General features: G+C 37.7%; 1 protein-coding gene across 1 annotated transcript; it reads left to right on the top strand.

Moving 5' to 3' along the window:
• Positions 1-35944: 35944 nt before the first annotated feature.
• On the top strand, positions 35945-63933 carry FAM204A (family with sequence similarity 204 member A). Its single transcript, XM_083364971.1, has 8 exons — positions 35945-36025; positions 40020-40261; positions 41345-41438; positions 43096-43129; positions 43558-43657; positions 45626-45715; positions 62949-63055; positions 63354-63933. Exons 2-8 carry the CDS (start codon positions 40022-40024, stop codon positions 63403-63405), a joined length of 717 nt encoding a protein of 238 aa, XP_083221097.1. The 5' UTR covers positions 35945-36025; positions 40020-40021; the 3' UTR covers positions 63406-63933.
• The last annotated feature ends 8156 nt before the right edge of the window (positions 63934-72089 follow it).

Below are 72089 nucleotides of genomic sequence, written 5' to 3'. Positions count from 1 at the left end.
CCCACTTCACCAGTGTTTTGCTGTTGAGCGACCAAGCCAGCCTACTTGTTAGCTGCACACCCAGGAATTTGATGCTGGTAACCATCTCCAAAGGTGAATCATTAATGCACAGAGAAGTGTGGCTGTGCCTGCCTTTTCTGAAATTGACAATGATCTCTTTGGTTTTTCCAGTATTTAAAACTAGGCTGTTTTCCTTACACCAGTTAACCAAACCATCAACCTCCAGAGGTAAGCACCCTCATTGTCATCACGAATACTTAGTGTATTGTAATAGGAAGATTTTCTAATTAATAATTTGAATAACCAAGGTGTCATGTGCAAAGTTAACCACTTAAAATACATTTAAAATGTTGAAATCACCTCTGGAGAAATATAAGACATTTACATAAATATAGGTTTTCTCATTTAAATTATTTTTGACTGCCTATGATGTTCATGGGGAAAAAAAGAGGTTTTAATAAAATGTCCTAATCAAATCTCTCTTGCTCAACCAACTTTTCACAGAACAAGTTGACAGGGAATTAAGAGATATTTAGAGTATATGAAAAAAGGTCACACATCTATATTTAGTAGCATCCTAAATAGCTACAGTAATTTATTGTGATTATCCCATTATGCTGTTTCCCTGGAAATACAAATCTATCATAATGATTTCATTTCAGATAGAAACCAGTTAAAAGCTGACCCCAACCAAGATGTAATTTAAGATCACAGTTAAACTCCTTTATCTTTTCTATGAAAATATGAACATATATAGAATCCATCAGGTAATGAATTGCTTTGCTATATCATAATTCTGAATTGAGAAATACATTTAGACCTATGATATCATGCATCATATATAAGCCAGTGAATTAGCCATGTGTTTTATGGAGTCATAATTATGGAGAAGAAGGCAAACAGATGTCAACATGTTTAAAATTATTCCAGCCACAAGCTAGTGAACATTAGGCAGCCAACTTCATAACTTAAGCATTTGTCTAACTTCACATACAACTTCACATACAAAACACCTTGAAGGAACTTGTAATAAAAGTAAGGTATTAGAAAATGTATTCATTAAAGGTACAGGACTGGTGTAGAGAAACAAGCAAAATGGAAACATTTATCCAACATATAAGTGGGGAATGCCTCCTCAACAAGCTCCTAAAACACAGGTGTCAAACTCGTTGCGTCACGTGACATGTCATGACGTATCACAACTTTTTTTGCATTGCTGTTGCTGGAGTGGGCGCGGCCTCCATATGATGCAACCGGTCCATTGTCTGGCAGTTGGTCTGTCCTAAAAGTTGGAACTCATCCTGATTACTACAATGTCTTTTACATGAGGCTGTCCTTGAAAAAAAGTCTGAAAATGTCAATTGGTGCAAAACAGATTGACCAGACTGCTTGTGGTACAGGACTCATGCGATGCCTATATTGGAATATCTGCACAGATTAATACCTGTCTTTTAGACACATTTTAGGATGCTAGAGAGGAACTTGAAAAGGTTTAATACTCTATTATTTTTTGAACCGCCTCTCCCATTATGCCTGGTTACTTAGATCAACGGCCTTTCTAAAGATGCTAATGCATCCCCCTCCAGAAGCATAGCTAGTCAATATGTGGGGAGTAGTCATACTCTTAAGATGGCAAGCACTCTCTGAGGAAGAATGTCTGGCTGCCATTCTCCTAATATCTGGGAAGACAGGGCAAGCACAATGGTGGTACAAAAGCTTCGGCCAAGCTTTTAATTGTTACAGTAATTCTTTTAATGCCTAAGTTTGATGTTGATTTTAACGGTGTGAATTCTTGTTTTATGTTTTACTTTATTTTATTGTTGCAAGTTGTCTTGATTGCTTAACTAAACAGAAAGGTGTGAGATAAATTCGGGAGTAAATAAAAATGAGAAAATAAGAGCCTCACACATTTTGGAAAGGGAGAAGGTTCTGAAATGCATTCACCTCGAATAACTACAGAATAATAGCGTAGGCGCTTCCACACAAGAACTCTCAATAGGCTCCACAGGAGCTCTTGATCTCAGTTGTGTTTAAGAATTAAGATGATTCATTTCTGGCTCATCTGCAGTTGCTCTACAAATTACAGTAAAACCAATGGTTGGATTGTTTGGGAGGAGATGTTGGAAATATTGCTTCACTGAAGAGCTTCTGGGTAGCTGATTTATTTACATGAATTGCCACATCAACCAAACAAATGCATACAACAGGAAGTAAGAACTGATTATTTTCTTTATTATCCTTTTGTATGGCACTTAGATGAGAGGATTTTTGCTAAGCAGAATCTGCAATAAGTTCCTGCAGAACAGTGATTTTAAGGTTTTGAAGTTGGGAGATTTGAAGATAATTATTAGATTATTTGGAGAAAAAATATGAAGTAAAGTAAATAGAGTGGAATAAAAGTGGTGGTATTTGGAAGTGACCTCTATCAACCTCAATGCATGAAGCAGGGTCTCTTCTTATGAGCTTAATAATCTAATAAGGTATTAGGAACAATCAATATGGAACAGATGCTTACTTATTCGCTTTGTTGCATGGTCTGTAGAAACTAGAGGAAATTAATTTGTTTTCTCCTCTTTCGTATTGCTAGAAATAGAAATAACGTAGCAAAGAGATAGCTAGTAGAGTCAGAAAGAACACAAAATAGCATTTATTTGTGCAATGTCTAAGTAATTTATGGAAGTGATAATGACAACTGTCTGGTTTAGAAGGCAATTAGAACTAGAAAATAAACCCATCAATATTTTGGCTGTGATTGTTAGATAAAACCATCAGAGGTACCGTGACTGGAATATGAGTTGTAGGGCAGGAAACACAGAACAACTTATTTCTTCATGTAAATGTACCAGACCTACTGTTTACTGTGTGTGTGTGTGTGTGTGTGTGTGTGTGTGTGTGTAAGGTATTACATCGGGGGATATGATATCATACAACCAAAAATATAACAGTGCTAATATGTTAATAAAATGAATGTACATAACATACATACATACACATTAAATAAATGAGTGACATTTGTAGAAATTAAATATATATCCATAAAATGATAATTTAGAACTAGCTTTAACATATTATTAAATCTAGCTATCTATTGCTCCATCTTCTCTGTTTTGGTGCAATATGTTATTTCAATAGAATTATATACGGTAGTCTGTTGTATATATTTAGTACAATTTTTATTGTTGCTAATTGTTTACATGCAAGCCTATATTTTTAAAATTCACATGTTCTCTGTTCACAAAAGTGCAGCTATTCAGATGGATTAAGAATGATGGCATTTCTTCAAGAGCATGACAAAGACCAGTATTTCAGATTTAGGAATAAAGCAGTTAAGCAATTATTTAAGTCCAAAATTCTACAGACTACAGTCCAGATACAAACTTTGTAAAACAAAAATGACTTGGATTGTAAATTTGCCCACCACCCAGGATAGAGGTTAGTATATACCCTCTATATACAAATTGAAAATATTAGAAAAAGCGCTGTTGAAACATAAGGTTATGCTGTATAGTATATGAGAAAATGTGAAGTGGAAGAGTATATATAAGACAATATATTATCAAGCAGTGTTACAAACAGATTAGAAACACAAGTTAAGGTAGGCAAGAAAATGGTAAGTGAACACCTGTCCATCCTAGACAAGTTCAAATCACCAGGACCAGATGGATTACACCCCAAGGTTCTAAAGGAACTGGCAAATGTGATCTCACAACCACTGAACTGTATTTTTCAATGATCCTGGAGCACTGGGGAACTACCAGAGGACTGGAAAAGAGCTGATGTAGTTCCCATCTTCAAAAAAGGAAAAAAATGGATCCAGGAAACTACACATCTATCAGCCTGACCTCAATACCTGGGAAGATTCTGGAAAAGATAATCAAGCAAAAAAAAAGATAATCAAGCAAAAAAGATAATCAAGCAAAAAAGATAATCAAGCAAAAAAAAAACACCTAGAGCAGGGGTGTCAAACTCAATTTCATTGAGGGCTGCATTAGCATTGCGGTTTCCCTCAGGGGGCCAAGTGGGTGTGGCCAGGGTGGGCACGGCCTACTGGGTGGGTGTGGCTGGAGTGCATGTGGCCTACTGGGTGGGCATGGCCAGATCTACATTATTCGTGTCAAGGGTACCTATGGGGGTCTGGGCAGGACTGGGACAGATCTGAGGGTCTCTGGCAGAAGGAGACCGGGGCAAGTGCCAAGGCATGGTCCACTGGAGGAGCCTCACTGTTCCTCTCAGGCCATGCGGGGGAGGGGGGCTGGACGGTGGTCGGGAGGTCAAATGCCCAGCCAAGCCCTCAAGCACCCATGGCACTAAGCCCAGCCCCACTTCCCCAAGGGGGCGCCCAGCTGCACTTCTCCTCAAGGCTGCTGCTGCTGTGCTTGCTCTCCTTAGCCAGGTTGCCCATGATAGGTATGAGGTCCCTCTCCATGTGAGACCTGGTTTTGTATCCAAAGCTTCCTTAGAAATAGGATGGGAGACCCCCCCCAGGATAGGCCAGGAGGAGGGGGCAAGGGGATGGTGAAAGGGTAGCAGGGAAGGACTAAGGCAGAACTTCCCTCAGACCCTCCCTCTCCTTCCTTCCTTCCTTCCTCCTTCCTTCCTTCCTTCCTTCCTTCCTTCCTTCCTTCCTTCCTTCCTTCCTTCCTTCCTTCCTGTAGTGGGAAAATATTTGAGATGAGGGAGGAAGAAAAACAGGCAAGAAACGCAGCTGGGGAAGTATCATCCTTTGTGAGGAATGAAGAAATGCACCATTGCCTGGAAATGGCCAGCACATGGCCCTGCCTACTTCACATATCCGGCTTGTTGGGCTCTGGGGGAGGGGATGCCATGAGCAGCGTGAGAGTCTATGTTACCTGTGCAATGCTGCCCAGCCCCCAGCCTCCCCGGTTTTGGCAGCCAGCAGGGTGCTTTCCTCACAGTGTTGAGAGGCTGAGCCGGGTGACATGAATCTGAAGAGAAGCGCAATGCTGCCCTGCCCCTAGCCTGCCCGAAGTAGGCAGAGCCATGTGCCTACTTCCAGGCAATGGTGCATTTCTTCATTCCTGACAAAGGGTGATACATGCCCAGCGTGCACCCAGGGGGCGGGGCCAACGCAGCAGGGGCTGGTCCCTCACTGTTTCCAGATGGCCTTGTGGAGCTAAGACTGAATGTGTTTCAGCATAGATGGCCACCACGAAATTGTACATTGGCTCCCAGCTGGCCTGGGCCAGGGCCAAGGCAGTGGGGGCCGTTCCCTCACTGTTTCCAGGATGGGTTCGCGGTCCACATGAAACCACTTTGCGGGCCGGATCTGGCCCCCAGGCCTTGTGTTTGACATGTCTGACCTAGAGGCAAACAAAATCATTACCAAAAGCCAACATGGGTTTATCAAAAACAGATCACGCCAGACAAATCTTATTGCATTCTTTGAGCAGGTGATAAAATTAGTGGACCAGAGGAATGCTGTGAATATAATTTACTTGGACTTCAGTAAGGCATTTGATAAAGTAGACCACAACCTACTACCTGATAAGATAGAAAAATGTGTGTTAGACAGCATCACCACCAGATGGATTCGTAGCTGGCTGACCAGCCGTACTCAGCGTGTGGTCCTCAATGGAACTGCATCTACATGGAGGGAAGTGTGTAGTGGGTGCCCCAGGGCTCTGTTCTAGACTCAGTGCTCTTCATCATCTTCATCAATAATTTGGATAAGGGCAAGATGGGGAACCCATCAGATTTGCAGATGACACCAAGCTGGCAGGAATAGCCAACACTCCAGAAGACAGGCTTAAGATACAGAAGGATCTTGACAGACTTGAACATTGGGCACTATCTAACAAAATGATATTCAATGGTGAAAAAAGTAAGGTTCTACATTTAGGCAAGAAAAGTTAAATGCACAGGTATAGTATGCACAGATGGTGTATTGCTCAATAGTAGCAAGTGTGAGAGGGATCTTGGAGTCCTAGTGGACAATCACTTAAACATGAGCCAGCAATGTGCTGCAGTTGCCAAAAAAGCCAACACAGTGCTAGGCTGCATTAACAGAGGGATAGAATCAAGATCACATGAAGTGTTAATACCACTTTACAATGCCTTGGTAAGGCCACACTCAGAATACTGCATCCAGTTTTGGTCACCACGATGTAAAAAAGATGTTGAGACAAAGTACAGAGAAGAGCAACAAAGATGATTAGGGGATTGGAGGCTAAAACTTATTAAGGAACAGTTGCTGGAATTGGTTATGTCTAATTTAATGAAGAGAAGGACGAGGGGTGACATGATAGCAGTGTTCCAGTATCTCAGGGGCTGCCACAAAGAAGAGGGAGTCAAGCTATTCTCCAAAGCACCTGAAGGCAGGACAAGATGTAATGGATGGAGAGAAGCAACCTAGAATTAAGGAGAAATTTCCTGATAGTTAGAACAATTAATCAGTGGAACAACCTGCCTCTAGAAGCTGTGAATGCTCCAACTCTGGAAGTTTTTAAGAAGAGACTGGATAGCCATTTGTCTGAAATGGTATAGGGTTTCCTGCCTGAGCTGGGGGTTGGACTAGATGACCTCCAAGGTCACTTCCATCATCATCATCATCATCATCATCAACATCATCATCATCATCATCATCATCATCATCATCCTTATATTATAAACCATTTTCTCATCTGTATTTTTAGTGGAAATGAAGTATGCACTTTGCAAAGGTTGTATTCAGAGTGAAGTATATTTTTCCAATATATCATTATGGAAAGTATTATTTGACCGCTCATTGAAATCTGGGCTTCTGTCTATAAAAGAAGTGGTATGATTTTGCATCCTTTTATCAATATTCTAATATAGTAATATTGAGTCAGATAGAAATATGTATAAAAAGTACCAAATACTTGTTTCTGTTCTTGGAATGTTAAATTAAGATTAGCAAAGAAAATGAAATTTAGCAACAGAGCTATTAATGCCATCCTTTCAATAACGAGTTTATGCATGCTGGATGCATGAAATGGTTTGGTGCTGTGGGGAAAAAAAAGGCTTGCAATCCTTGAGAATCCTGAATAAATAATTCTCAATTAAATGTTAGCACCTAATTATATTAACATAGTAATTACCAATGCAATTATGAAATTGAAGATTAACCTGGAAATGTAGGCTGCCTAATTTATTTTTATGATAGCTAGAAGTTTAATAGAATGTGTAAAGCTTCTACCATTTGAGGTATAGTGGGGTTACTCTAATACATAATTTAAGCGATGTTAATAATGGAGAAAAGCATCCAACACTCAGGAAAACTCTCGTAGGAATGGGCTTGCTGACAAGTATTTTTATTTTTATTTCAACAATATTTATCTTAGGATTTCTGCAGTAGGGTCTTCTAAGCTGTGTTAGATCTTATTGGCCATTAGTCCATCTAGCACTACATCTATACACAGAAGGGAACAGGCAACCTTGTGGTCCTCCAGACTTCCCACAATCTCTTTTCATTGAGCAAGCTGTCTGTCATTCATGGTTTAATATTCTAAATATCTTCAGGCAACCAGATTGCCTGTCCTGCCCATAAACTGGATTATTATTTTGTTGTAACTAGAACTGCTGGAATTAAATCTGAGAACTTTTGCATGCACAATAGGTATTCTTTCATGGGACAGGTATTCTTTCCTGGTTTAGGGATATATCATCTGAGTATGTCTCTTCAGAGGTTCATTCAGTGGCATTTAAAAAAAACCCAAACCATATTGTGCGGAAACCACTGGCTGACAGGGAGGGCCCCCCACCGTGGGGAATAAAGAGACATTCTGGCTTAGACATTTTGGCTCAGGAGCCAAAAAAATCTTGACAGACTTGAACAATGGACCCTATCCAATAACATAAAATTTAATGTGAAGTAACGAAAGGTGGCTCAGTGGGTTAGGACGCTGAGCTTGTCGATCAGAAGGTCGGCAATTTGGCGGGTCGAATCCCGAGTGCCGCGTAACAGAGTGAGCGCCTGTTACTCATCCCAGCTTCTGCCAACCTAGCAGTTCGAAAGCACGTAAAAATGCAAGTAGAAAAATAGGGACCACTACGGTGGGAAGGTAACAGCGTTCCGTGCGCCTTTGGCGCCTAGTCATGCCGGCCATATAACTACGGAGAGGTCCTCGGACAAGCGCTGGCTCTTCGGCTTTCAAATGGAGATGAGCACCGCCCCCTAGAGTCAGAAACGACTAGCACACATGTGCGGGGGAACCTTTACCTTTACCTAAAGCAAGGTTTTACACCTCAGCAGGAAAAACCAAAGTACAGATTAGGCGAAACCTGCCTCAAAAATAGTAACTGTGAAGGAAACCTTGGAGTCCTTGTGGATGATCACTTAAACCTGAGCCAACAGTATGCGGCAGCAGCCAAAAAAGCTAATACATTCCTTGGTTGTATAAACAGAGGCATAGAATCAAAGTCATGTGAAGTATTAGTACTGCTTTATAAATTCTTATCTCCGTTTCAAAGCCGAAGAGCCAGCGCTTGTCCGAGGACGTCTCCGTGGTCATGTGGCCGGCATGACTAGACGCCAAAGGCGCACGGAATGCTGAGCACCAGCCCCTAGAGTCAGAAACAACTAGCACACATGTGCGGGGGAACCTTTACCTTTACCTTATAAATCCTTAGTAAGACCACACCTGGAATACTGCATCCAGTTTTGGTCACAACATTACAAAAAAGATGTTGAGACTTTGGAAAAAGTCTAAAGAAGAGAAACTAAAATGCTTAAGGGCTTGGAGACAAAAACGTATAAAGAACGTTTGCAGGAATTGGAGAAAAGAAGGACTAGGGGTGACAGTAGCAGTAGTCCAGTATTTGAAGGCTTGCCACAGAGAAGGCATTTCAGGAAATTAGGTCCCCAAGAGAATGAGTTAGTAATCAAGTGAATGGAGGAGTTTTGCATACAAGACCACATACATTACATGGAAAGCAAAGAAAGTTCTTCTTGCCTGAGGAGAATCAACAACTCCTGGAAATGCATGTTTGTGTCCTTATTGGAGGGCGGTGGTAGTGGGTGAAGGGCTTGAGAAGAACCTCCTACAGTAGGTGGTAATACATCAAGGAAGTTTACATGTTTATGCACAGGACTGGCAGCTCTGGATTAATCATTTAGCAAAATAAGTTTGCACTTAGAGCACCAAAGGAAGGAGTCACCACAGGGTATTTTGCCCTATGATAACTCTTTCACTGCTACACTCATGTTTAGTTTTCAACAGTCTTGATGATTTGTCAGTTAAGCAATGGAAGGGCCAAGGGGCTCTGCTTAGGGCATCAGCTGCCCTTAATCTGGCCCTAGTAAAATTTAGGAAGGCAAGGAAGAAAACTAAATGCCAGAGAAAATGAAGAGGGAGACAAGAAGAAATATATGAGCCAGAGTAATAAGAGGACTATGAGACACTCTCCTGATAGGTCATTTTATGCTATATGGTTGATTTCTGATGAAAAGATCTTATGTACTCAGTCTGAAGTTATGAAGTTATCAAGAATTGGATAAGATTAACCAAATGCTTGGATTTTTTCCCCTCTATGGCAGGGCTTTTCAACCTTTTCACCCATTGTACTACTGTTAGGATATGGCAACATCCGAGAACCACCAGTTGCCTAGCAAGGTGTCAAAAACTTGATGACCAAAAAAGAAAAAAGAAAAAAAAGAAAAAGTGATGAAGTACAGGTAGTCTTCAACTTACAACAGTTTGCTTACTGACTGTTCGAAGTCACAATGGCCCTAAAAAAAGTGCCCCCCAAGCCACAGCCGAGCAAGACACCTGCCTGCCTGCCCGGCGGCGCTCTTCCTCCTTTCCAAGGTTTTCATTGTTGTGAGCATTTCTGTTGAGGATTGGCAGTGGGGGTGGGGTGGGGGTTGTTTGGTTTTTATTCCCTCTGTCTGCTGGGTGGTTGCAACAGGTTTTGGTCCCTTCACATGACCCTGGGACACTGTGACCGTCATAAATAAGAATCAGTTGCCAAGCATCTGAATGTAAATCACAAGACCCTGGAGATGCTGGAACATTCCAGCTGATCGGCACTTCTTCTGGGCTCACGAGAAGTGCCAGGATCAGTGCCGAGCTCCAGCTGGAGCCTGGCGCTGAGCCTGGCGCTTCCAGCTCTGACAGCCCTGCAGCTCCAGCCATCTCTCGCTCAGGCTTGTGCGGTGCTGCCACCGGTTCAGCTCATTCCCCTCCCCCGCTATCACTTTTCTTGTATGGTTGCGTACCACCTGCCAGGTGCCAATGTACCACAGGTGGTACCTGTACCACTGGTTGAAAAGCCCTGCTTTATGGAACATCCACCCATAATAGCTTGCAAATGCGTGTCTGGTCAAGTATTTGATCATTAGGATTCTATACTGTTTATTTTAAACAGTAGATCATCCTTCAGAAAATTAATTTCATTAAAAAGGAGTTTATATGGATTCAGGGATGTGCAAGGAAAAGCAATTCTACCATTTATTTTGTATTATGAATTTATTTTTATCCCATTTGCAACAGATTAAGATATAGCTCATCTGTAAAAGAAAAAAAATGTTTCCAATGTGTCAAGGATTAAATATTGGTTGCACTGAGAACATGCAATATGTGTGTTATTTTCTTTTTAAAACATAAATATTTGCTTATGTTCAAAGAATATTTTGTCCAGAAGTTTCAGTTAAAATCAGTAGAAGAGGAGATAGGCCATGCTAAAGACAAAGAGAAATAAATGAACATTCTTTCTATTCTCCAAAAATAAGGTCCAAAGTACTCTGTGGCCTAATGGGAGATTTAATCCTTTTATGCAGGAGGGAAGAAGATAGGTAGTTTGTTGCAATTTATATTTTGGTTAATTACGGTATTTTTTCTTTGTGAAAATGGTATGTGAGTCTATCCTCCATATTAACAAAAATTTTATGGGAGCACTGATTTTCTTTTCCAAATGAAAGTATAACATTATGAAGTTTGCCATGATACTTGAATGTTCAGTTTTACCAAATAATGTCAGATTTACATAATTTTACATACCATACCATATACTCTTAGGAGTGTATTTCTTCTCAAATTACTAGAACTAGAAGATCTTGCTCAGTATGAAAAGTTTTACTGAGGCATTTGAGAATACAGTTTCTTGTTTTATTGTAAGGATAGCTATGGTACACACTTTAATCTGAGAAGTGATCTATATTAGGTTTAATATATTGATTGAGTAATCTGGATAATATATTAGAAACTGCTAAGGGAATATGAGCTATTAGTATTCATTAATTGAAATCTTTCTTGTCATTTAAACACCCATATCCTTCCTGATTGTGTTTTATGTTGACATTACCTTCCTCACAAGGAATAATCTTCTCTTTAATTCTCTAGTACAGGGGTGTCAAACTCAATTCCATTGAGGGCCGCATCAGCATTGCGGTTGCCCTCAGGGGGCCGGGTGGGTGTGGCCAGGGTGGGTGTGGCCTACTGGGTGGGTGTGGCTGGAATGCGTGTGGCCTACTGGGTGGGCATGGCCATCATTCGTGTCACCTATGGGGGCCTGGACAGGAGTGGGATAGATCTGAGGGTCTCTGGCAGAAGGAGATGGGACCGGGGCAAGTGCCAATGTATGGTCCACTGGAGGAGCCTCACTGTTCCTCTCAGGCCATGCGGGGGGGGGCCTGGACAGTGGCACGGAGGTCAAATGCCCAGCCCAACCCTCAAGCACCTGTGGCACTAAGCCCAGTCCCAATTTCCCAAGGGGGCACCCAGCTGCACTTACCTCAAGGCTGCTGCTGCTGTGCTTGCTCTCCTTAGCCAGGTTGCTTATGATGGGTATGAGGGCAAAGTGAAGAGGGAGTCCCACTCCCTCTCCATGTGTGGAGACCTGGCTTTGTATCCAAAACCTCCTTAGCAATAGGATGGGAGACCCCCCCAGGATAGGCGAGGAGGAGGGGGCAAGGGGATGGTGAAAGGGCAGCAGGGAAGGACTAAGGCAGGACTTCCTTCAGACCCTCCCTCTCCTTCCTTCCTTCCTTCCTTCCTTCCTTCCTTCCTTCCTTCCTTCCTTCCTTCCTTCCTAAGAGTGGTGGGAAAATATTTGAGATGAGGGAGGGAGAAAAACAGGCAAGAAACGCAGCTGGGGAAGTGGCATCCTTCGTGAGGAATGGAAAAATGCACCATCGCCTGGAAGTGGCCAGCACATGGCCCTCGCCTACTTCATATATCCGGCTTGGTGGGCTCTGGGGGAGGGGATGCCATGAGCAGCATGAGAGTTGATGTTACCTGCACAATGCTGCCCAGCCCCCAGCCTGCCCGGTTTTTGCAGGCAGCAGAGTGCTCTCCTCACAGTGCGGTGAGGCCGAGCCAGGTGTCTTGAATCTAAAGAGAAGCGCAATGCTGCCCAGCCCCTAGCCTGTTCGAAGTAGGGAGGGCCATGTGCTGGCTACTTCCAGGCAATGGTGCCTTTCTTCATTCCTCACAAAGGGTGATACCTCCCCAGCGTGCACCCAGTGGGCGGGGCCAATGCAGCAGGGGCCGGACCTTCGCTGTTTCCAGATGGCCTTATGGAGCTAAGACTGAATGTATTTCAGCATAGATGGCCACCACAAAATTGTACATTGGCTTCTGGCCAGCCTGGGCCAGGGCCAAGGCAGTGTGGGCCGTTCCCTCACTGTTTCCAGGATGGGTTCATGGGCCACATGAAACCACTCTGCGGGCCGCATCCGGCCCCCGGGCCTTGTGTTTGACATGTCTGCTCTAGTACAATATCCAGCTATACCTATTTTAAACACTATAAACCAGAACTACCTATTACTGCTATTTATCAGCTGTCAATTGTTCAAAAATATTAAAGTTGACATTTTATTTATTTATTTATTAAGAAAATTTATATCGCCACCCAACTCACTTATGGTGACTCCTGGCGGCTTGCAGCAATAAAACCCAATACAACAACCAATAAACCCTCAAAGCCCTGGCAACAACAATCAGATCAACCACTCAATGGGCTCCATATCACCCTGGTCCCCAGGCCTGTTGGCAGAATCATGTCTTCAGGGCCTTTCGGAAGAGTGTCAAAGTGGAGGCAAAATTTATATCTCCAAGGAGGGAGTCACCACAGAGAAGACTTTTTATTGGTCCCACTAGAAACCTGTATCTTCGGGGGGGTTTTGGTAGAATATTCAGCTACAAACAGACATGGGTTATTCAGCTCCAACATCAGCAACCACCCCCTACCTACTGGCTACTACTTAAAAGGCCTGCATCTTTACTTAAAGTTAATAGTGTGCATTTTCTTGAACTTTCAGAGCTACTGTGGCAATGCCAGAAAAGATACAGTTTTTTTAAGGAGCTGACAAAGGTACAAAAAGAATGACCAAGCTTTATTGGAAGTATCCTTACTTGCTTCAGATCTGCATGCAGCACATCTCCAGTTTTGACTTCAGCTATCCAATCCTATTATTTATATGATATCTTTTATAATTTAAATATGGATTCTAGTCTCAGTCGTTTTCTTATTCTGAACCATTCTATTCCTCCAAAGTCTTTCTTTTTCAATAGCTTCTTTTATTCATTGTTAAGATTCCTTAAAATAATTAGACTAACTCTTAATCTTAACTACATAGATACAATTAAAGCAACCATTCAACCCAGCTCACTGATATGACTTTGACATGAGCAGGAAACAGCAATAAACTACAGCAAAAAAAGCAATTCGTACACTTATGGGAGCTAAATGCTATAAACTGCTTGAACCTGGAACTTATGAGGTTTCCTTCATGTTTGTTCTCCCCATTCTGGTGTCCTACTCATTCTTACTCACTGGTAAGAATGTTGCTGGCTGTAGAAACAGAGGTTTTCCCTATAGCTGGTTAATGCCATATTAATTTACTATCATTCATCTGGGGATAGTTCAGTAATGCCTCTGGGAAATAAATGTGGCCTCACATAAAACTAGCAATCAGCTCAATTTAAACTCTTTAAATAATGGCAAGAAAAGAAAGGTAGCAAATCAGGATAAATATGTCAGGGTTCAGTGAAATGGTGCTATTTTTGGCCATACACGGATTGACAGTTCACAAGTTCAGACACCGGAATTTGCTCTCTCCCCTAGAGGAACAGAGGGACATCCCTCTGTTCTCCTGGATTCCTCTTTGTCGTATGAAGTCCAGGCAGATTTACAAATAATGGTCTTCTAATTTCTAGCCTGTTGCCTTAATCACTACACTAAAATCACTCTCTGTCATCCATCTTGGGCACCATTCTGAAATCTCCAAATAGTTTTTCCAGAATATTATACTGTAGCTCAGTTTTCTTCAAAACAAAATTTAAAAATTATACAAAATGCCAATTATGGTGGAAAATTCCTGACATGTAGCAGACATATCTTACAATTCTTAGGAAATTTATTTTTAATCTTATGGGTGAAAAATAAAAGTATCTCTTGACTGATTGAAGTTGTAATCTATGGTATATAAATAAATAGATATGGCCAACCTTATACTTAAAAAGGCAATTAAGGAGAAAAATAGAGGTATTGGCATAAATGTAAACCCTTCATAAATATATAGCACACTACCAATCAAAGGTAAATGAACAATATACAAAAGATGGTCTTTAGGGAAAAATAAAGAATCCTAACAGAGATTTTCTTTATTATCATTTCTAAATATTTTAAAGGTGACTTTTGCCTTTATTAATGGTACCAGCTCTATACTGCACAAAACAAATGGTTATTATGGAAGCAAACAATGTAGAAAATTTTAACAAATTGCTAGTTATATTTGGATTTTTGCAGCCTATAACTGGTCTTTATTTATTTGCTTTATTTGTCTGCTGCCCATCTGAGAAGGTTCTGGGTAGTTAAATATCATGAAGAGGCATTCCCCCCACAATAAACCACATCATTTTAATCTGAGCTATTTTATCTGCCAAAGGCTGCAAATATTCTTCCCAGCAGTGCTTGAGATGTTCTTAGTTTAAGTTTTAAGGAATGAATTGCCTTAAAAAGTGCCACTGGGTAACATTCAGCAGACACAATAAGAGCAGCAAAATATTTCCAATATTGAATAATATGTAAGGAATCTAAAATATTACCCCATGTAAGTCTTCAATAAAAAAAGCCGAGTTTCCTAAAGAGTGTTTTAGCTTGTCTAATTTAGCTGAAGCTGGCCTCTTTCTCAAACCAATCTAGACCCAAACAAGTAAAGAAGGGAAGAAAAGTATACAATCATGGAGCATAATGGAGAACTTACAGTGATGGAACCTGGTTCAGTGGTTGAAGAGTAGTAGCAGAAATTCAGTTTAGATACATAACCTGTTAAGCTGGTTTATTTCAAGTCTGAAATACAAATTAAACAGACTTAATCCTCTGAAACATATAAGTTTCTTATTGTTTTTTACATTTACATACAAAGGTATGTTGCAAACCTAATTATTTAAAAGCTTCAGAAGGAAAAATGTATTCATTTTTTTAAAAAAGTAAGGATTAGAAAGTTGAATAAAAGAGCGAGATAGAAATTTCAACTCGTAAAGTGTTTTGATTTTAGAAAAGGAACATTAAGAATTTTATAATCTATGTTCTGGATTAATAACTTTTTTTATTTGCACCATAATTTAAATCAATGTTAACAACTCAAAACATCTAAAGTACTGTAAGCTACAATTCTCCTTCCCACTTTTGCAGTGCATTTCAACCGTGTAGGAACAATTCAAGAAGATGGCCTTTGAACATCTACCACCGAATGTGTGATTACCTGAGGAGTCTCATTGATAATGAGCTCATTTGACACATGTCAGAAAGCATTCATAGGAAATGTGTAATACTTTCACTTTTACTCTGCAATTACTAATGCATAGCTTCTTTTTGAGGCTCAAAGAATAACATCATTTTCTTTTCATTTAAATGATACAGACCAAAGTTTAATTACATGCACATATTCTTGATAATCACATATTCTTGATAAACTATCTCTTTTTGGAAAGTACATACTCTGTTTTTTTAAAAAAAGAATAAAAAATAAAATGAAATACTCTTAATATATTCTTCTGAAATGAAAGGAAACTGTGGACTGAGAAAGCGGTAGAAATTTTAAATAATCCTGTATGTCAAAAACATGTTTCTTTGATGCCTATATTCAGTCTGGTCAACTGCATATTCTATAGATCTCTGTAGGTTTATTATAAGGACTAAACAGGCAACATTTGAACTTTAATCAATGAAGTGAAGCATAAGTTTAGGGAAAATAAGTGAGTTAATTTTTCCTCAATTAAATCTTTGTCCCCAAAGTTGGAGGTCTGTTAGTTTTCCAGAAGTTGTTGGACAACAGCTCACAGCAGCTAAAAGCCATCAGCATAGCCAGGAGTATCAAACATTGGAAGCTGTAGCTCAATAACTTCATGAGTTCCTCTCTCTTGTTTTAATCTTTGGCCATATTTTACAAGTATTATTATGTTTATTTTTAAAGTACTTCAGCTCAGCCATCACCTTTATTCCACCAAATCTCAGAAACCTCATGAATATTGATATAATTGCCCTTCTCTCAACACTTAAAACTCCCCAATCGGTTTAACTGGAGCAGTGCATCATGGTACCTCAATAGGCAAGTATTCTTGCTAGCGGAAAACAATTTGGGCAATAATACCTCAAAATCATCTACGCAGCATTACTTTTGGTATTCTAGATAAGCCAGACATTGACTGGCTTGGATACAGAAGTACAGAAGAGTTCTAACATCATGTGATAGAAAGGTATTTACAGAGGATGACATCATACTGAAAAAAGAAATATATTTTAAAGATAATCACCAGAGATTCATTTTGATAGTTATTTCCTAACTAAAAAGAAGAATGATTTGACTTTAAGCCTCACTTTGAGGGAGATGGGGAGGTTTAGAAATGTAATTATGAAATGTGAATGAATGAACGAGCAAACAAACAAATGAATAAATAAATAAATAAGCAAGCTTGCTACCTTTCCCTGGGAAAAACAAAAGAAATATATAGTGATACACACATTCACTTACATTCACACGGACAACTATGCATGCCAGGAGCAACACTCTGAAAAGGAAGAAAGGGAAAAAAGTAATTAAATAACTTGTTATTGCAATTAAATTATTTGTAAAAATAATTCCTGGCAAATTTAATTGATCCCCATTTGCATATATTACTGCTCCTCCCACACTCCACACACAAATTATTCTCTCACACAGAGACGTGCAAGCATGCTCACATTCCCCATTCTTCTTCCAGCCAAGATAAAGAAGGAGAATTACAACTGCCAGCAACCAGGATGGACATGGTAGCGAAGTTAGAGCAAGTGTAGTTGAAATGGGAATAAAAGAAAATAACTGGGTGCAAAAGGAATAACAAACCTTTTTTATGATCAGGTAAAAACAGAGAAACAAATATAACAGAAGAAGCTACTTGGCATTATGAAATGTTTGAAAATTTTGAAGGTAAACAGTCCCTCCCAAGGGACTCCTCAGAGGCATCCATGCTTCTGGAACTATGTGCTTCTCTAGTCAACTGGCTTGTTTTCAGAAATATCTAATGTTTGTTTTTTAATATTTTAATAATGTATTTTTAATATCAAACATCTTAAAATAACCTAAGTTATTTAGAAGGAAGAAAAATCTGTTAATTTACTAGTATTCTAAGCACATTCTTTCATGCTACAAGCAATTTGACTATGATAAGACTAGTTGACGTTCAGTGTCGGTCCCCATCTAGTCCCTGCATGCTTATCAAACTAATCTTTTTCATTTTTTTTGTATTACAGGAAATAATAAGCAAAATATTTCTGTTTTGGAAATATTCCTGCAATGGGTGGACAATGCATGTAACTCGGGGAGTAGTCAGTCTAATATAATTATTATACCCTCTTAAAAATGAGATAAGCTTTAATCAGTTAGCTAACCTATTTTGTTCTAATATTCAGCAAACTCCAAGAAAATCTCTTCTTACACAATCTGTTGGATATGTCATTTGCCATTTATATTTCATGGCCCTAAGGAGAAAAAGTTATAAAAAGGTATTAATGCAAGTAGATAATAAAGCTGCATTCTATAAATCTATAGCAGCTTAGAGTAATCATTACAGCATGCAAAACTCTTTCATCTATTCAAAAAATATGCAGAGCACAGAAAGCCTACTAAGGTGCATGACAAGTCAGAGTTAAATATATATTAATAAATGAATTAGCTTCATAAATAATAGTCATAATGACATTTTAGGAGACAATAAGTCTGAGGATTGTCAGAAAATGGTTGATGCATGGGCTTCACGTCTCAGTGATTCTTCAAAATGAATAGGCTTTGTGGAGATAGTTCAGACACACAACCAGCCTATTTCCTTGAATAATTTACTTGTTGTCAATTTGTACAGCCACATTACACATGCAAATTGTGTTGCCTATGCAAACACCACTTTGAGATGATAAAAACAAATTTATGAAGGCTATAGAGGAAGGATTTATTTCACTTTCTCGCCCAGGTCAAGCAATACATGTATCTGACGATTGTGTGTACCCAATTTTGTTGTAATTATATCAGCAAATTATTCTTTATAATCTTATTATTTTTAGCAGTCTCCTTGTGCTTGGGATAATTAGCTTTCTTCACTCAGTGTAAAAACAATTCAACTTGCCAGTGAGGCAGGGCACAGCTCCATTATCTGTTTGGGGTTTAAATTTATTCCCTATATTCTTGGACACTTTGTGTAAATTAAAAATTTCATAGTCCCTAATACTGTACACGCTGTTCATTCAGTGATGAATTAAGGTCCCTAAACCTTACGTTTGCTATTCGATATCTCACCCACTTTATATGTTAATCTGTGCTAATGAATTCCACAACCCCTAGCTACAGTGAGATGACTAAAATTATTACCACTTACAGAGATATGCCTTTTTCATTTAAAGTTCAATTCAAATTGCTCCCATAAACAGTCTGCCTCACAAAGATACCTCCTTTAAAGAAGAGTTACTTACCTGTAAGTAGAGTCTTCTAAAGGTAGTATTATCTTTGGATACACATTCCAAAATCATGTGACCTCTGGTTTTAGTGCATAGAAAAGTAAGCTTGGTAAAAATACTGCCAACTTATGAAAATCCCCAAAGACATTTCCTCTTCTGTCTAACCCTGTAGTTCCCTTCCCCTGATCTTAATAGTTGACTCATAATGAAGGATCATCTATTTTAATATTTGTATTAATTTTGATAACACTGAAACAGACATGCTTCAAAATAGAAAAATACATTTAATAAAATGTTACAGCTTTTTCCCCTTCCACATTCTGAGTTGGGCAACTCTTGTGACTGGTTTTATTTTTAAGTCATTCAATCACTATCTGCTAACTCAGAATTAGTGTGTTTATTTTTTAAAAACCTTTCAGCTATATTCAGTACTAAGTCTGTAAAACAAAACCCCTTCTAACATGGCTCAATTGTTTAACTGATACTTTGCAAAAGAAATCAGAATTGGTTAACAAATTGTTTTTTAGCAGTCTTGATTTGATTTCCACATTGGAGCCAAGGTGACATTGATTTCAGATACACGAGGGGCATGTTCCATGTAATTTCGCATATATTTGTAATAGTTAGGAATATTTTCTCACTGGGATATAAATCCAGTTAAAATTCAGAGCAATCTCAAATGAAGTCATCGTTTTTCCAGGCCCATCCAAGTTGAAAGATTAAGATGAACAAAAGAATACAAAATGTTTAATCTAAAATTTGTAAATAAGATGCAAAATAGGTGTATGCTCATTATAAAAGAAAAGAAAATGTGGTAAGAATGCATTTTTGTAAGATAATGGGTGGTAAAAATAGTACTTGTGAACAATAGCCCCAGAGAGAACAACTGTGAATATTTCACTGCCATTTTGTACTGATAAAAAACTGATTTTTTATTTTGGGGAAAGATAATAGTTCAACACTGTATTTATGCTAGAGTCATTTTATCCTCTAAGACGGGGGTCTTCAAACTTGGCCCTTTTATGACTTGTGGACTTCAACTCCCAGAATTCCTCAGCCAGTATGCCTGGCTGAGGAATTCTGGGAGTTGAAGTCCACAAGTCATAAAAGGGCCAAGTTTGGGGTCTTCAAACTTGGCCCTTTTATGACTTGTGGACTTCAACTCCCAGAATTCCTCAGCCAGGCATAAAAGGGCCAGGTTTGAAGACCCCTGCTCTAAGACATAAGTCATTACCTATTGTTCTGCTGGTATTTAGGCCATTTTCTGCTAAAGGTCTAGTACAGGGATAGGAAACCTTGGCTCTTTTATGACTCGTGGACTTCAACTCCCAGAATTCCTGAGCCAGCCATGCTGAGGGGAAAGAAAGACGTTTCCAAGCTGAGCCATGCTGGCTCAGGAATTCTGGGAGTTGAAGTCCACGAGTCATAAAAGAGCCAAGGTTGCCTACCCCTGGTCTAGTAATACACTTATCGTAGCACTTGGGCCATGATCTGCTTCAAATGCAAATTATGGACTGAATTTGGGATATTAAATAAATGGAGGTAAAAACTTTTTTTTTTTTGCAAAATTGGATTGAGTGAAGAAAACCCTTTTAGTAGTTTGATGTATTGGCTGATGCAACACTCTGACCCTTTCCATAATAGCAGCACTGATGTACAAGAACAGTGATTTATTTAGTACATTTATATACACATTTTTCTTAAAATATTTTCAGACAATTTATGTACTCTCCAATACAATTCATCTCAAGGTCATTATAAAGTTTGAATGAATCCTAGTCTGCCTACCGTAATACAGAATTAATGCTACAAAATTCTTATTATTTGGCTGCAATTTGCCTTAATATTCCCCCTACATGATTAAAAGATGTTAGAATCCTATTATAAATGTATCTCAAACTGACAGAAAATACAGAGCCCCAAACAGCATTAAACCCTTTTAAAGCTATCTTGAACATTATTATTTCAAAAGATTAATTCAAAATAAAACCTGAAAATTTAGATGCTATTTTTGTCTTTGTACATCTCTTTCTAAAATCATTAGTATTCCTTTTCAGCAGGGGGTGTTTTATTAAAACACAATCACTCTGTAGAATTTCCCATTATGTTCACGAAAATGAATATGGCATAGATACTATCCTAGCACAATGACTGTAATCTACTAATACAATAAATTCTTCAAAGTATGTTTAAACAAGAACTCCATTCTTGATTATTTCAGCTTATTTCCAAAACACTATCTAAAATGAAGAAAATTAATATTTTCCTTAGATTTGTGAAAGAAAATAACTTCAGATTCATTTCTTGTCATCCACTGTCAAGAACATACGATGATATGTGATTGTTTAATTTATCTTAAATATACATTTTAACATTAGGATTATAGAATTTGCTTTCTTTTGTGCAAACACATGCAATATAAATTTTAAGGAACATTTATTTCTAATAGTAATGTTTCCAAGCAATATGCAACCAAATGTTTAAACAAGAGTTAAGTTATTCAGTGCGAACCAAAGTTTTAAAAATCCAAAATGTCTTCATTTTATCAGTTTCTGGAATCTTTTACATTGAAATTTAAAAAAAAAATCCTGTCAACTAATGGGATTTACCTTAGATATTGCTTGATATTCTGTTTATATAAATCAAGAACAATTGTCAAGTATCTTATGTTTTCATATCATGGCTTTAATCAATTTATCAATTTAACATCAGCATGACCAGTTTAACGTACAGTAGCGGTGATCTATGCGGGTTTTGAAATACAACAGTAGGGACTTCTTGTAATTTTTTTAAAAAAACTTTGGTCAAAATTCAAATATATGTGTGTGTGTGTGTGTGTGTGTGTGTGTATTCATCATCATCATCATTATGGCCAGACGCAAGGAGGACGAGTTGAGAAGATAGTAAATGCAGGAGAGGAGGCACAGCAATGAAGGGTAGGTTTGACAGGGGTAGGAGGGGCAAAGAAAGGAACAACAGGAAGAAAGAAAGCAATAGGACTGGAACACATGCAAGGAGATGCGAGACAGCTAGGACAATTATGGTTAGTTAGGACAGGCGGCCCTATTACACAATCAATGGGCAGGGCAATGAGTCAACAAGGTTTATAAACAAACTCCCCACCCCCCAGCATTTACTCTGATGACGCTGGCAGTGGACCAGCGAAATCTAAGGTTTGTTTTAGGTTTGTAAATAGTTGTTTTTATTTACTATTTTAGCAATAAACAGCTGTTTTGTATTCTTCCTGGAGTTTGAGAATTTCATACTTATACACACACACACACACACACACACACACACTGTGTGTGTGTATAATTCTAGTCTATATGCAATAGAAAAATATGGTTAAATACTGATGCTCTAAAGACACAATGATTGTTCAGACACTATCTGGACAATATAGACTTCGCATATGAAAATCAGGATTTGTGCAAGTCAAATTCATGACGCAATGGTAGAATCAGTGAATCTGAGTGTAAACCTCAAGAAATGTAATGGGACTTAGTTCTGATATGTATCTGAATTATGAAACAAAAGCACAGAAATAAAATAATAATTCTGCACTGTATATTTGCCAACCATTACGAAGTAATTTTATTTTTAGCAATATTGCTTCAAATGTCAAAATATGAGTTAATCTGCTAAACCCAAACTAAACCCAAACTAAATCATGACTTAATAAGTTAGCCTTTCTCGGTTTTGCCTTGGAAATTAAGAGTTGAATCTGTGATGATGTACAAGCAATGCATCTGCTATTCCAGGGGTGTCAAACTCAATTTCATTGAGGGCCGCATCAGCATCGCGGTTTCCCTCAGGGGGCCGAGTGGTTATGGCCAGGGTGGGTGTGGCCTACTGGGTGTGCGTGGCTAGAGTGCGTATGGCCTACTGGGTGGGCGTGGCCAGCTCTACATCGTTCGCATCAAGGGTGCCTATGGGGGCCTGGGCAGGAGTGGGACAGATCTGAGGGTCTCTGGCAGGAGGAGGGTCTCTGGGCCAGGGCCAAGGCAGTGGGGGCCGTTCCCTCACTGTTTCCAAGATGGCTTCGCGGGCCGCATGAAACCACTTCGTGGGCCGGATCTGGCCCCCGGGCCTTGTGTTTGACATGTCTGTGCTATTCCTATGCTATGGCTAACTTATGAAGCACCAAAACGATGTATCTCCATTCAATATATTATATGTCTTTTTATCAGTGGATGTTTGCTGGGGAAGAAGTGTGTGATCTTGAAACAATATCTGACATCTATATTGGTTTCTTTCAGGGTGGATAATAATCAATGTTTTTTTTTAAAAAAATGGATTTTTTAAAATTTAAATTGGATGCTTTTGATTTAAATTGGATGTTTTATATTTTTATCAAATTTATTTTAATAAAATGCTTTTGGAGTAAAAATCTATCTAAATATAGTTTTCTATTTAAAATATATTAATAATTTAGTTTATTCAGCATGAAATGGAACTTAAGTTATGTAGCATGAGGCTGTATATTCTGCAATATTTACATTTTTGGTAAAGTCATTCAATGAATCCAAGCTCTACAAGCTGAGATAATATGCACTGCATTGATGCATTCACACAATTTCACATTAACCGTGAGATAAATCATTAAAGTTCAGGAATATTCCTTTATCCCATTGTTTTGCAAATCTATGTACACTACAAACTGTATGATTGTTTAAAGAAAAACGCATCTGTACCAGGCTCTAAGTGTTTTAATTAAATAAAAGAATTTGACTAGTTCTCCAACTACGTGTGATTAACCTATTAACCTAAAATTGGTTCTGATATCACTGTTTTTTTATTAACCTGAAAACTTATTATTCTAAATAGGAAACCTCCATTTTGTTTGCAAATAATATTAAAGATTCTAACTACCAGCAAGAATGAGTCCTTAGATATAAAGAGCACCTGTCATTTCAGATCCATCATGGCAGGGCCTGTTAGCGGGCATCCACTCACCTGCTGCCCGCCACATCCCTCACCTTGTTGTGTCACTGCCGTATCACCAGCTGTCCCATTAAAGTGAATGGGACTGTTGGTAAGTCAAAGAGGATCAGAGGAGGAGCTGTTGCAGGACAGAGATGACAAGTTGTTCTTTAAAAATTATGATTTAAATCCAGCTGATTTGAATCAAGCCTTTTTACTAGTGATTTAAATCATGATTTAAATTGTGATTTAAATTGACTTGATTTAAATCAAATCCACCCTGGTTTCTTTCAAGTTCTGCTCCTTGTCTTATGATTTTTCTGCAGGGCATTTGGGTGGGACAGGTTTATAAGAAGTACAGCTCATAAGCCACCTCTAGCCCATCCTCTTGTGGTCCCAGAATGTCCCCAGAAGAAGCTTGGCAAAAATTAGCCTATTTTCATTAGGAGAAGAAAGCAAAATAAAAATGTCCTCATTCAATATTTTAACTCTTTAGGCCATGGAAAACTACTTAAAACCTGCCATGGCTCTTTGTATGCTGATATGGCCTTTCAGATTACACAACCTTGAAATTATATATATTTAGACCCGTACCAATCGGGCTTCAGGCCCAGGTACAGCACGGAGACGGCATTGGTCACTCTGGTTAATGATCTCTGGAGAGCTCGGGACAGGGGATATTCCTCTGTCCTAGTCCTATTAGACCTCTCAGCGGCTTTCGATACCATCGACCATGGTATCTTGCTGCAGCGTCTCAGAGGATTGGGAGTGGGAGGCACGGTCCTTCAGTGGTTCTCCTCCTATCTCCTGGGACGCTCGCAGTCGGTGTTGGCAGGGGGCAGAGGTCGACCTCGAGGGCTCTCGCTTGTGGAGTCCCTCAGGGGTCGGTCCTCTCGCCTCTCCTGTTCAACATCTACATGAAACCGCTGGGTGAGATCATTCGTGGTTTTGGAGTTGGGTATCATCAATATGCTGATGATACCCAGCTTTTCATTTCGACCCCAAACCACCCCAGTGATGCCCTCGACGTGATGTCCCGCTGCCTGGAGGCAGTTCGGGTCTGGATGGGGAGGAACAGGCTTCGACTCAACCCTGACAAGACCGAGTGGCTGTGCGTACCGGCATCTCGGGATATTCAGAATATCCCATCTCTCTCTATGGGGGGTGAGTTATTACCCCCCGTAGATAGGGCTCGCAACTTGGGAGTCCTCCTAGATTCACAGCTTTCTTTAGAAGACCATATAGTAGCTGTGACTAGGGGGGCCTTCGCCCAGGTTCGCCTGGTGCGCCAGTTGCGGCCCTATCTAGACCAGGATGCCTTATGTACGGTCACTCACGCCCTCATGACCTCTCGTCTGGACTACTGCAACGCTCTCTACATGGGGCTACACTTGAAGACCACTCGGAGGCTCCAGCTGGTACAGAATGCAGCCGCGAGAGTTGTGTTGGGAGTTTCCCGACACTCCCATGTTACACCTCTGCTCCGCAAGCTGCATTGGCTTCCAGTTGTCTTCCGGGTGAGATTCAAGGTGTTGGTAATGACCTACAAAGCCCTACATGGCATGGGTCCAGAATACCTTGGGGAGCACCTGCGGCCGGCATCAACTTCCCTCAGCCCAGTACGCTCCCACAGAGAGGGCCTCCTCAGGGTGCCACCAGTGAAATAATGTCGACTGGTGGCCCCCAGGGGTAGGGCGTTCTCTGTGGGCGCGCCGGACTTATGGAACCATCTTCCGGTCGAGCTCCGGATGGCGCCTGACCTCCGCTCCTTCCGGCGCGACCTTAAAACCTACCTTTTTGAACAAGCTGGCCTGGCCTGAGGGATGGGGGTTGGGTTTTATTAATTTGTTTTTAACCTATTTTAATGTGTAATGTGTTTTAACTTATTCATGGGCACTTTGTTTAATCGTTTTTAATTTTTGTATCTTGTTTTTTAATATGTATTGCCCTGTTCACCGCCCTGAGTCCTTCGGGAGAAGGGCGGTATACAAATAAAATAAATAAATTATATATATATATATATATATATATATATATATATATATATATATATATATATATATATATACAGTATATATATATATATACAGTATATATATATATATACAGTATATATATATATATATATATATATATATATATATATATATATATATACATACACTTATTGATTTGTGCTGTGTACAATGTGGCATAGGAAGGTGTGATGGCTCATTGGTCCAAGATGCTGAGCTTCTCAGCTGGAAAGTTGACAGCCTGGGTTCAAGACCCATGGACCGTACAAAGGGGTGAGCTCCAATTCTTGCCCCAGTTCCTGCCAACCTAGCTGTTGAAAAGCATACAAATGCAAGTAGATAAACAGGTACCATTTTGGTGGGAAGGTAACAGCGTTCTGTGCTCCTTGGCATATAGTCATGCTGGCCACATGACCAAGAAGTGTCTTTGGACAGTGCTGGCTTTCTTGCCTAATAAATGAGGTGAGCACTACGCCCCTAGAGTTGCACATGACTGAACATTTTTCTTTATGGCCTTTCAGGTTACACAATCCTGAAATAAGATATATATCCACTTATTGATTTGTGTTGTGTACAAAGTGGCATTTTGGTGTTTGCAGTAGCAGGTCCTGCCGTATTTAGAGAAATCTGACTAAAACCAATGCTGACACAGATGCATGATGTACACAACACCTTTACTTTATTATTTATTACCTTAATTTTTCAAGCAACAGCAACAATGGTTCTATAGCCTACAGTGTAATTGCTAATCCTTCTAGTTATTTTACATTCTGACACATCTCATTTATATGAATAATTGTTTGGAACAATTCCAAGATATGAATTTGAGTAAAAAAGGAAAGGTACTTCCATTAACTTGAAAAAAATAAATCAAATGTTTGACATACAAGAACTAGATTTTTGATGTGAGAAACGCATATACACACAAAGTGAGATAGAGATTAATCGAGATGTAAAACTGGTCAACATTCAATACAAGCTTCATTACCTTAGGTACAAGGAAGTTCACTGAGCAAAATTCACTTTTGATTCTATGCCACCTGTGGGCAGTCAGTAAGATAGGAATTGCTTGTAAAATCAAAGACGTGATAAAAATTATTTGTTTCCCCCAAAAAAGAAAATCATAAATTGAAAATATAAATTTACACATTTGAATCCCAGAAGTGATATGAAGTTCTACCAATTTTTCCAGCTATGTCAATTCGTCCATTTGTAGTATTATCCAACCCTTGAATTATGCTACTAGATAGGAACAGAGTTATTTCTTCTTATCTGATGCCAGCAACTCAAAGCGCTGCATTCCTTGAAAAGAATCTGTATTGGCATAAAAGTCCTCTTCTGTAATGGGACATTGCTTGTAACATAAGAGTCATATTCAACTCAAATGATTTTACTTTTAAAAGTTCTGGGATTACCGGACTACTGGTAATAACAGATTAAAATACACTTTAAATTGTTTAACCAATGGAAGGTATAGTTTTCAAGGTAAGGATAATGAGTCTAAGAAGACTCAAAGGATAATTTTTCTGAAGGATTAAAATAACCATTTCTTTGGATTCTTGGCTCCTTGTCAGAATAAAAACTGACTAAAGTTACATTTTCAACAGGCTACAAAATCTGCATTGGTAGTAAAGGGTATTTTCAAAATATTATGCTCTCTAGTAGTCTTCTGGATCTGTGCAGCCCAATCCCATAGCCTTAACAGAGTTGCTGACAACCCACCATTTCTACAAGAAGTATTTGGGTTTTAAGAGAGAAGGACAATTCAGGTTGAACCATGCTGAGTACTAACATTTGAAGTATTCTTATGGATTGTTTGATTAAGGTGCTGAGTTCATAGTCAGGAAGATATTTATATTCAGTTTTGTATACAAATCTTTTGATTAATATACAGAAGTCAGTAGATATTGTTTATAATAAATAGAGGTAGCCTAGCAGCTGTCGTGAACTTCTTACTCCTAAATGCAATGACATTATCTACAAAAAACTAACATAGCTGAACCTCTCTATAACAAGGGACACAAAGTTTTCATAATTTTATCCATAATTCCTTATTTTATTATTCATTTGAAAAGCAACGCTGTAATTTGATTCATTATGATAAGCCACAACGTAGTTAATTTGGTTTGGGTTTTGCATGCTATATGATTCCAAGGATTGTGACTTATAAATCATAGTTCATGATTTAACATGTTTTGAAATAAGGGAGGGGGAAAAAACCTTACCTGTAGCCTGAGGTGCAAGTAATTTCCCAATATGTATTAATAAATATGGCCGTCAACAAATATTTGGTTGGCTAAATTGAAGCAGTTTATTATTAATTAAATTTGTTTGCTGCCTATCTCACCACAAGGGAAGTCTGGGTGACTTACAACATTAAAATGAAACCATAAATATATGAATAAATATATAAAATCACATTGAAATTACAATAAAATACAAGTTATAACTAAAATGGAGTGAAAGGAAGGAGAATATATGGGGGCACAGAGGAATGTGAGAACTGCTGTTAGTTGATCAACCATCTCCAGTGTTTAATTCCCCCATCAGGGTCCCAAGACTGATAAAGCCAGAACTTCAGGTTTTTACAGAAAGTTAGGAAGGTATAAGACAACCACACCTCAGGGGGGAAAAGCGATGGCCATGGCAGAGAAGACTTTTCTCCTGGACCCTGCCACCAAAATTCCTTGACTGTCAGGATCTGCCGCATGCCTCCACTGCTGGCACAAATGGTGTGGACTTTTCCCATAGAATGGTTTGTCAGGTAACCCGGACTCATGACATGCACAGCTTTTAAAAGTAATAACCAACATGTTGAACTGCACCAGAAGCAAACCAGTAGCCAGTGCAGCTTTTGGAACAGTGGTGTAATATGGGCCACTCTAGGGTGCCACATTCTGCACCAGCTGAAGCTTGAGAATTCTCTTCAAGGGAAATCTCATGTAAAGCGCATTGCAATAGTCCAAGCATGGGATGACCAGGGGTTGAATGACTGAGTGCAGGGACTCCTGATCCAGGAAAAGCCGCTACTGGCACACAACCTGAAGTTGTGCAAAGGTTCTCCTAGCTGCAACTGCCACCTGATCTTCGAGCAGGAGTAGCGAATCCAGGAGAACCCCCAAGTTGTAGACTGGATCTGCTTGAGGTAGTGCCATCCCATTTAGATCTAAAAATTTTAAAGTCCAGGATCCTGAAGCTCCTCTCCCCTTGAGTCAATTGTACTATTTTGATGTGCAAACAGTATTGTGTAGTGGGTTCTGGACCGCATGGCAGACAGCAGGCAGAAGAGTACAGCATCAGCTCTTTATTGTGGGTAGTACTGTACTGAACAAAGGGGGTTACCTGTACCCCTTATATACCTTGCCAGGTACATTCTCGGCCAATCCATTCATCCAAATCTCCTGCCAAAAGCTAACCAGCCAATACAGTAACAGTACAGTGTCACCTGGTGGTAATTGTCGAGCTGTTGCTAAAATCCCATACATAACACCCCTTCCCCCTTAAAAGAACAAACAATATATCTAATACAAAACATCATGCAAACTATTTTCCTACAGTTACAATGGTTAATGGCAAACCATGACTTGACTCTAGGCCTGTCCCCCATCAAGATTGAACATAGTCTGCGAGATAAGCAGGTGGCCTGTGAGCTCTGGAAGACCGCCTCAGAGTTTGCTCTTCAAACGGGATAGCAGAGTCAGTGGTAGAGTCCTGGCTCAGAGTTCCTGGTTGACCCAATCCAGGGTCAGTCTTTGCAGCCAGGCTGTCATGATGGTCCAGGGCCTGTTGTTGTAAGGACCAACTCTCTTCCCGTCCTGTTGCTGTCGGTTGTTGGGGGTTGATCGATCTGTGACCTTTCAGGAACCCGCTTCCTGATTTGATCTATATGTTGTCTGATCTGATGATCCCCCTCCACCCCTACAATATAGGACAAGGGCCCAGTCCTGTCAACCACCACCCCCGGAATCCATGCATGTCCCGACCCATAGTTTCGTGCCCAAACCAGGTCATTGGTGAGAAGTTCTCTAGAGGGCTTGGGTTGCTTAGTCTCTGCTGCCACTCTGTCGGGGTGTAACCTGTTCAATTTGGTGATGAGGCGCCGGCCCCAACAAAGTTCCGCTGGGCTCTTTCCCATGGCTGTGCAAGGTGTGGTGTGTCGAGCTAACAGGAATTGTGCCAACCTTTGATGCCAGTCGTCACTGATGATGCGCCTCAAAGCGTCCTTGGTTGTTCGTACCATGTGTTCTGCTAATCCGTTGGTTGACGGGTGGAAGGGCACAGCTGTGACATGCCTAATCAAGTTGGCTCTGGTGAATGCCTGGAATTCAGCAGACGTGAATTGAGGCCCATTATCTGAGACCAATACATCAGGGAGGCCATGTGTGGCAAAGAGCCCCCTGAGCACTTGGATAGTTTTGGTCGTAGTCATGCTATTGACTGGCATCACCTCTACCCGTTTGGAATGACTGTCTACCACCACTAGGAACAGCTGGCCTTGGAAAGGACCAGTGTAATCAATGTGGACACTGGACCAGGGGGTGTGTGTAGCCTCCCATTTGTGTACAGGTGCATGGGGCATCTCTGGTCTGGACCTTTGGCAGTCTAGCAACTATGAACTTGTTCCTCTATGGCCTTATCTAGACCTGGCCACCACATGTAGCTCCTAGCTAATGCTTTTATCCTGACTATACCCGGGTGTCCTTCGTGTAGTGATCTAATGACTTTGTTTCTCAGTGTCTCAGGAATAATGACTCTACTTCCCCACAAAAGGCAACCCTTGTGAGCAGACAGTTCGTGTCTTCTATTGAAGTAAGGCTGGAATTCCGGGCCTGGACTCTTTTCTTGCCACCCCATGACCACCCAAGACTGAACTCTAGTCAGAATTCTGTCTGCTGTTGTTTCAGCAGCTATGTCTTTTGCCTGTAAGGGGCACTTGGGTAAGTCCTGGATAGTCAGAATTTGGGCTGCAGGCGCTGGATCAGGGTCTGAATTTGCTAAGGGCAACCTGCTTAACCCGTCTGCATGGCCCATCTCTTTACCTGGTTTGTGAACCAGTTTGTAAGTGTATGCAGGTAGGAATATGGACCATCCGAGCATCCTAGGCGACAGAATTTGAGGGGTTTGTTTGTCTGTTGTGAACAACCCCAATAAAAGCTTATGATCCGTGAATATGGTGAAATTCCTGCCATAGAGGTAATCATGGAATTTTTTGACCCCGGCCACTATAGCCAGGGCTTCCTTGTCAATCTGGGCATAATTCCTTCCTGCCCCAGACAACGTGCGGGAGTAGTATGCAATGGGCACCTGTTCCCCATTCTCCTCTAAATGGCTCAATACTGCACCCACTCCATAGGGAGATGCATCACAAGCGATGCAGATGGGCTTTGACTCTATGAAGTGGGTGACAGAGGAATTACTAGATAGTAGTTCCTTAAGGTTTTTAAAACTCTTGTCATGGACCTTGATCCAGTTCCATGAAGCCTTCTTGTCTAGGAGCCTGTGCAAAGGCTCTGCTATGGCTGCTTTGTGTGGGAGGAATGAGTGGTAAAAATTAAGGAGCCCCAGGAATGCTTGCATTTCCCCCTTGTTTTGGGGGGTATGAGCCATTTTTATTGCCCTTACCTTGGATTCTGCAGGGTGGATTCCCCTGGCATCAATCCTGAACCCTAGGAATTCTGTGGATGTCACCCCAATGCTGCACTTGCCTTTTTTGAGTTTGAGCCCTGCAGAGCGGAATCTGCTTAAAACAACCTGCAGTCTCTCAGCCAATACCTCCTCAGAGCTTCCAGCGATGAGGACATCTTCAAAGTAAGGGCACAATCCCAGAATGCCCTTCAGAGTCTTCTCCATCACCTCCTGAAAAATTCCTGGAGTTACAGAGACACCGAACTGCAAACGGTTAACTCTGAAAGCTCCTCTGTGCGTTACTATTGTTTGGGCGTCTGCTGTCTCCCTGGTAACTGGGAGCTGCTGGTACGCCTCCACGAGATCCAGCTTTGCAAAGATGGTGCCGCCCTGGAGAGAGGCAACGACATGGCTGACTGTCGGAACCGGGTAAGCGTGCGGGTTGAGGGCCTGGTTCACAGAGCACTTATAGTCAGTGCAGATCCTCACCTCTCCGTTAGCCTTCAGTGGGGTGACTATAGGGGTCTCCCACTCTCCCCCTTCTACTGGCTCTAACACCCCTTGCTCCACTAGCCTATCTAATTCATTCTCAATTTTGTGTTTGAGAGTGAAGGGGACTCTCTGGGGTTTAATTCTAATGGGCATGATGTTGGGGTTCAGTTTGAATTTAATGGGTGGCCTGGTGTACCTTCCTAACTTGCTATTGAATCCGTCTGCAAACATTTTTGAAGACAGATTCGAGGCTCTTGGCCTGGATGCTATGGATCCCAGAGATCCCTATGCCCAGAGCCCCAAACCAGTCCAGCCCCACTAGGCTAGTCCTCCGGCCCTTGACTACTAAGACGTACAAGTGCCCACGGAACTCTCTGAACCCCACTGACAGGGTGGCCTCCCCCTTAATTTTAATGGGTGCATTTTGAAAATCAGTTAGTTTAAGGCTGGTCGGTCTTAATTGTGCCCACTGCTTGCTCCGGCCGCACATTAGTTTAAACGTCTCATAAGAAATTATAGAGACGGCGGACCCAGAGTTGAGCTCCATCTTGCAAGGCATGCCTTGCAGATGGACCTCTAATTTAATTTTGGGGTGAGCAACCGATGGACCCCAGTGTGGGATACGGCTCTCAGATGCACGAAGGAATTTGAGGTGGTGACTAGGGGTTTTCTAGTACCTTTCGGTGATGCATCCTCATCCCGGAAATGACTCCGACAGACCACTGCAATGTGGCCTGTTTTTCCGCAGACCCAGCACTTAGCCGAGCGAAATCTGCAGCCTGCCCTTGCATGGTTTCCTCCGCAGCCGGCATAACCTGGGGCTGGTCACTTCTCCTCCAGAGGCAGTTTCGGCGCCAAACCCTCCAGTGTATTTTTGCGATGGCGTTGGCCTCCGATGGGCCCCCTGGTCTCCGTGCTGTTGGTTTTGTTGATTGTCCGGCCTCCGGTGTACTGCGTCTATTTCAGCCGCTTCATCTTTATCAGCTCTGCCATACACAGTGCTCTCATGGTGGACTGATCCCCCAGAACTGCTGCTGGGGCGGTGAGTGGTCTGGCCTGAGTCGCTGGCCCGCCTCGTGTGCCAGGACCTCGTCCAGCACCTCTTGGAGACTCATTGTCGGCTTCACGAGCAATTTCTGTCGCAGCCGCTTCTCGCTTAGACCAAAAACGATCTGGTCCTGAAGCCGCTCTTCTAAATTGTGAAACTTACAGAGACGGGCGGCTTGTTGCACAGCCGCTATAAAGTCGGCCATCGGTTCACCTGGTAACTGGACCCGCTGGATGAACCTGTAACACCAGAACATTTTGGACCTCCTTGGCATGAAACACTTGTTTAGTTTAGCCATGAGATCGTTGTAGGAAACAGTTCCGATAGCTGCCGGTGAGCACAGCCCGACAGCTATATCATAAACGGCTGGCCCGCTGATTCACAGCAGGGCCGCCGCTTTAAAATGGTCTTCAGTGATCTGGTTGACCAGCAGGTATCCCTCGACCTGGCCCAGATGCGATTCCCAGTGTTCGGGATGGCTGAGGTTGAATTCGCGGATCTGACCAAGTTTTGCCATGCTGTGTTCGGTCCTGTGGATGCTGCTTCGATAGAAGGGAATCAGAGAAAGATACTCTTCTCCTTTCCCAAGTGACTTCAGCTAGTGATTTCAGCTAGTGATTTCAGCTCTGAGTGAAGCAGAATCCCACCCTTGTCGCCACTATTGTGTAGTGGGTTCTGGACCGCATGGCAGACAGCAGGCAGAAGAGTACAGCATCAGCTCTTTATTGTGGGTAGTACTGTACTGAACAAAGGGGGTTACCTGTACCCCTTATATACCTTTCCAGGTACACTCTCAGCTAATCCATTCATCCGAATCTCCCGCCGAAAGCTAACCAGCCAATACAGTAACGGTACAGCACCACCTGGTGGTAATTGTCGAGCTGTTGCTCAACCCCCCATACATAACAAACAGAAATATATACAACTACCCATTTCCTGGCAACTTGATGCCTTTGTTTTTATATATTTTAAAATAGTAGTTTATATAGATACTCTGGCTATTGCTTTACTCTGACATCTAAGGGAAATTTCTAATTGGAAAACCAGGGAGTGAAAACTTTCTACTAGGTCTTTCTTTTATTTCTTCCTAACATTTTTACTGCAAGAGTAGTCTACTTTTTGGGGGTGGGGAGGGGATCAACTAATTGTTGATCCATTAGTTGCCACAGGATTTGACTGACTAGCTTGTTGTCTGATGTCTTGAGCTAGGAGTGACTGGTCCAAAGTCACCTAGCCAGCTTCCATTCCTACGGCAGCACTAGAACTCACCCTCTCCTGCTTTCTAGCCTGGTGCCTTAACCACTAGACCAGGGGTAGGCAACCTTGGCTCTTTTATGACTTGTGGACTTCCAGCTGGCTCAGGAATTCTGGGAGTTGAAGTCCACGAGTCATAAAAGAGCCAAGATTGCCTATCCCTGCACTAGACCAAGCTGACTTACAAGGAAAAACCCCAGACCAATATACAGTTAATTCTTACAGTACCTGTATTACTATTTTTAAAAATTGATCTTTAAGTAGTAGGTAAGTACAACATTTCTCCCTTAGATGTTAGTTCTTGGCAGAAATAACTTGCCGTGTGCTTGTCTTTGTCTTAGCTAAATGATTTTAAATCAAATAAAATCAATAGACAGCAATTTTTCTCTCACAAAATTTACTTCCATTATATGCCTATATATTCCCCCTTACACTTGTGAAAGGATTACCTTTTAAGTATCTGACACAGCTTAGTTATACAAACTTAAATGTTTTCAAGGTTATGTTTAATACAAGGGAAGGGAGTCCATAGATGCCTCCCCAGGGGGAGGTCCTTCTCTGTGGGCGCCCTGGAGCTATGGAATCGGTTACCGGTTGAGCTCCGGATGGCGCCCGACCTTCGCTCCTTCCGTCGCGATCTGAAGACACATTTAGTTGAACAAGCCGGCTTGGCCTGATGGGGGATGGGTTGGGTTTTTATTGTCATTTTTAATATATGTATTTACTGTTTTTAGCTTGGGCATATGTTTAATTCTTTTTAACTTTTGTATTTTTGTATTTTTATATGTCTGCCCTGTTCACCGCCCTGAGTCCTTCGGGAGAAGGGCGGTATATAAATAAAATTATTATTATTATTATTTAGTGACTGCTAGGTAGGGCAGTCATGAAGGCCTTGGAATAGATGAAAAAATAATGCCATGATGTATCTATGCCTATAAAGATCAGACTCATGCAAGCCTTGGCATTCCATGTGACACCCCATAAAAGTGAAAGTTTAACTTTGAAGAAGCAGGATAGGAACAGTGTTGACATCTTTGAACTTTGGTGTTGAAGAAGACTCCTTAAAATGCCTTAGAAAGCCAAGAAAGCAAATGAATGTCTAATCAAACAAATCAAAACAGAATTCTCACTCAAGGCACAAATGACCAAGCTGAAATTATCCTACTTTCAACACATTATACAAAGACCCAGCTCTTTGGAAAGGCTCTAATACTCGGAAATGTACAAGAGAAGAGGATGGTGGATAGACCCAGACAGAGTGGCAATGGGTGTAATGCTGGAAGACCAGGTTATGGACAATTGGTCATGGAGAAAATCTAAGTAATCGCTAGCAGTCCAAAGTGATTATGATGGACATAATAAAAAAAATTCAGCTGCCGAATTTCTTTAGTCAGGGCAAAGCCTACATTTTTGGCTACCCCCAGGATGCTATTTTAATTTATTTTCGGGGGATGTGTTTGTGTGTGTGTGGGGGGAATACCGAGACCATTTTCAAACAGTTCAGCCAAAGAAAGTTTTCAATCTTCCTGCCTTCTGTGAAATTTCCCTTCAACTTTGCGGCGTCGCTTCCCGCCCGCCAGAAAAACCCGGAAATTTCGACAGGAGCCTTTCGGCTGGAAACTCAGAGCGACCGGTTGCTATAGAGACGCCCGCGCCTAAAGGCTGGCCAATGCGGGTCGGCGGAAAGGCGGAGCTCGTGGCGTCAAGGCCGGCTGTGGAAGAAGCTCCAAGATGGCGGCAATGTAAACAAGATACGGCGGTAAGTCAGGCTGGGAATTGGGACTGTTTTGGGGGACAACTCTATGGTTAAGGATCGAGGAGACTAAGCTACCTTGGCAGTTTGGCTAAGGCAAGCGGTGGCTTTTCACAGATTTTCGGTCAAAACCGTATCGGTGGCAGACGCAGGTGTGTAATTCGGAAAAGATGAGCCCGGCCGACGAAAGAAGCTGATGGCGTTCCTTTCCCAAGTCTGAAGCGTGCTTTTGTGCAAAAGGACCTAGAACGAGCTAGGCATCCGCTCCCACTGTCTCGGGGCTCCTAGCATTTCAAACTAATTGCAGAAAATTTTGCGTAGACAAGTTGGTGACGGATTTCAAGAGTGGTTAACAATAAATTGCAACACGGACATAGATTAAACCTAGGTGCAGTCCAGGTGCTGAAACACTTAACACCATAAAGGTTTGCTGCAGTATACGAAAGGCGTATATATCATAGTGTAAGATTTGTAAGTAGTAAAAATAATTTATAAACAAAGTGTGTAACAGAATAGAGTATTGCTGTTTTATAATTTTGAACCAAGACCTGTTGCAGTGAATGACGGAGTGGTATGGGAATAAAAGAGGAATCGTGATAAACACTTTTACTTTTTGGCTTTGAAAACATTAAGGTATTTTTCCCCTCTGTGTTGCTGATTATTTCACTCTCAAATGGGCTATAATACTGTAATCCCATGAAATTAATGTTGCACATTGATTGATTGATGGGTGAAAAGTTTTAGCTGTACTTAGGTACAGAGTAGGTGCAGGATCCTATGTACCTAAGCTATACTTAGATACTACTTATTTGGAAAGACTCTAATACTTGGAAATGTGCAAGGAAAGAAAAGAGGATGGTAGAGCCAGGTAAGAGTGGAAGTGGGTGCAATGCTGGAAGACCTGAAAGACCAGGGTTTTGTATAGAGCAAGTACCATGCAAGCATGTTTGCTTCAAAAATAGGATCCTGCCCCTACTCTGTACCTAAGTGTAATAATGCTGGATTTTATACCTCTGTATACTTTTGTCCTTATAATGAGATACGAGGCAAAAATGATAATATTCTTGTATGAAGGAAGATAGGCATCTTTATAGCCAGGTGTTGCTTTGCTGCTGAAATCTTCATAGGATAATGTCACTTATTGTAATCTGCAGCTATTGTTTTGTGTTCTGTGTATTTATGGGATTAGAAAACATCTTGGAATTCTAAACTGGTAAAGTCTGTTGATTTTTCTTCAATGAAGCATGAATAAGTGTATATTCAAATTGTGTACCTAATTATAATCTATCAAAGATTCTAACAGTAATACAAATTAGTGGTGAATAGGAAAACAAATAGGACAAAGGTAATTGTTTTATATGTTTCATTGTTGTAAACATACTCAGAGTTGGGGACTATCAGGGTTCAGCAATACATAATTTTATATACATTCATCAAATATAGTAGAAATTAGTTGGTTTAAGTTTGTTCTTAGGAATGCTACACTTGTGAGAAATCAGGCTAATTAGAATTTTCATCAGAAGTGGCTGACATCAAGAATAAATGTGTTGTTTTAGATTATGGAATATAATTGAAAAGGACTTTAGAGCTCATCTTGTATTACCTCCCACTCAGTACAGGATCCCCTGAAACATCCCTGACAGATGATCATCTGGAGACATCTAGTCTACCTACCTATCTATCTAGACTGCACCTTAATTTTATTTTGTTAAAAAATACTAGAATTTGAAGGTTTCTGAAATAAAACATGTAACAAATTGAGATAAATGTTTATAGTGTTGCTGTTATAATTAACAAATATTGAATTAATTATCTGTTTTTGAAAGAGTAATAAGAAAGCCAAAATGTAGAAATAAGTAAACAGAAAAATATTATTGTAAAAATAAGGTATGGCTGAGTGATTCAAAGGAAAGCTACATAACATTTTAGAGAGTGGGGTATGGTATTTTTTTATTTGTTGGATATACATAGCACCAATTTATATAGCTCATAACATTTGCTAAAATAGCAAAATAGAACAATAAAATAAAACTGATAATCATAAAACCAAAAAAAATCAGTAAAAACAACATAATGCCTAAAAATCTCATCTAAATACCATCAACATAGGTAATCTTAAATATTCAAGACCAGGTAGAATGGATTAGTCTTTGTTATATTACACTTTAGGTTAAAATCTGTGACAGTGTAGCCTCAGAGAGAGGGATGCTATTTCATAAAGTGGCTTCCATAACTGAAAAATACTCCCTTCAATTTCACCAGATAACTTTTTCTGCTGAGATGAATGCAGTGGATAGGATGGTTTTTCCTGGAGGACATAGTCCCAATGGAACCCAGGTACTAAGCCAAGTTGAGCTTTAATAGTCTGAACCAACACACTAAATTGTACCCCATAAGCTACCAGCAATAAATGCAATTTCTGCAGCATTGGTAAAACATGAGTGAGATTGCCATCTTCTACCAGTATTTTGCACCAAATGTTTTGGCTAGTTTTCAAAGGTTGTGCTATGTTGAGCCCTTTGAGATAGTCAGCTTGGTGGTGATGAGGAATGGCTACTGTCACTGGGCTGAGTCAAGCAAGATATGGCTACAACTAGAACATCTGCTGAAGCTCAGTGTAGGCCTACTTGGCCATATTCTGTGTCTGCCCAAAGAACTGGAGCTGTCCAGAAGGATAGCCACAGATATTTTTCAGGGAGAGTGCCATACCATTCAGAATTATAACTGGAACAGTCTGAATCTTAAATAGCTTTCTGTGTTCATGGAACAATACAAGATATTGAGATGACATTTTCATTCTGTATTTTTTGTTATCTTCTTCCATATTTTTTGTAAATATGTTTGTGTGTGTGGTACAAAAAATATGGAAGAAAATAGCATACACACACACATAAGTTGAAGAGGGACCTCTAGAACAACTACACAATATGTTTTGTTTGAAAAATTGGTGAATCATAAATTAGGGAAAATATGTAATTGCCAACTTTTATAAATATAAAGAAAATAGCCCACCTTAATAAAATTTATGTATAAAAACGTTTTGTACTATAGCAAGTGCTTCACAGGAGATTTGCAGACCAAAATAAAATATTATAAGCATAATAGCAAATCATGAAATGTGAATGGAATATTTTTTTAAAATTTATTTTAATATTAAAAACTGGTAGAATATTGATAGAAATTCGGAGAATTTTCTGCTTCAGAACTTTTTGTATTTATATAGGCTTTTTTGGCGATAGGCTTTTTTAGTGGTGGTACTATTGAATTGGATATTAGTCATCTTCCAAGGAACTGCTGAAGACTTCTGAAAATATAAGCAAATATTTAGCATTTAATTAATTTTCAGATACTTTTCAACTTTAAATATATAAGCCATGCTGCTGTTTTTCTTATTTATATTTCTTACTTTTATTGTATTTTTCTCTTTTTCTATTATAGTGTAATAATTATTCACAAAGAGTTGAGGTTGGCTAAATCTTGTATTATTGCACTGTAATCTTGTTAAATAATCAGAGAGAGAGAGTGCTGTACATTTATTCAGATAAATTCAAATGCATCTGAGTTTGCATTTTCCTGTACCTCCTCTTTTTAAAAAATGTATAATATGATTCAATATTTGCTGCTATAACTGCTAAAACAACAGTATAAATGTTTATCTAATATCAGTTAATTTACTTGAACATATTGATATTTTAAAAAATGGTAGGGACAGTTTTTGGACATTAATTCTAATCTTTTTCAGCTATTTAAATGAAGCGCTGTTATTTTTGTAATTCTGTATTTTTCTCAATCCTTATATAGCTAATTTATTCTCATATTCATTTTCTAATAATGAACAAAAAACCAATTTCCAACAATGAACAAAAAACTAAGGATTGCAGTGCATAAAAAATTCTTGCCCTCATTTTACCACTGGTAAAGGTGCCCTAAAGATATTTTTAATAATTGTGCTGAAGATTTCTTCATGATGGTAGTGAATATTTGATCTTTTCATTTCTAGAGATGTGGAGTGGTCTGCTATCTCCTGGTGTGAATGAAGATGATGTTGCCATAAGTTCAGAAGATGAAGAAACAGTGTCTCTTCCTGAGAGTATCTTAAATGAAAAACAAGAAGAAAGGGAATTCCTAGACAAACAGACTTGTGATCATGAAGAAAACAATATGGCTGAAAACCAACTTCCTTCTACAGAAGAACAGGAATGTCTGGCATGTCTTCCTGGAGTTCCCTTGGATATGTGGATTGTAGGTTTGTTTACAACTCTGTATTAGGTTAGTTATGTCTGTTGTGATATCTATGCATGTAATCCTTCTGGCAAGATTAAATTAAATATATTTTGAATGAAATATAATATTTTTAAGCCTTTCAGTTATAAAGAAGAAATATTTTAATATTATTTGACAAAGTTCTGTCTTAAAATAAGATTGGAGAAAGTTGTGATGAATTCCTTTTCACCAAACATTTAGGCACTTCAGTGCTTATATATTGGAGTGTTCTCTGATCTTTTTTAGGCTTTTCAAAATTGATTTTGTCTTTTGTTGCGTGCTCTCTCTCTCTCTGTATGTGTATCCCTGTAGTAAATGTTATGGAATTAACTTGCTCGTGAATGATTACTTTGCTATCTTTATTAAATGTATTTCACATTTGTTTATTAGGGCTTGCATGTTTTAAGAACAGTTTTGAAGAAATGCTTCAGATATCATGAGGGTAGCATCTTTCCTATTTAAGCATTCTATTTTTGTTTGCTTCCACATGAACTTGAAAGAGATGTAGCTGTTTTAGAGCTCATCTTAACTTTAGAAACTCAGCTTCCTAGGATAGTGTGAAAGCCACATAGAAAGAATTTCAAAAGTGGCAAGTTTTATATGGTATATTCAGTAAGGTTCATAACTCCAAAAGCAGATGTGGCTGTCTTTATTTATTATAGACAGCTGCTACATTCACCTTCCCATGTGTTCGGAAGTGTTGCACAGTCATAATGCTCAGTGATGTTATGCTTTTTAAAGGAGAAAATAGAATCCCATTGGCCATGCTTGCATATATTAAACATTTTGGATCTTAGCTTTTATTTAGCCTTTCAAAGTCAATGTCTAAAGAACTTTCCTATATAAGAAAGTGAAAAGTATTATTTAGCAATATCAAGATAATCCTTGAATATATGAGAGCTGAGTTGCGCATGTTCAGTGTATATTGTAAGCATCTCCACTGACTTGTGTTAAGAATATTGTACTTTTTTGTTATTATTGTTAATAATTTGTTGCTATATAATACTCAATTTAGTGCAATGAAACAAAAGTAAAAAATAAATCATTTGTCTCTTTCAACAGAAATTTCAGAATCTGAAAAAGAAAAACCTTGACATGAAAAATCAAGAAAAATGTCAAAGAGATAAGCGACAAAAGAGAAAACGTTCCCAAAAAGGTGGTTTGTTTCAAGTTATTAAAATGCAGGGAATATTACAATAAAGTTTCCAAATAACGTGGTGTTAGGATTAGGTAATTGTATGATCACCTTAATGTTTTTATGTTATTTGGTTATTATCTAGTAGAAAAAAACATTTACTATAGTCTGGATCCATATAAATGTTTACCTAATTCCAGGTACTCAATGAGGCTTTGGCATTTTTTCTAAACCACAGCCTACTTGCAGTACGACAAATCATGATGGAATTTATGAGAACTTTTTTGAAACTCTTTTTGATAAGGCAGAAGAAGTCATTCATCACAGAAAATATTCACATGCATGAAATAGGTTTATGCATTTTTGTTCATTTATGTAATTTTGCATGTGGTATTACGTGTGGATATCTTATGTTCTATTGTAGAAGTATGCTGAAAGAGAACAAATTTCTAAATGTTGATCTTTTTCACTGTTAATTATATCTCTGACATTCTCTTCTGTGTTTTAATGGTTAGACCAGGGATAGGCAACCTCAGCTCTTTTATGACTCATGGATTTCAACTCCCAGAATTCCTGAGCCAGCATGGCTGGCTCAGGAATTCTGGGAGTTGAAGTCTACGAGTCATAAAAGAGTCGAGGTTGCCTACCCCTGGGTTAGACCATATAGAATTTAAAAAAGGATTCTTTAGTTGTGGCTTTTGATTTAACATTTGATTTATTTATGGGCAGTGCTATGAATCTGGTAATCCGATTATTCTAGAGGTTGAGGCTGGCAAATCACTTGAGCTTAAGAGTTCTGGGCTGCAGTAGACTATGTAGTTTGGATATTCACATGCTTATATTGCTCATTGTATGCAAATTAGTCTGAACCTTTGTACTAGAAACTTATTAAGCTGATTTCTCTCTGTAATTAGTAATCTATTTTGGACTAATACTAACTTTGTTAATATTCACACAATTCTTACACAGGAAAGTTGGAGTAAGTGATTATGACTGAAAATATCTTTATATATCTTCAGCTGTTAATGACCTGTTCTCTGATAGTGCTCTTGCCCTTAAAGAATTTACCTCATTCACACACACCCTTTCCCAGTTATGAAATAATCTTTTGACAGTGTCTTTTATTTATTTATTAAATTTTGCAAATTTATATGGTCAAGTAAGTCTTATAAGGAAGCTTGATTGACTAGAGCACTAGAAATAACTTTTTTACAAATGATTTGGCTGTAAGTACAAAGGCATTGTATAATGAAATTGATTCTGCCATTCAGTCCCAACCTTCAAAACAAAACAAAACTAATCTCTAGTTTTATCACTCCATCACTGTCTTGAAATCTTAAGCCAGGTGAAAAATACTGTAAAGTGTATTTCTCAGATGTCTATTATAGATAAAGGTGGTCCCTCCATCAGCCTAGCTTAATATCCACATACAGCATACTGTAGCATATTATTCTACAGAGCATATAAGGTTTAATTCCTCAAAACGTAGGTGTCAATACCTATTTGTGTGTCTAAGCTGGAATTTAATTCTAAATTTTGGTGTTTTTCTCTGTTAATTATATCTCAGACATCACTGATTTTCATCATGCTTATTACTGCATTGAAATTAAGTCCTAAAATATTTGTATTAGTTCATGAGAATTTTTTCATACTAAATTTTAGCGTTTGATTTTTTTAGATAAAATGAAAAGCAATGAAGAAATAACTGACAGGTATTTGAAACTATGACATGATTATTTAAAATTTTTACATAGTCAAAATGTTCACTTCCTCTTCAGTCTCTTAGAGTGATTCAGCAATCAATTTTTATACAGATGTGATCCTTTCAACAAATATTATTGGAAAAAATATTACTTCTACCCATCTGCTAAAGAATAGATATGGAGGGTTTTGTTTTCATAAAATAAGTATATTCTTTTATATCAAATATACAAATGTAAATAAAATTGAATTATATTACAGTCATAAAATAGAAGAAAATACAGTTTCTGTAAAATATGTCCTTATTCTTTAGATAAGCCAACAATAAAATTATTAATTTTAATGTTTCATATAAATATGTTACATATTTACATATAGATTATTTTTGTGTGATAGGATCTTGTCCACCTATTTTTTTTCTTTTTTCCTTTCTTTGTAGCCAAGAGTCTGTAAAGGAAAGACACTTCAAAGAGCTCACTCAATATTTTGGAATCAATGATAGGTTTAAACCACTGGCAAGCAAGGAAACTACTCAAAAGGTGATTGCTAGATTTTTTTTAAAAATGATTTTAAGCTTGCATTTCATTTGCAATTCATTTCACTGCAATTACATATGAGTGCAGTGAATATATATTTATTATTTATTAAATTTATGCATTGCTCATCTCACTATCAAGAGACCCTGAGCAACTTACAATATCAGAAATAATAATTAGAAGGCTAAATATATAGTAAAACGTTAGCATTAAGAATTAAAACATTAACAGCAATATATAAAAAGGACCAATGTGTAAACTAGGTAAGGAATGTTATACATATGCATGCCTACACACAGACAAGCAGAACCCATGTAACCCAGCAGCTATCCGTTACTCATGTGCTGATTGGTGTGGCCAAGGTAAATCAAGAATGGGAGAAATAAGGTCGATCTTATGCTCTTGTTTTGGACTAAGAATGGGAGTACAATCTTCTCGTGTTCCATGTAAAGAATGTATATGTTCATTTAAAGCTTTCATTTTCACACATCAATTGGAAAAAAAACACCTCATTTTATGGATCAGTAAGAAAAATGAAAAATCCCCACTTTCAGGCTCATGATCTAAGAAAGACAAAAGTAAAAGAAAAGAATGGTTAAGGAAAAAGGAAAAACGAGATTATTCAGGTACCACTTCTTAATGTGTTAAGGGTTATATTGTTTATTTAAATTTAATTGGAATATATAATTATTCTTCTAATAAACTTATATTCAGTATTCTATTTTTTTGCCTGTTATTCATCTATATTACAAATTCAGTAAAGATAAACTAGAGTTTTAGAGATAAAAATCTGATGTTCTGTTAAGGTAGTCCTTGATTTGTATGTATGTTTGTTTAGCGATGGTTCAGAGTTGCAACACCACTGAAAAAAGTGGTTCACAGCTGTTCCTCGCATTTAATGACCATTGCAGCATTCCCACAAACACACAATCATAATTCAGGGACTTGGCAACTGGCATGTGTTTACGACAGTTGCAGTATCCCTGAGTTGTGATCATCATTTGCAACCTTCCCAGCTGGCTTCTGACGAGGAAAGTCAATGAAGGAAACCAGATTTGCTTGACGACCGCCTGGCAAAAAAAGGTTATAAAATTAAGTACAACTCACTTAACAACTACTTTGCTTAGGAATGGAAATTCTGGTCCCAGCTGCAGTCATCAGTTAAGGACTACCTGTTCATTTGTAAAAGCTAAGATAAGTTAGGATTTGCTGCTGGGTTTTTAAAGCTTTTTCTTAATGTTTGATTTTAGAAATTAAAAATGTATCTTTTTCCTACATCTGACAAAAATTTACAGGCTTGAATTCAATAATATAGTGAAATAAACAAGGGGTGACATTTTGGAAATCATTTGCTTGATGAATATAAACACTTAAGAATTGCAAAGATACAATATTAATTTGGATTTTCCATGCAGTTGATGCAGATATATCATACTTTGTTCAGGAGAGGAATGGATGAATCAGATATTGAAATGAAACATTATTATGATACGCCCAAGCTAGCTGACATTTTTAAATCTTGAATTTATTCAAGACATAAAGTGAAAATAATACGAAGTTTGTTCTTATACAACAGTTCTGTAACTATCAATAGGGCAGGCTTTTCAAATTAGAAATCAAAACCCACTTATGGTCAGAACTGCTTCCAACCTGGGTGGAAGAGGTTTCATGACTACTCAGTAAGCTGTAAAGTTGGCAAGAATATCCCAATTGCAAGCTACTTCATTTTTTTTGACAAGAATTTGTCAAATGGATTTGTCTTGGAAGTTACCAAAGTTGAGTCCTACTCAGTCAAAGCTTCCTAATGTACTTGAAAAAATATTTTGCATGTGATTTACTATACATGAAAGTTACAGATGTGAAGTTCATATTATTTTGAAATTGATAGGTTTTTTAGCACATTTTTATAATGTTCAGTTGGTATTCTAGGAGGACCATTCATTTTCTCTCTCTCTTTAATATGTTTTCTAGTCTGGCCTTGAAATCAGTATAGACAAATGTGTAGCTGAAGGTAATATTGCCCAAGCTGAGGAATTAAGTGATAGATTAGCTACTCGAGAGGTAAGTTACAATTTTGTTATATTTTCAATATGGTAATAGTATTAGAAATAATTTGCAATTGCTTTATGGAACAGTTTTTAAGTTACATTGTTTGGGAATTGCAAGAATTATTTGGGAAATCATGTGGATATATTCTATTTCTTAATTGCTTCTATTGCAATTTTTGGTGCATGATCATGGAATAAATAAATTCTAAAACAAGAGCCAATAACATGCCAGAATACAAGAGACAAGTTTTAATCCAATAGATCTAAAGGCCATATGACCAGCTTTCTCTACTGATCCTCCTCTAGACACTACTTCGTGCTAAATTTGAATATGCTTCAGCATTATGGGGACTGCTGGTATAAAATTGGGAAATGGTAATATATATTGAGCAGTATAAAGTGGAAAAAGGATTTTTTTCTATATCTTTTTAGAATTATTATAAGTGTTCCACAATAATGCAAAAGAATGAGGCTACACTGATTTAATTCTAAATGTTCACCACATTAAGAAATTCTCTTTACAATCTGCTATTATAGCCTATAAATAAATTACCATAACTGTAATAGATTTTGTTGTTCTGTCTAAATGTTAAACTATACTGTATTTTATGTATAGTTTATTAAATCTATATTTTTCATTAACTGTAGTTTACATGAGAGTTTATTAACTAATTTCTCAATCTTAATTGTAAGACTGTATAAACCAGTAAAAGGTAGTGTCAAGATACAGGTAAAAAGATACATCAGTACCCTATAACTATTATTCATTGAACTATGATTATTTAATTGGATTGGAGAGGTGAAGAACCATATATTTGACCTGATTTAGAAGGACAGCCTGCCAGGTTTATTGAGGGAAAAACAGTCAAAGGTGTTATTTGGGAATGAATAGTTTTATGATGAACTTGGCAATTAAGGGGGAAAGTTTGATATTGTTTATTCCCACCTTTTTTCTAATTAATTATCAACTTTCATATAAAGTATAATGCAGGTGGTCTTCTATTAAAGACTATTCATTCAATAGTTAATTGTTGAAACTTATGACAATAATAGTTGAATGAATGGTAGTTATGACTGTTCCTTAGCATTCTGGCCATTGCAGCATCCCTGTAGTCACATGATCACAATTTTCAATTTTCCTGCCAGCATTCCACAAGTAAAGTCAATGGGGAAGATGAGACATTTAAGTTATGTGAGGTCATCGCATAATGGTGGCTTCCGGGACTACTAGCATTGCCATCACTAAATGAAAGGGTAACATGACATCATGCTTTATGATTGTTTCACTTAGTGATGGCAGTTCTAGCCTTAATTCCTTTTCTTAACTGAGGAATACCAGTACTTAATGACTTTTTGTACAATTAACATTTGAGACCCATTTATTATTTTCTTTTATGGATGGATAGCAAGTGTAGTTACTAATTGTCTTCTACTGAGAACTCCTAGAGAGGTTGTGAATCCCCTCTTTGAGAAGGAGTCATTTAACGAGAATGTTTCCTTGCTATCTTTGAAATTACCAATTCTGAGAAATGTAATCAGTGGCCTGAATATTAGGTAAGATTGTTTTCAGATTTCTATTCTTTTTTTTTTTATTTCATGTTCTTTAGGTGGCCAAATTCCAACGTAAAAAAAATAAAGGTTGACTATAAGTCACTAAATGTCACTAATGCTTTTATGTATTTTCAACTAAAATAAATATATAAATTTCTTGATGCAGTTGTTTTTTTAATTTGATGAATGTATGTTTAGTGGGTAAGTATTCTGTAGAGACCAGGTACAGTTTTGATCACTGATATTTTCCTTTCTCAAGAAGCAGTAACAGGAACCCGCTGATAAAGCCTTTGCTTTGAGGCATGGATTCCAGAATGCTTTATGGGATGTTTCCTTCCGTAATAAGTGAAACTAATTTTGATGTATAACATTTATAAGCCTGTGAAACAGATAGAGCAGCATGAGTATTTAAAGCAGAAATGAAGCCAAAAATAAAGAGATGGCTAAGAGAAGCTATGAAAACATGCCCTGAAGAGCTAAGGAATGCCAAAATACAGCTGTCAGTGTACTATCATTATGTCACAGTGAGAACCAATTTTTATGGAATCAGATTGCCTGGGAATTGAAGAAATTGTAAATAATATACAGAATCCGAATAGAAACAGCAGATTAAAACATGAGTAACTTTATTTTACTATGTTGCACTTGGTGCAGTTACATTTTAATACACCTGACAATCCTCTTTGGACTGTTATTATTTTGATATAATAGTGTTAAGAAATGAATATTCAGAAGAGTTTGGGGTGCTTTTTTTTAAACAAGTGTGAACTTTTCTCTGATGCGTCAGGAAATATGAGAAATATTTTATTTTAAATTTCTTCCTAAGGTGAATATTGATAGACTCATTTAGGATATTCTGTGTAAAAACATTTTTTTCACTGAATTATTATGTAGGTGGTACTTTTTGTTATATTTCTCTCAGTTGCCAACAAATAATGCTTACAAAATAGTGAGATAAATATCAGATTTGTTGATATTTTCATTTTCTGGGTATCTTTATAAGATTTTGAAATATTGTAATGGTCAGCTGTTTGACGAATATCTTCTTCAAAAGCTTTTTGGGGAACCTAGTATATAACAGTGCTTGCTGGTTTACCTGTCTTCATGGTCAGTAATGCTCTCAATATATTTGTTTTTGAAATAATTTTATTAAGTACTACAATTGTACAGGTAAAGGCTAATACAAACTACAAAAAATTAAGTAGGAAGAAAAAGTAAAATGTGCAGAAAATAAAAGAGAGAAAAAATAAAAAAGGACTATAACAAAAAAAGAAATAAAGTAACTTCCCCATTCATTTCAACTAGTATAAACAATTCAAACAAGTTAACATTTTCTCTTAAAATATAGGAAACAATCACTATCCCCTATCCCATCCTTCATCAATAGGCAAATTCTTAAAACCTTATCATTCAGCCTGGTCAACAAAAGAAGTAGTAACATCTGATTTAATCTTGATCAAATAGACAAATTTTATATTCCTTCCCTTTTAACAAGGTTAATATTTAATCCCTTCAAATAATGTCATAACATACTGGATATAGCTGTGGTTGAACATTGTGTTGACAATTGGGGTGGCAATTCTAGGGATTAGTAGACTAGAAGACAAAGAATTGGGAGAAGATCTAAAAGTTGATATCAAGATATCAAGATCTGAAAATTGAAATTAAAAGACTATGCAGTTAAACTGGCCATGGTGGTCCCAGTCATTATCAGCACACTGGTTGCCATACCATAAATCTTAGATTTAGAAAATCTACCCATTGACAAAATTTCCATCTGTCAATTGCAAAATGCCACATTGCTTGGATATGCTCATATACATTATACATCATATACACCAATACATTATGACACCCTAGGTTCTTGGAAAGAACGTGAAACATCTGAAAGCAATATCAATTAAAGAACTAGCAGCTGTGACTTCACATTATTGTGAGTATTAACCCTCAGTAGGCAATACCTTGATGTGGTTGTGGGGCTTTTGTGTTCTGAGCAACATGAGAGCTTAGAGATTCAACTATATTGGACAGGTCTCATTAGAGGAGCCAGATAAAGAAGGTCTCTCCCAAAAGCAATATGGTGAAAAGTAATTTATAATAGATCAATTGTCAATTGGGTCAATAAGGACTCTGCTAAGTGTTCCTGGACATCTGGGGACAAATGAGCTACAGGACTCAGGACTATTGGTTGTAGAATCAGGACCAGCAGCTCTGGACTACTGGAAGAAAAGTTGTATACCTGTCACAACTATACAAAGAATGAACACAAGGAAATAGTGATCTGTTATTAATATCTTCAAGAAGTACCATCTGCTCGCAAGCCAGAACTGCTGGTTGTAATAGAAGTTATAGAAAATTAAAAAGCTTAAGTATTCTGGGACTTTAGAATTCAAACAGACTTTTATTGGCAAGGTGATGTCTCTGCTTTTTAGTGTGCTGTCTAGATTTGCCATGGCTTTCCTCCCCAGGAGCAAGCGTCTTTTAATTTCTTGGCTGCAGTCCCCACCTGCAGTGATCTTGGAGCCCAGGAAAATAAAATCTGTCACTACCTCCATTTCTTCTCCATCTATTTGCCAGGAATTGAGAGGGCCAGATGCCATGATCTTGGTTTTCTTAATGTTAAGTTTCAAGCCAACTTTTGCACTCTCCTTCTTCACCCGCAACAAGAGACTGTTTAGTTCCTCTTCACTTTATGCCATTAGAGTGGTATCATCTGCATATTTTAGGTTGGTGATATTTCTCCCGGCAATTTTAATTCCAGCTTTTGATTCATCTAGCCCTGCCTTTCTCATGATAAGATAAATAAAATAAGATAAATAAAAAGTCCATATAGTGCACATTGCAGTACCTAGATATAGCAGAAGACAAAAATAGAATTATGACAAAAGAAAACAACGATAATAGTAATAGATACCTTGAGTACAGTCCCAAAAACTGGAGCACCACTTCAATGTCATCGGCATTGACAAAATTATCATCAGCCCATTGCCTATTATAAAAGGCAGCTTTATATGGAACAGCTTAGATCTTGCGACAGTATTTTTAACATGATCAAACAATGTCTGCTTGTCCCAGGTCCTTGGGAAGGACTCAGTAGGTAGATAAAAGTGCCATATTCAGTCTAAATACCTGGATGACTGTGCGGCTAACCATAATAATAAAATTATGGTCTTTGGTGTGTTGTTGAAGTGGTATCCTAGAAATCAGGGGACTGTGCTAGTCCTGTATCAATCATGAAAGTCAGCTGGATGACTTTGGGCAAGTCACCCTTCTCTAGCCCAATCCACCTTAAGGGGTGTTGTTGTGGGTAAAATAGAAGAAGGAAGGAGTATTACTTATATTTGCTACCTTGAATTACTTATAAAGTAATAAAGGCAGGATAAAAATCAAATAAATCTGTGGTAGTCCCAGTAGTTATCAGCACACTGGATACCATACTAAAAGATCTTTGACAGCACTCAGAAAATCAGCACGTTGACAAGTACCCATCTGTCAATTACAGAATACCACATTGTGGAGATCTGCACATTTATCCACTCTTAGATTACACATCCTAGGTTGTTGGGAAGAACTTGATGTATTTGAAAGTCAACACCAGCTAAAGAACTGGCAGCTGAAATTTCACATTGTTGTAAGAATAATAAAACTTCATTTTTATAAAGTTTGTTATTTTGTGGTCCCACCAGTTCTTGCTTGTAGGCAAGTATATTTTTTAGAGATATTCCAATGGACCATTGTTATTATTTTGTTATGCTTTTACTTGTAATCAGTCTGTGCGATTGTCTTGCAGCAACTTATCAGATGGTCCACTGTTTCTTCAGCTTCTTTGCAGAGATGGTATTTACTGATAGTTGATGTCTTCTCAATTCTCGCTTTGTATGTATTTGTTTTTAAGGCTTGCTCTTGTGCAGCCAGAACTAGCCTCACTGTTTTTTGCTTCAACTTTCCTGCTCTTAGCCATTGCCAGATTTTGTTGTTTTCTGATTTGCTTGCTTTTTTTTTAAATTCAGTGATATTTTGCTTTGCCATGTCTCTTCTTTATTCTTCATCTGGTCTTTCTTATAGGCCATTTTCGTCTCTAATGTTCGGTAAGCCTTCATGATATACTAGCTTCAGTGCATCTTCTTCAATATTCTTCCAATGCCCTTTTTTTCTTCTTCAGCTATTTGTGGTATTTGCTACTTTCCACACCAATTTTCATTACTAACTTTCTTGATTTTGTTCTCAACCTGAAGGTATTTGTAGCAGTCTTCTTCATCCAAACTCTTGATGTTATTTCCATAGGGCATCTTGACTCCTTCAGTTTTCACTATTTTCCCCCTGTTGTTGGTAACGATGGCACATTTGTCCAATTGAACAATTTGATCTTAAATCAGTGGGCATTTTGTTTTATAAGAACCATTTGTCAATAGGTTTTCTTTTTTACCATTTCTATTGATGGTGATTACTTGCTCTTATTTATCTCTGTTTGGTCATGACACATACTATTTTATTGGCTTTTTTTTGCATGGCATAAAATTCATCTGATTACAGGATTTTTTGAAGTAGTGGAAAACTTGGCATAGATGAATGGCAAGCTCTGCCAGAAGTGCTGGCGTAGCTGGTTGAAAAGCTGGTCCCTCCTGGGAATGATCCACTTTCACTGGCCTTGGCTTTGTTACAGGATGGGCAGGACACATTGGCAAAGTTGGGCCTGTACCAGCAAGGCAGATTTATAGGGGTAGTAAAGGTGATCACCGAGTTTCTTGGGGAGCCAGGAGGGTTCATTGGCAAGATTGGCTTTTGTAGAAATGACCTCATCACCAGCTGTAATTGATTGTACCAGAGTTGGGCTTGCTGGCAAGTATTTATATTGGGGGTGGGGGAGCAGCAGAAGTAGGATGACACAGTGTAACAAAGAAAGAGACTCAAACAGAGAAAGAACATCTGTAGCCTTGCCATCTTATTCCTACTTTTAAAGCAGTAATTTTGAGCCATGTTAACCTGGCTGCCATTTATTCATTATCAGGTCTTATATCTGCCCCATCATGTAGAATTTAAAAGTAAGATCAGCCTTGAGCTAATATTTAGAATGCTGAAACTGAATTAAGGTCCTAATTATATTTGCAGGAACAGCATGGAAATGTAACATTCCATTAGCAAAAGAGAGAGCAAAGTTAGGGCTTATGGCTAGCCACATTAAAGAAGCTGAGAGGTGAGAAAGTGAATGAAGCCCAAAGTATGTTAGCCTTGCTACTCCAAAAGATCTCTAATAGGCATAGAGTTTAATGCAGTGGTAAATCTTATTTGCTGGTTATTCACAATAATGATAGAGAGCCTATCACAACACTCAAACATCCCCCAAGGTATTCTCCATTCTTTATATATGGAACTGAGGTTGTAATATTCTGTGTTGTTTGCAAAGATCATAAAAGCAACAGAAAAAGCTGTGGAATCTCTGAAAAGCTTTAGAGACACCCAATTCAGTTCGTTGCTTTGAAGCAGCTACCCACTTCAGTTTGTGAATCTCCTTCATTGAAGTGGTATGACTGCGGCTTCCTTAAACCAGATAACCCATTTAAGCTTTATACAGCCCTAATCATTAGTTGCAGCTATGGATGCCTTAAAAACTAAGGATATAAAAAATGAATACAGTTGCAGATTTCTAAGATTAAAAACCATTCATTTTGCTTGTGTTATGACTTAAATATAGTATCCCGTTGATTTGGTATATTTTTGCTTTTCATATTTTGGTTAAAAAATAAATACAGTGTCTTGAAAAGAAGAAAAACCTCCAATCCTTACAGGATAGGTTAATTCTTTGCATGTCTACTCAGAAGTAAATTATATTGATTTTATCAGGGTTACTCTTAACTAAATGGTTATAGAATGTCATCCCAAATTACTTTAGTTGTTGTTTTCCAAATACAAATAATACAATCAAAACTGTTCTAAATGTCAGCCCAGTGCTTTCTGGCATTTGGTATGAATGGTTTCACAATTGCAATTATTTTTCAATATAGTCTTTGTTTTTATTTGAAATTAAACTTGATTTATATATTCTATCATGATTCCTAATTTTTCCATTCTTTCAGTTGACTTTTACCCTGTTGATATATAAATAGGTGTATAATGATATCATTACCATTTATGTTAAGTATCCTAACAAAATTTAAACTCCCACTTTAAAAGAATTAATCAGATTCTATTGTAGTGTTTAATATGGAGCACAGTGTGGTAATTCACAGCTACAAGCCCACAAAAAGCTAATGAGTTCCACTCCTATACATTATACCCTGTATCTGAAGTGATTATGTAAAAGAATTTTCTGGCACATAATTTAATATAGAAAAAAATATTTAAATTTATATACCACAATTTTAGCAAAAATAATGCTGGAAAAACAGTTTATATAATACAGAGAAATACAGAGTTTATTATTTTAAGAAAAGAGTCATTGTTAAAAACATGAAAAGGTACCGGTATATTAATATTTTAACTAAATATTTTAAAAAATAAATGATGAACTATATATAACTTTCAAATTATTTAATATACTGTGGAAAGAATTATGGACAAATACTGCAGTGTATTGTTAATTGTTCTATCTTCTTAATCGAATCATTTTCTCTTTATCAGGGTGTTTTCCCTTAAACTTTACTATATGACAGGGGTTGTCACCTATGATTGTATGAATGTGCCCTCTTAATTATGTATATCTTTTTAACAAACCTTTAAAAAAATTAAATGTTACAAGTCTAATTAAAGAGACAAAGCACAGTTTATACTGTAGATTTTTTCTGCAGTTCAATTAATCAGCATGTTTTCTCTTTTAATTAAAACCATTTTAGTAAATTAAAGCCCACAGCAAAACACATATATAATTTGTTTGTAATTAGCTCTTAATTGGTGGTAGTTGAAGCTTAGCACCCTTGGTTTCTTTCTTCATGATTGCCATTTTATTAGCAGCCAGTCATTAATTAATCTTTTTTTCTAATTAGCTTATAAAACTGTTGATGGCACATTATTGTAAATGTGATTTTAAGTTCAAAGCTTGTTAATAAGCTTTCTTACTTAGAAGAACAGAGATAAAGAAATTGCTGAAAACAGTACTACAGTTCTTTTTTTAAAAAAAAGCAGCCTTTCTTATAAGGGAACTGTAAAACATCTAACAGCTTATGGTTAATTTTTTATTTTTTTATGAATGGAAGAATTTTCTTGCATTAAAATATTTTAATAAAAAGCAAAGCTAAAATATGAGAACAATATTGTGCATCTATATTTTAATATAAATATCCAGCAATAGAATGTATTTTCACACAATAAATGGCAATAACACACAACAAAGAGATTGGAGTATTTTGAAGTTGAACAAACAATTGGGAGATTATCATTTTCTCTACAAAATCAACTGAGATTCTTGTTTGCTTTATATATTTAATATACATCAGTAGTGGATAACATTCCATAACATAAAAGGGGAAAATCATTGCCAAAGGCTGAATCTGAAATAACTAGATTCATATTTGATGAGAAACTGTAATACAGTATTAAAAGGCTGTTTGGTTTCTCTGATAGACCACAGGATGCTTCAGGACCTGTTAGAATAGAGATGTTCTGCTAAAAGCCCTTTGGGTTTAGCCTTTTATAGAACAGATCTTATGTGACATTTTTGAATTTAGCTTTGAATGTTCCATCGAATTATTCTTATCCTAGAGTGTGTATATTACAATAGGTCTTTGAAATAAATCTTTATCTCTAACTGCCTGGCTGTTTCTCTGTTTGTTGCTTTTTTTGAATTTGATACCATTAACCTAGAGGCCCAAAGAGGTAACCAAAAGGTAAAATACAAATATTTATAAGGAAATATTTATAAGGCCAGCCACAATTATAAAAAGTTATGAGTCAACTAAAGATCAGCCTAAGCAAAAAAACATTCTATTACCCCTGGAAATAAGCCAGAATTATTATTCATTTGCTATTATTTATTAAATATTATTTATTAAATTTATATACCACCCATCTCTCTGATAAGGCAACTCTGTGTACACAAATTTCCAAAAGGAATGAGTTTCATGGCTTTTACTTTATTGTAATAGTTCCATATTTCCAGGGTCTTAATTTGGTTGGCACATAAATGGAAATTCTAGAAAAGCATTTCTAGGGGATGTCAAGGACCATATAGCTCATGAATGTTTCACCTCTAAACATTTTCGCCAAACATATCAATAATGTTGTAATGTTTTCTGGAAGTTTCAGTTAAGTATCTTTGCAGCTGAATGAGATAATGTATTTTCTCTCTGCCTCAACTTTATTTACCATTTGAACTTCTGTTTCATAGCTTTAAAAAAAAAGCTTTATGATGCTGCTCGAGGAACACTAGAGAGGGATAGCTGACAAGGAAAAAATTAAAAATTGGATAAAAAGTAAATGAATAATGTCATATTACTAAAAAGATGAGAGGCTAATTTGTGCCGACTTTTTGCTAATTTTGTTCAAGCCTTAAAATGAGGAGCTGTCACCCGTTCTGTGTAGCACTGATGACAGTGCCAATGATCCATGAAATAAGCTGCCGCTGGCTTTGTTCTGATAAGAATGAACAAATCTGCACAATGTACAGCTCCCTGAATCTCATTTTCATACTTGCATGCAGGCTAAAAGAAATAAGCTGTTTGCAGGCTTGATTAATCAGACATTTGAGGGGTTTTTGTCTCTTTGATCTCTTTCGTCTCCTAGGTAACTTGCTTGACATTAATGTTGAGCTTGAGTAAAGACAATCAGGAATTGTAGACCAAACTGATATAAAAATTAAAGACTTTAGCACTTTAAGTACTTCAGTAATGGTTCCGCTTTACTTTAGAAAACATCTGTTTTCATTTAATTAAAGAACAAAAGTGAATAGTATGAATATTTTATATAGAAACCTGTTATTCCACACATAGACACAAAACAACTTTGGTATGATAATTGGCTCTTTTTTAAAATAAATAAATAAATACCTTCAAACTGTTTGGCAGAAAATGAAGATTTTAAAAATTGTCACCAGGTATTTCTTGATAGCTATTTAGCTTTTCTTTGTGAAAAATAATGGATAGGAAATATGTGCTCTGCTCTTTAAGCTGCCAGAGCAAGATTTCTGAAATGATTATCTTTGAACTTCGATATGAATGAATGCTTTTTGCCTCATAGAAAACTTATTTGATTAAAAAAGTTTGCCTCTTAAAAATGGTAATGAAGATAAATCACTATATCAACATTACTCCCAGTACAACTTTCACATATTAAACCTATAAAATTGACAGGATTTTTTTTAAAAAAACAATGTCGCAATGCGCTTGCTTGAGGTTATGCAGACGCTTTTAAAAATCTTCCAAGTGGCTGTAAAGATGAATGCCTCAAGGGTCTAGCCAGGTCCCTGCTTTTCCAACCAGCTAAAGCCCTTATCTTAAATCCAAGCAAAGTACCATTAATCTTTTTGAAAGACCTTTTATGGCTTTTAATATATCCCAAATTAGAACATTTTACACCCTTGGTTCCTGAAATGTGGTGATAAAAAGCCTTTAGAGCTTAATTTTCTTTACTGCATGCTCTGACCAATTTGCAGTTCTTTGTGATAATGTTTAGACACCTTAATTAAAATGCAGCAAAATATTGGATGTTCTATATGGAATATGCTGATACTTTGACTACATAAGAAAGAGTTGTATGTATTTTTATTCATGTTTTATTGCTTCATATAGCATTTGTCTGATGACCTTTTTTAAAATATAAAACCTATTGACCAAGATTTGGGGGCCCTTGTTAAAATGGGAAGTGAAACTACATGCATGAGTATTTATGGGAGCATAAAATGTTCATTTCACTAAGACATAGTCATACTGATTTATTCTCTCTGCTTTCTCTGTAATTTATTTGCATTTGTCTTTTAAAAGTTACTTTTGTTATTCTGTAATATCTTTATTGCAATAGGAATATCATTTTATTTATTTTTTTAATTATCATAACATACTTTTCCTTCTAAAACAGTATGTACCATTTTAAGCCCTTTTGAAGCTTTGGTAATAACACTAAGTTATTTTATTCCTAAGAAACCAAAACAAAAGAAAGCAATGCAAAGAATTTATATAAGCCCTCTTGGTGATATTGAAAGACAGATGAGCTACACCTGTAGGGCCTAGGTGTAAATACTTGAGTGGACATCAGAATTACGATGGATGAAATTCATTAATTTATTAGTGATGCAGTTACATACAGTATTAAAAACCAAAAAGCCCCTCATTACTACTTTGCATAATATTTGAGGAGAGCCATTTGTAGAGCACTTCACTCCATTTGTATTGTTTTCAAGACTTTGGGAAAGTGCATATGTGACATTTTGTGTCCTTAGATTTCATGGTACTTAAGCTAGATTTGTTGTGAAAACAAGAAACATCAGTTCCCTGGTCTGAAATGATTTTAATGATCCAGGTTAATGATACTGTATATTAAATATTTCCCTCTAAACCTAAATTTCTCGGCTGATATAGCCCTCTAGTATTGGCAAAAGACTCTCAATCCTTTCTATTTTTTTTTTTAATTTTAATTCCATTTATATCCCGCCCTTCTCCGAAGACTCAGGGCGGCTTACAAACTTAGCAGTAGCCTTCATTCTATGTATATGCCTGCTTGTTAGGGCTTTCACACACACCCCAAGTGGCATTTTTACAAAGTCAGCTTATTGCCCCCAACAATCTGGGTCCTCATTTTACCTACCTCGGAAGGATGGAAGGCTGAGTCAACCTTGAGCCTGGTGGGACTCGAACCTGCACTAATTGCAGGTTTATCGTTAATTCCTTTCATAATAAGTGTTATCTTTGAAGTACAGATAGTCCTTGATTTACAACAGTTCATTTAGTGACCATTCAAAGTTACAATATCACTGAAAAAAGTGATTTATGACCATTTTTCATACTTATGACCATTGCAGCATCCCCCATGGTCACCTGGTCAAAATTCAGACACTTGGCAACTGACTCATATTTCTGACGGTTTGCAGTGTCGTGGAGTTATGTAAATCACCTTTTGCAACCTTCTGATGAGTAAAGTCAATGGGGAAATCAGATTCGTTTAACAACGATGTCATCAACTTAACTGTAATGATTCACTTAACAACTGTAGCAAGAAAGTTCATAAAATGGGGCAAAATTCACTTAACAGATGTTTCACTTAGTACAGGACTACCTGTATTCATAAAACTGCAGATCTATAGTATAGGTGCCTTAGTATCTGCTTCACGCCGTGGAATTGCAGAGCTCCGCACCCCATGGCTAGTTTCGCCCTGCCAGGGGACCCTAAATGGGTGTAAAGTCACTCCGGAGAGGAGACAAAGAAAGAGGGATGCCCCGATGATTGTAGAATGACGGCAGTCATCCTGCTTGATCCAGGGGAAGCCCTCTAACCTGGGAGGAGAAAAGCCGGCCACATCTTAGTGACCAGCCCAAGCTACTTGCAGCCGAAGTCCAAAGGCACTAACCAGAAAAATGGTGAACAGTGTGCTTCTCACTCCTATTTTATATCTGATTTCCTGGAAAAGATTCCCAAGAAACAAAAATCTACCCAAAGTGAGAAGGGAGGGGACTACACCCCAACCCTCCCATAGACGGAAATGGCGAATTAAACTCTTATAGAGAACAAAAATATATTGAAATGAAGTTTAAAATACTACAGTCTGGATAAAGTGGAAAACTAAGAAAAATGTTAAAATTCCATACCTGAAAATAATGATAAAATTATAAATAATAATAATAATAACTCTTCACTTTAAAAGCTGGAAAATGAACAGCTACTGATACCTAGTGGAGGATTAGAGAAAACTATAGCTGCAATGACTCAGAATTTGGCAAGACGCCCAGAAATAGCAAAAAAACAGCTGGAAACAAAGCATTGGGTTGTCTACTACAGAGTGAAATTATATATGTTTAGAAACTGTTGACTTTCTGGGATTATAAACACACTGAGCTGCATTTTTAAGTTTAAGAACTGTTTGCAGAGAAAGAAAAACCTTGGCCTTTGGTTAATCTTCGAAAGGGGAAGTTACTGGAACATTTTCAGATGGTTAAACACTGGACTGAAATCTTGGCTGGCTGTTAATTATAAGACCCCTGAAAAGAACTATTACAAAATACTGTTTTCAGTGGTGCTTTGATAATTGGAAACATATTGGATTACAAAAACCATATATAAAGATAAGAACTATACAAGATTTGGTTATTTGGATTTTAAGATGGGCTGGCTTGATGAAGCTAATTAAAGAGACTATGGTACTAATGAAAAACTACTTAGAGGATGGAGACAAAATGGATGTTGTATATTTATCTAAAAGTGACAGAAAACCACACCTAACATCTCGTGCTGAAGACTCCAGAATGGAACATCAGATCTGCAGGAACCATGACTCAAGACAAAGCGAATACATTCCAGGAGAAAATATATGCAATGCTGCGACAAATTCAAATGACAATTGTCTTAAATCATGACGAGATTAAAAACAACTTTGATAACATAAATGAACATATCTCTAATCTAAACCCACAATTAAACAACACTCAAAAATGATGATAAAGAATGAACAAATACATCAGACAATAGATACAAATTGGAGGAAAATGACTTATAGAAGCTACAAATGAAGAGAACTACAACTTTATACAAACAAAAGAAAATCCACAAAATTTTGGTATAACAAAGGAAATAAAAAAGATGTTTTACCTTCCAGGACTCTAAAACAAACTTGAGGACAAAAAAGGTTTAATAAATTCGATTAAGAGCTGCCAGGAGAATCATTAAAGCGTGGGAGACCAAAAAAATGAAAATTCTACTTAATTTGTCTTGTTTATCTCCAGCAATATCTACAAAAATACAACCTGGCAAGGTAAACCTACTGATTTGGAAAGCAACCTGCAAAAGAAGATTAGAATTAAATTTAAGAGATGTGATTCAACTTACCAAATGGAATACTATATGTTTAAACACTTGTTTGAATATGATTAAAAAATATAAAGTTTGGATATAAAGAGGCCCTATAGTAAGATTGTTAGATGGTATATTATATGATTAAATACTTGTTTGAACATGGTTAAAAGAATAGACAAAGGTGGACATAAAGGGTCCCTATAGTAAATGGAATAAAATATATAAGTAGTATAATACTTTTATAATATATGAAATGTAAAAATATTTAGATGGTGTATTTGAATGAAAAGTTTGGATATTCAAAGATAATGAATTTTGAGCAAATTATGACTGATAAGAGTGGTTTCAATACTGAGCGGAAATTAAGCTTAAATAAGAATCTTGAAAACAGGACATATAAGATGACTTCTATAAATACAATTGAAACAAACTGATTAGAAAAGATGTTATATGTTGATGTTATTGTTATATGTAAAATATACATAGAAAAATGTTTATACCCAACTCTGTATGTATTGAAAGTATTAAGAACTATATTTGTTTAATGTAGACAAAAGGAGAATATTACTGGAAGAACAGAGGATCAAGGAAATATATTATCCACTAACATATTGATCAATTATAGAAATTAATTATTACTGATTGTTTTTAAATATATGAACCCAGGCAACACATCGTTCACTAAGCACTAAAGATTGTTATTATAAAAATTAATAAAATATATTTTTTAAAATGATATGGTCATGTTGGCACGGTTGCTTCTGGGGTTCTCTGTGCAGAATGCTAATGAAATAATACTCAACCAGGATTTGCTGTTCAGTGAAAGATATATTGCACAGGTGAGGAAATCCCTCAGGCTGCACAAAATTTTTGGGAGGATCAGATTACTTTGATTTGATAACACATTTTTCTATGCACAGCCTTGAAATAGATAAACAGACAGACAGACATGTCTTCTAATTGTAAAATAAATGATAGGTGGGGTTATTCTTGAGGAATATAACATTGCTTGTCTGCATTGTGTGTGTGTGTGTGTGTGTGTGTGTGTGTGTGTATATATATATATATATATATATATATATATATATATATATATATATATATATATATATATATGAAGGGACGCGGTGGCTCAGTGGGTTAGGACGCTGAACTTGTTGATCGGAAGGTCGGCAGTTTGGCGGGTCGAATCTCGAGTGCCGTGTAGCAGAGTGAGCACCTGTTACTCGTCCCAGCTTCTGCCCACCTAGCAGTTCGAAAGCACGTAAAAATGCAAGTAGAAAAATAGGGATCACTACGGTGGGAAGGTAACAGCGTTCCGTGCGCCTTTGGCGTCTAGTCATGTCGGCCACATAACCACGGAGATGTCCTCGGACAAGCGCTGGCTCTTCGGCTATGAAACGGAGATGAGCACCGGCCCCTAGAGTCGGAAACGACTAGCACGCATGTGCGGGGGAACCTTTACCTTTACATATATATATGTGTGTGTGTGTGTGTGTGTGTGTGTGTAAATTACTAACAAAGAATTAAAGGGAAACTGAGATGCATTTCTGACTCCTTAGTCGTCCTCAGTCAGCTATACCCTTCTGAGATTCGAACCTGGGCTGATTGCATACAAGGCAGTGTTATTTGCCTCTAAGCCACAAGGTCCCTCTCGCTCTGTTAACTTTTTTCTGCAAGGGAAGATATGTTTCAAATGTTAACTATTTAGATTACCTTGCTAGGCCCCAAACATGGGGCAAATCTTTATTTCCTGTTTTCAGCCTATCTTGAAGGCTATCAAACAGGCAGTAGTCACACCGGACAATTCATATATTTGTGTAAATTACTAACAAAGAATTAAAGGGAAACTGAGATGCATTTCTGACTCCTTAGTCGTCCTCAGTCAGCTATACCCTTCTGAGATTCGAACCTGGGCTGATTGTATGCAACATTTGAAACATATACATATATATATATATATATATATATATATATATATATATATATATATATATATATATATATATATATATATATATATGCATGTATGTGAATATTTGTAAAAAACACATATGTATATTTATATTGGCTTGCACTAAATGTTTTCCCCTTTTCTCCTAACCCATCATATAGGTACCTCTTCTTTAATGGTTTTGTATATCCTTCCTCAAGTTCTCCACTGAACAATTTATGTTTCTATGCAAAACATAAATCAAGAATAACATATAATTTTTACTGTTTACATTATAACTGATTAAAAACATATTTGGTGATAACTTTTGGTTCTTTTCTTGCTTGTCTATATTCCCTTTATCCATTTTTCATATTCCAACATCTTCCAGAACTCCTCCTTTAGTATATCCATCTTAAGAAAGTCAGAAAATTCCAGTCACAGAGCTCTTTGTGCCCAGTTCCTAAGTATTATATGTATAAGCGAAACTCAATGGACACTTTGATTTTAATAGATAAATTTGTACTATAAGATCCCCTTTGTCTTCTTTTCAGCTGGAAGAAAACTAAAAGTAGCTTAATATGTATAATTTCAGTCAGCTAATATTAGCCTACCAACACTATTCCTAGCTTCAATTTTATGCTTTTATGTTGTCTTTTAGATAAATAATACACATTTACTTCACAAAAACAGAACTGACCACACCATCCACTGGTAGATACCGGACAGATTTGCTCAAGTATTTTTTTTAAAAAAAAACAGCTGCTTTTGCTTTGCCTAATTTGGTTTGTCTAGCTTCTGTGGACTCTTACTTATATTCTTTTTTTCTTAGCTTGGTGTGAAAATTACAAAAGCTGTTGCTTGCCGAAATTTTGTGAAAGCTAAGCAAGATATGGAAGTTACTCAAGAGGCCCGAAAAAAGAAAAAACTTGCATGGGGGTAAGTAAGTGGGCATCTGTCTTTGTAGCTAGTTGATTGTTTGACTTAAATATTTTTCTTTTTCATATTGATTCATATTTGTTTAATATTAACCATGGCTTTTTCTTTGAATAGTTTATCTATTTTATGTAGGATTTTTAGTGCAACTGACACATTATTCAAATATTTATACTTTTCCTTTTTCATTGCTGGAGTATTAAAAACTTAGAATTTAAACATTGCTGCAAAATGAAATTTGACTGAAAATTCATGAAGTATATTTCAGTAGAAACTGACATATGCTTGTATTTCTTTACAGTTTTGAAGCAAAGAAAAGATGGGAAACAAAAAGCAACATGGGATACATGTAATTAGTTCTGTCTAGGAAAGCTGAAAAATTGTAAAGCAGGGGAAAAGGTTTGTTAATATATATGATGCATAAATTATACATTTATTTGTTTTATTTTGTAATGCTTCTGGTGCTGAATGAATCAGAACAATTGGTTTCTCTTCCATATGTTACTGTATTTCAGGCATTCTGCCTTCAACCTCTTAAATGTTTCTATTTCATTACACAAACATTCAAGTTGTAAAGTGTTTTATCAAAAATTTTAAGATTAAAAATATACCATCTTTATTCAGTTATTTTTAATACTAATAAATTGTCTTAATTTAAATTACAATATGTTAAAATTTCTGTTTCTTTAAATATTATTTATATAAAAATCTATTTTCTGAAAACATCAAGTAAATTTTCCAGTAATTTCTGAAATATATTTCATTTGCATTTCTTATTATTTACTTACTTAAAACATTTATGTAGCCACCCACCTTAAAATGTGTATTAATTAAATAAACAAAAATGCACAAGAAAAAGAGTATGTTCCACTAAAATGAAATAAAACCCTTAAATGAATCTATATCTTTTGTTTCCTACAAAAGGGGACCTTGGCTATTCTGGATCAGACTGTCGTTTAATGATTTTTCCCCTTGCTAAGACCCCTGTGCCTGGCCTTTATAAGCGGATACTATCATTGTTTAACAGCCTTTGCCAGATAGTAGAACTCGTGAAAGTACCTTTTATCATCCAGAAGTACCTTTATTTGCATGCAGAGAAGAGTACAGCAGAACAAGGTGAAGTAGATGATGCATAGACAGTATTTCAAGGTCAAAAGACAGTAACGACTCACAGTGTCTACATGTGTATCTGCCGGTTATGGAGGAGGAGATGAAACACAAAGGAACAAGGAGAAGGAGGAAGTCCATCCCAGAAAGGGGAGGGGTGAAGGCACAGAGTCAGGAGAAGGAGGAAATACGTCAGAGAGTGGGAGGAGTTGGCTGACCCAGTTAAGATAGCATATTATCATTTCCCCAAACAACCACATGGTGGCAGCACACTCCCCGTCTGGTATTTCATAATACCACTATAACCTGATACTGGTAGGTATGCAAATACAAATAAATGTTTGTGATTGCTTGTTGTCCTGAAGACCTGAAAGATATAAGAAATAAACATCCATACATATTGCAATAATAAGAATTGCCATTACAGGCCTAAAATAGTCTAAATTAAAGTTCAAATCACTTTTCTTCTTGAAGTCAGGATCCAACCAGGAAAGGCGACGAGTTGAATCCTCAAGGGGCAAAAGCAAGACAAGTTCTGTGATGGGTCTGATGACAGTTTTGGTGCCTTTCAATTCTTGAGCTTGTTGGTCCTTGAGCAGAACAAGGTCTCCAACTTGGAGATTAGGGTTAGCCTTTCTCACACACTTCAGTGCATAAAAATGAGATATTTGTGACTGGAGTATGACTCTGCTGCTCCCCGCCGTGATCTGAAGCATGGCTGGATGCAGGTGATTGCTGTGGATTGCCTGGAAGTGGTTCAGGATGCATAGCTGTAACGTGCTTGTCGCTATCGCATTCTGTGCACTTGACAAAGGCTTTACAGTCTTTAGCAAAATGGTCATATGAAGCACAGCACCTGTAGCATATTCCAAGTTTTTGGAGAACCTCTTTCCGCTCTTGTATAGTCTTTGCTCTAAGCTCACAACATTTCCTAAGAGGGTGAGGTTTTTTGTGAATAGGGCACTGGTGATTAGGATTTTCATCTCCACCACCTGAACCACTCCGTTGAGGAGGAGATGGTACAGAAGGTGAGATGTCCTTTTTTTTTGTAAACACAGCTCTACGTAAATCTCTGTGTTGAGCTGCTGTGTTAACATACTTTGGTGATGATGATGGAGCAGGCACACTGGATTCACCGAAATTGAAGCTGGGATCATTTCTTGTCCAGGCTTGGTGGCTGATGAACCTGCAAAAAATATGAGAAAGGGGGAAAAGAAATACCATATCGTCCTTTGTAGTCTGAGCCTTGCTGTGTCCATTTCTCCTGCAGGCCGTATGGCAGTTTTGACGCCACTGGATTGACACCATGGGAGGTGTCCAGGTAGCTTAAACCAGGTAGACGTGGGTCTGTTTTTGCCAATTCTATCTCCATGAGGAGATCACTTAGTTCCTAGAGCTGTCTTTGTTGTCTATCTTCGGAAAGTTTTGTAGTCTTTTGAATAGAGCATTCTCTAATGCTTCTGGGCTTCCGAAGGCTTGTTCAAGTCTTGCCCACGCAGCAGCGAGACCTGCGTCTGGAGAGTCAACATGTACTGATCTCAGTCTTTTAACACGATCTGCAGATTCTGGCCCCAGCCACTTTATGAGTAGATTGAGTTCCTCCTTGGCGGTACGGTTGAGATCAGCAATAACAGCTTTGAAGGTTCTGTAGTTCTCTGGACAGTCATCAAACCTTGAGAGGCTAGTGGTGATGAGCTCTCGACGAGTCATGTATCTGGCGCAGTCAGAATGGTCTGATCTCTCACTCCTTGATGCCAGCAAAACTTGTGGGACCCCTTGGGCGTGAAAGTTCTCTGGTGAATAAGGGTGAGGTATGCCAGGATAGGATGACGTTGCAAGAGCATCTAGCTGTGGTGTAGTCCCTAAGGCTTGTGCTGGCTGTCGATTCAACTGTTGTTTATTGCTGGAAGTTACGTTGTCATTGGCGAGAGGTGATGCAGTTTGAAGTGTTGGCGCACCTGTGTTGTAGTGTTGAAGAGGTGCAGGCTTTCGCATGCTTGGGGTCTCTGTGCTGTTCGTAGGAAGTACAGTTGATGCACTTGTGTTGTGGTGTTGAAGAGGTGCAGGCCTTTGCAGTTCTGGGGTCTCTGTGTGGTGAGTCAGGACAGCGTTGTTCGTAGGAAGTACAGAAGATGGCTCTGCATCGTTGCAAATATTATGCTTTAGTACATATTGACTGGTGCGTTCCATCAGATCTTCCACTTCTGTTGGGATGGAACAGTCTTCATCGCCTGTTCATAGACCTTCAGCTTTGCTCGGGCAGCTGCCTCCTCCCTTTCCATTCACAGAATCCTTATTTTGGATTCTGACTCCGCTTGGCAGGCTTTGCTATGAGCTTCCATCTGTGCTTGGTGGGCTTCCTCCTCTGCTTGGCGGGCTTTGTTCTGAGCTTCTATTTCAGCTTCCTTTCTGGCAAAGGAAACATGCACTTTCTTTGCCTCTGCAAGTGCTCGGGCCTCTACTAGCTTGTCACTCAATGTTGAAGCTCTGGAACGAGAGGATCTAGCAGAGCGTACTGTGACTTTAGTTGATGTGGATCTATGAGATCTGGTCTCCTGCAGTTCAGCAATATAGATTTCTGCCTTATTCTTTGCATCTTGCACTAGGGAATCTCTTTGCTGGTTTATTGCATCCATCATGGTTAGCACTGCTGAGGAGTCACCTGTATTAGAGTCTTTCAAAAAGCCTGTGTATTTTGCAGACAGCCGCTGGTAACGTTCATAAGCTGCAGATAGGCGATCTATAGAGCCTCTTAATTCAGCAGGATTATCATTAAGGCTCTGCAAAATTGACATGCAGTGCACAGTTTTGTCCCATAAGTCTGACAGATTACTGGAAAATTCACTTCTAGTTGCCTCATAGTTTTCCCTGATTTTCTGGGTTGATCTTATTGTACGCTTGGGTTTTACAGCAGAATCAGCATACTCAGCTCCCTGAATGTCTGTGTGGTCGGAACCACGCTGCATCTGTGTTGATTCAACGCTAAAAGAGCATTCTGAGTCTTCTCTAGACATTTTTCAAGTTTTGCACACACAAAAAATGGGTACTGTCTCTTTAAGCAGATTGCAGCTTAAACAGGGTTTTTTAACAAAGTCCAATATACAGAAACAGTTTTCAGCTTTGCACAGGAAATGCTTATTAAGCTTGTGCTTTCACAAGATGGTGGATTTGCACTGAGCTTGCTTGCAGATAACACACACACATATGGATTGCAGGCAGTAGGAATTCAACTGTCTTTTGACTATTCTGGATCAGACTGTCGTTTAATGATTTTTCCCCTTGCTAAGACCCCTGTGCCTGGCCTGTATAAGCGGATACTATCATTGTTTAACAGCCTTTGCCAGATAGCAGAACTCGTGAAAGTACCTTTTATCATGCAGAAGTACCTTTATTTGCATGCAGAGAAGAGTACAGCAAAACAAGGTGAGGTAGATGATGCATAGATGGTATTTTCAAGGTCAAAAGACAGTAACGACTCACAGTGTCTGCACGTGTATCTGCCGGTTATGGAGGAGGAGATGAAACACAAAGGAACAAGGAGAAACAGGAAGTCCATCCCAGAAAGGGGAGGGGTGAAGGCACAGAGTCAGGAGAAGGAGGAAATACATCAGAGAGTGGGAGGAGTTGGCTGACCCAGTTAAGATAGCATATTATAATTTCCCCAAACAACCACATGGTGGCAGCACATTGGCTTATCCTGAACCAAATGCTTGGACAAAGAGCCAGGTCTTAATTCCCTTTTAAACGCCTGCAGGATCAACTGTTTATTAGGTGGAAAATTGCTTGAAAAGTCAGGGGCTGTCACTGAGAAGGCAACGCTCTTGGTTCTTATTAAGCAAGATGATATATTTCAAGGACAAGGAATATTAATCTAACAATAACTGGTTGTTTTTGAGAACTTGGGTTAAAACATTTTATGAAGAAATAGCAAGTCCTTAGTTTTCTGCCCTAATATAGATTTTTCTTTCTTGTTTGTAGCCTCAGGATATGTGATTTCCTTCATTCCCTTCCCATGAAACATAATATTTCACAAAGATAGGTTTTTCATAATGTAATGTGGAATTAACTATTAATTAGTTATACTGACAGTTAAATACACAGCAAAATCTATAAATTACTAACTAAGCAGATTTATTACATAACATAAATCTCTGAAGAATTACTGAATGGGGAGCAGGGTATTGTAAAGAAAATAGGAAAAGCAACTATTTTTCAATGTGAGTAACGTTACAAGTGTATGTTATGTTGTTACACTTAGATATTCAAAGAAAAGTGGATCTACTAAAGGACTCATTTGAATGTAATAACTTGTAGTTTTTAATATAGCAACATGTTTTAAACACTTGCAACAAATTTCATCATGTAGCTAGATCCCTTCCATAAATCAGAATTTAGGATTTAATGGCAATATCAAAAAATAAATATCTACATTCTTCAAGAGCCAACAAAATAAAATTACCATTGCACCCTTTTCTTGCCATCAGTTTGGAACAGGAACTGGCCAATTAGATTCATAGCTTATGTTTATTTTATGACAAGCTTTCCTATGCTACAAGTATTCTTCAACTTACAACCATTTGTTTAGCAACCATTCAAAGTTATAACACCACTGTAAAAGGGGGTTATAATCAGTCTTCACACTTATGACTGTGGCAGCATCCCCATGGTCATGTGATCAAAATTTGGGCATTTCTGTGAAATGCTATGATGAATGCCAATGGAAATATGATATACTTAACCTAAAGTAGTACTTAATACTCCTTCCCTTTAAGTAATGACAATTCAGAAACATCAACATTGCTGAAGAACAAGATGGCTGTACATAAATGCTGTTGCTACTTTAGAACTAACTTTTTGTCCTAATTTGTTTTACTTAGCTGAACATCAGAGTAAGTGCAGAAAGCATTCCTGTAATTCTGAATTGTTTACAGGATGATGATGAATAATTTTGGAAGCTAAATCAAAATAAGGACAGTGCTTTTTGTTTTCCTCCAGACTTTATATATACAAATAACAGCTTTGTGTTGTTTTGGTATTGCCAGTAGGACAATGAAATGGATGGCAGAATAAACAAACCAACAAACGAATAAATTATGCATGCAGTGGGGCAATTTCAGTTTCCTTGAAACATTAACAGGAATATTTTCATTAGTTTATAGCTGACAATACAATATAGCCTAAGGAAAATGTATGACGAGGAAATAATGATTATTTTTCCTTGCATTCCCAAATGAGTTGCCTTGTTTTCTTCTTTGAAAAGAAAGATAAGACAGAGAAATTATAGATAAATATTATACAATTTAATGATGGAATTTATTTAGTCAGTTTATACCTCATCCTGCTACTCTAGCTAATATTCAAGGTATAAATTTTTATAAAAATAGAAAAAGGTGAAGAGTTGAAAACAAAATTAGTATTAATATTAATTAACAAGTCTTGCAAGAAAAATGAATCTCATTAACGATGAGAATGTTGAGCTAAATGCAACTCCTGAGAGTGTTGTCTCCATCACCAAGGGACAATTAGGGAGATGGTCATCTCCCACATATCAGGAAAAAAGTTGTCATTAGGATACCTGAAAAAGTATCTCTTTCACAACACTCAGCTTGAGTTTTCAGTTGAGGTGGAATATTTGAGCTGGTTGAATCAAAAATGCAAACGCCAATATAAAAACGATGTTAATAATACAATAGATTCAAAGTAGATTGTTTTCCTACTCTGCTACCAACACTTTTTTTGTGTGCTTAAATTGTAAGCCGCCCTGAGTCTTCGGAGAAGGGCGGGATATAAATGGGATTAAAATAAAAAATAAAAAAAAACTTGCTAATATCACAACATGAAATTATCTAGGAAAAAGCTCAAGTTCACCTAGTAGCCCAAAACACCTTGAATAAAGAATCAAAAGCTGGCATGTCAAGGCCAGGTTATCTAGAGCCATGCTGGAAATGGGGTGTGTTAATACTGGGAAAAGCTTAACAATATTTCATAAATATTAATATGTATCAACAAAATAGAACATGAACAGAACATTGAGGTTTAGTAAGCCAATCTTAATTTGATATCTGATTTGCATCAAACATGGTAGAAATGGTGTATATTCTGTAAGGGATATACCAAATCTTTTGTTTCAAAACAATTTAGAATGGCAAATGAGGGATTTTGTGTAGAAATCTTGGTTTGGGGGAGTAAGGTTATTTGTGTACTATCCTTTAAGATAATACATTGTGTTTAATAGCACTTTTATTTCAATTATATGTTTTGATATGGAGAATCGGTTGATATCATGTTTACAAAATAGGTGATATTTGTATTTTTACAGCAACCCAACTGGAACAATTTTAATTACCATATTGATTTACTTTATTTATGTGAATAAATAAAATTTATTAATAAATAAATTTGGGTCCTGGATATTTGAGGGAACACCTGCTGCCAGCATTAGGTTCCCTTCGTCCAGTGCGCTCACACAGGGAGGGTCTTCTCAGGGTGCCGCCGGTAAAAGATTGCTGGCGGATAACACCCAGGGGGGGGGCCTTCTCTGTGGGTGCACCTACCCTCTGCCCGTGGAGCTCAGGACTGCCCCTGACCTGCGTTCATTCCACCGGGACCTGAAGACTTGGCTCTTTGAGCTCTCCGGCCCAGGCTGAGAATTTTTAACTGGGGTTTTTATTTTCAGGGATAATTTAATTTTTTTAATTGTTTTTAACTTTTGTATTTTGTATTGGTGTGATTTTAAAATGCCCTGTAAACTGCCCTGAGTCCTTCGGGAAAGGGCGGTATATAAATCTAAATAAATTAAATAAAATAAATAAATAAATAAATAAAATTTATTTATTTACTTTATTTATTTATCTGACTAGCTTGCTTTAATTCTGATAATAGGCAACCTGGAACACTCCTGATATCTCACAGCAATTGTCATAACCTTAGATACTGCCATGCTGACTAAAGGTTAAGGGATATGTAATCCCATAATTGCTATACTGATTGAAGTAATAGGTACTCACTGATTAAATTAATGGAATATTCAGACAATTTAGTTCTGCATGAAATAACCTTTCAAGAAAATTTTTGACAATTGTTAGGGTAGGGTATTCTCTTAGTAACATTTAAGAGATCCATTAACACTGTGGAAAAATATAAATCTGCCTACTCTAGTTTCTACCTTGCGCTAAGAACATTGTCTTTCTTTCTTTTTTTAGCAAATAGCACTAATGGCTTTTAAAGAATATATAGACATTTTGGTTAAATAAATGCTTAATTTAACAACAGGCATAATGTAGCTACTTTAAACCAAGTTTGACTTTATCTATCTATCTATCTATCTATCTATCTATCTATCTATCTATCTATCTATCTATCTATCTATCATCTAACCATTATATTTTAACCAGACATGCCCCCTCCTGAAACTAACAGCTGCAAGATAATAATTTTATCTTTAGCATCATGTCAAGCATTTGCATGTCTGACTCTAGGGGGCAGTGCTTATCTCCAATTCTTAGCTGAGGGAGCCAGCATTGTATGAAGACATTTCCATGATCATGTGGCCACATAACTGTATGCCAATGCGTATGGAACACTGTTACCTTCCCATCAAGTGGTACCTATTTATCTATTCTCATTTGCATGCTTTTGAATTTCTAGATGGGAAGAGCTGGGGCAAATAATGGGCGCTCATCCCTTCTCACAGTGCTCGGATCTTGAATCCGGGCTGTCAGCTTTCTAGCTGATAAGCTCAGTGTCTTTAACTGCTGAGCCATTGTGCGCCCTTAAGCTTCTGTTAATGTAGCCTTATAATAAAGCAGAATTAATTCTTCTTGTCATGTTTCCTGTCTAGTTGGCCCAGGAAGGTTTATATCCATCTTCCAAATCTAAATGCACAATATTCATGCCTCCAGTTTTAATTACTTGATCCTTTAGGGTACGT

The sequence above is a fragment of the Vipera ursinii genome, assembly GCF_947247035.1.
Source record: "Vipera ursinii genome assembly, chromosome: 5".
Taxonomy (NCBI): domain Eukaryota; kingdom Metazoa; phylum Chordata; class Lepidosauria; order Squamata; family Viperidae; genus Vipera; species Vipera ursinii.
The sequence above is the reverse complement of the archived record's forward strand: the minus strand, read 5'-3'. Positions and strand labels throughout refer to the sequence as shown.

Coding starts and splice junctions, on each gene's coding strand:
- FAM204A (XM_083364971.1), top strand. CDS start 40,022: ATGTGGAGTGGTCTGCTATCTCCTGGTGTGAATGAAGATGATGTTGCC. Junction 41,439..43,095: donor GAGAAAACGTTCCCAAAAAG/GTGGTTTGTTTC, acceptor TGATTTTTTTAG/ATAAAATGAAAAGCAATGAA. Junction 45,716..62,948: donor ATAGATTAGCTACTCGAGAG/GTAAGTTACAAT, acceptor TTTTTTTCTTAG/CTTGGTGTGAAAATTACAAA.